The 72,089-nt window shown below is 47.9% G+C and overlaps 1 protein-coding gene across 1 annotated transcript; it reads left to right on the top strand.

The window, feature by feature from the left end:
• Positions 1 to 19,722: 19,722 nt before the first annotated feature.
• Positions 19,723 to 58,863, top strand: LOC149367926 (uncharacterized). The gene is made up of 10 exons (XM_089557922.1): positions 19,723 to 19,870; positions 40,700 to 40,895; positions 43,844 to 43,968; positions 44,805 to 44,986; positions 47,351 to 47,553; positions 48,336 to 48,521; positions 49,930 to 50,099; positions 52,234 to 52,370; positions 52,964 to 53,095; positions 58,372 to 58,863. Exons 2-10 carry the CDS (start codon positions 40,751 to 40,753, stop codon positions 58,445 to 58,447), a joined length of 1,356 nt encoding a protein of 451 aa, XP_089414048.1. The 5' UTR covers positions 19,723 to 19,870; positions 40,700 to 40,750; the 3' UTR covers positions 58,448 to 58,863.
• Positions 58,864 to 72,089: the final 13,226 nt, after the last annotated feature.

Genomic DNA, 72,089 nt, shown 5'->3' with positions numbered 1-72,089 from the left:
GCTATTCACTGAATTAAGACGAGTGTTCAACGAGGATGATGAAGACGCTGGAAAAGATGAAGTGGCTCTTGGAACCGGTCAGTCGGTCGTGGTCATACGGTCGTGGTCATACCGTCATACGCGACTTCACACAGCCTACCTGCGGAAATCGCTACCGTCCTCCTACATCCTTCTCTGGTGCTTTGGAAAACCTCCTGTGAAATTATTGCGGTATTTATTGCTGTACATTTCCTGTCATGTATTCCCCAGTGTGCTTTGCTCTGTCTTGGTGATTCCGAAAGTTGCTGCATTTTGCAATTACAGCTGTGTTTCTAAATGGGGTTTTTTATTTTTTCTTCTAGCTGGTGTTTTTTCCTGGACTGGTTAACGCCTCACTGTTTGGCTTAAATAGTGCACGGGTTTCCTTGGAGCTTTGCGCATTGTGACATCTGCTTAATCTAATGTATGCTTATTTGTTCTTTTCGTGCGATATTGACCCCTACAGTAATACGTCACTGAGGGCGCTGTAGGCATTGTATAAATAGCAATAAATAAATTTAGCAGCATGAATAAAGCTTAGCCGAAGAACGTTGTTGGCCATTTTTTTTTTCTCAGCATTAAATACAAGACCATTTAAACAGAAACTGAAACGCTTTTCTTTCTTTAGAATTCCACGAGGTGCAAGGATGCGAATGTATGAAGCTCGTAGGTTAAGCATGTCAAGTAATTTTACACTAGCAGTGAAACAGATGACGTCATCACCATTAAAGGCACAGCGATTATCAGGCTTCTCCTCACCGCACCCAAGTAGCGCTGAGAAACAAGACTATGGTGTCTTCGGGTGTGACGTTTCAGATTTCCTTTGCTTTCGCCAGCATCGTGCTGTGCATCGTTCGATGCCCCAGAACAATGCTTCGAGACCATTACCTTCCGCGGCGTTCGGTTTTTTTTCTCCAGGCACACGTTTTTGCGTTAGAAATGCGTACCCCCCCCCCCCCTTATTGATGACGTTATCATCGTGTTCTCTACCTGCCGCTGTGCGCTGCGGAAGAAGCCTGAACGCCGACTCAATATTTTAAATGCTAGCACAAAAATAATTCGCATGTTTGACCTGCAGCGTCACACATTCCACATTTTAAAGCCTATTCAGCTGCCGTTTGAGAGTATACTGCTTACCTTCCATATGAGTGCATTTTTCTGCAGCGTAAAGGGAGCGCAGCAAAAGCTCCTTCAGCCGGAGGTTGAAGAAAACATGGAATGGAGAGGCATACCTGAAGTTGTGAACCGTCACGACTTATACCAGGTTCCAATATACTGTAGCGCAGCAAAAGACGAGGACACAAGAGACGAGAGACGAACAGCACGTCTCTCGTCTCTTGTGTCCTCGTCTTTTGCTGCGCTACAGTATATTGGAACTATGTACCAACAAGCCCAAAAAGCCACGCTACTGAATTATAACAGGTGTCCCAGCTAAACGTAACCAAGATTTAAAAAAACACAGAGTGTCCTAGCCGTCTGAAACCAAATGAGGGTTGTTTAGAGTCGCGTGACCTAGTCTGCAGTATTTTGTTCGTTCTTCAAGGTTGACTAATTAGTTAAGCTTAATTAACTAACTTTTTAATTATTGACCTCAGGAACAAAGTGTCAATGGAAAAGTTGTACATCGCTTTGAGAAACAGCTTACTGAGACATTTGCAGCAAAGAAATAGTTACGTAAAGTAGTTTTTTTTTTTACTGGCCTTTAACCATAACCCGTACAATAATAAAAAGCTTCCACATGACAACTGCGCCACTTCAACGTCCCAGGACGCGCCTTAAAGAATAAAATCCATTTTTTTCTGAAGTCCTCTCCTCGATGAGACTTTGGGTGCACATTGGGGCAGAGAAGTGAGCGAGCAGCTGGTCACGTGACAACTTTCTTTTAAGGCCAATAAATGAAGCTACGTAAATCGTAACTTGACGGAAACAGCACTACTAGCGGTTTTTCGATGTGATCTAAAACTTTTGCCTTGACACTTTCTTCCTGAAATTAATATTTAAGAAGTTAGCTAATTAAACTTAGCTAATTAATTAACTTTGAAGAGCGAAAAAATACTCAAGACTAGGCCACGCGACTATGAACAACCCTGAGTTGGTTTCACTGGACTAGGACACTTCGCCTTTTTTAAAAGTTTGGTTACATTTAGCTGGGACACCCGGTATAAGCTCTCGCTGTTCTAAATGTTCGCTGCGCTTTCGTCGCCGTCTTCTTCCCACCGCGACGTGTGCCGCCCTCCTCCGGTGCGTTACACGTAGTGCGCGTTTTCGGGAGCAAGAGTGATGCGTGTATACCACTCGTCCTTCACTTTACCTCAAGGCAGCAGCGTTTTTCGCCAGGGCCACTTGCAAAAGCGGCGAGCGACGCAACGATGCACACTACTTGCACACCACACGAAACTTGTATACACGCAAGCAGCCTTTGCTCTAGCGAGCTTCACAGGGAGCACTGAGTAGGCAGCTGCTGGTCGAGGAATGTAGTAAAGTGGCTGTTTGGGCTTGTTGGTCAGTGAGCATGGTTAAAGAATGCAGCGGCGAAAAGACACGGACAAACGAAGAAGTGGACAGGACGGACGCGTCCTCCTGTCCGTCCGTCCTGTCCACTTCTTCGTTTGTCCTTTTCGCCCTGCATTCTTCAACCATGAGGAATGTAGTTCCGACACGATGCGCCTTGCTTTGCTTTCCTTGCTTTTCTCGTGATGACCACTGACGTACCGTGCATAGGCGAGGCTCTGCGAGAACCTGGAGTCGAAGCGAAGAAGAAAAAAAAAAACCTCAGGACGGTTACCGTTGTGTAACGCGAAATTGCGCGATAGTAGTTGACGTATTAATGCGACAGTGTGAAGGGACCCGTTCACCACAAAATCCGAAGTCGCGTTGTCGGCGTCGGCGTTGTGAGCGCAAATCTCTGGCATAGCTCGAGCAGGTGGTCCCCAGAGAGGAGACAGGTGGTCCGCCTAGGTCACGTGACGTTACCTGCCCAGCGGATAGCGAGCGAACTGCCCACCGTGGCAGGAGGCAGTTAAATTCATGATTGGTCACTCCGGAAGAGCAATCTGGGCCGCACAAGGTGGAAGCACCTGCCATCCCCGGGGCAGCGGCGCATCGCTCAACCGCTGCACCACTGCGCCAGGAGTGGTACGAGGACTACCAGGGATCAATGAACGTAAAGCAGAGAGTGGCCTTCTGCGTATGTGGGAATGGACCCATTACGCTATCGTGTCATAGCCTTAAGGCGGAGATCAAGTGTCCCCTTCCAATTTTTTGGTCATTTCTTGACATATCGAGGTAAAGAGTTCAACAGCAGCACCTGGATATGCATAGCTATATGCTCCGTGCGCTGATATGGCGGCGCCAGCAGCGATCATATCGTCTGCGCCGCTTCGTTGCGTTAACTGGACGCCCCGTGGGTTCATGTCAGCCCGACCGCATAGCAGATGCAACCTCACAGCGTTGCCAGGCTGGCACCGCGAGCTAGTCAACGCCTGCTATTCTGGAAATTACAACGTACTGAAAGCCTTGACGTGTACGCGGAGGTTGTGACGCGCGCCTGGTCTGCGACGCGCGCGTATACAGGCGCGTATACAGGCGCGCCTGTGACGCGTATACAGGCGCGCGTCACAACCTCCACCGGATTCGCTCCTCAGGCGGAGCGTTTCACCGCAGACGGCGCGTGCCACATTCGAAAAAGAATATCAAGGATACTTTTGCGCAGCGGACTTCATCAAATTAACTGCTTTTATTTTTCAGACAGTTTACTGTTTTCCGCTGGTTGCTGCATGGTTTTGGCTTTATTGTAAGTCAGTATTCATTGTGAGGTAAATTTTTAATCGCACAAATATTAAAACTACGCACCGCTGCGATGGCTCAGTGGTTACGGTGCTTGGCTGCTGACCTGAAAGACACGGGTTCGATCCCGGCCGTGGCAGTCAAATTTCGATGGAGACGAGAGGCCCGTGTACTGTGCGATGTCAGTGCACTTTAAAGAACCCCAGGTGGTCGTATTTCTGGAGCCCTTCACTATGGCGTCCCTCACAGCCTGAGTCGCTTTGGGACGTTAAGCCCCCATAAACCAAAAACCAAACCATTAAAACTACGCATGAAAGATATTTTTCCTTTGCAGTCTCCTGTCCACGACACTCCTAGAACCAAGGATTACGTCAAAAACTAGGTCATTGAAGCTTATTTACGCATATGTAGAACGGTCTTGCACCTTTGCACTATTCAAGAAGTACAGGTAAAACAGCCCAAGGCAGCGGGGTGCAACTAGCCCTTACGTGATGAAATACGCGACGCATATTTCATCAGCCGTGTGGGTGGTGCGGTACGTATCACAGAACGAATATGAACGCGAGCAGCGGAAAAGACGGGCGCCCGCGGCACTCCAGGCGCTCACTATCAACTACGTTTATTTGCTACAACTTATCTTCTTACAAGTCTTCCGCGTCCTTATCACGTGAACTCACACGTTCCCGCGCAAGAACAGCGCTTCTTTATCGCAAAAAAAGGTCGGAACCACAGCAACACGTGCGTTTCTCCTTCTCTTGATATATATATATAGATCTTCACGATCTCGGGCTCCGTTCTGTTTTTAGAATCCTTGAGGTACACAGCGGCAAACGACCGCGCATCTTTCGAAATATAGTCTCGCGATATCCGGCAAATGAATGACGAACGGAACCGCAAATGCGGCAGCCATACAGAAGGAGATGTGGTCACGCAGAAAGCAGTTCCTTTTCTGCTTCTCAAACATGGAGGAGGGAGGAGGAGGTAGAAGAGGAAAGGCAGGGAGGTTCCATTCAGCCTGAGGACATCATCATCATCAACCGGAAGAATAATCGGTTTGCTACCCTACACGGGGGGAAAGGAGTGAGGGGATAAAAAATGAAAGAGAAAGGAGAGTAGCAGAAAATAGAAGTCACTCTAAAAAGTCACTGTTCGTTAAAGTCACAGCCTATCATGCAGGCCAGAAGTTCGCGATAAGCGGAGAAGTGCCTAGGAGGCCTTCACCACCGGCGATCGCCGCGGCCAGTGGCCGAGAATCTTCTTTTCCGTCAGTGGGCGTGGATCTGGGCGCTCCAGCGCACGCCTGAGAGACTGACTTTCGGTTGTGTAGGCAGGGCAGTCACAAAGAATGTGGTATATAGTCTCGTCATGCCCGCAGATGGCACATGCAGGGCTCTCAGCCATACCGATTAAGAATGAGTAATGGTTGGTGAAAGCTACACCAAGCCAGAGGCGACACAGCAAAGATTCTCAAACATGTGTTGTCATCCAGCAAGTACGGTTAATGTCACATCGTTTCCCGCCGCTCCAGGATCTTTTAAAAGGCGAAAATTCAGACTATTCAAGACAATTAGAGACAATTATCAAGACAATTAGAGACAATTATCATCAAGACAATTAGAGACTATTCCAGAGGTGACTACACATCAATTAATAACGAACTAGCACTCTTCATAGATAACTGCATGCCTGCCTTCTTCGAGAGAACCGTTGACCAAAATTGGGCTTTATTTAAGAATACAGTCTCGTCACTAGTCGATAAGTACGTCCCAATCCGCCGAATTTCAAAGAAATCTCGATCACCGTGGTTCACCGTCGCCAGGAAACGACTTTTGAATAAGAAGAAGCGCTTCTTTCGCCTTGCAAAACGTGCAAACACTGCGGAACGTTGGTCCGCATACGGTGACGTTCTCCAAACTTACCGACTAGCTATCAGAGAAGCCAAGCGCGTGTTCCTAAATAACACACTGCCATCACTCCTTTCTACTAATCCATCGAAGTTCTGGAACATTATCAGGCCCAAAGAACGAACAATCATTCAACTTTCTGATAGCGCTGGGAATACAATGACATCTGAAGAATGTTGTACTGCCTCAAACCTTGCCTTTGCAAAATCGTTTTCTGATTGTTCCTTCGATGATGCTCCAGAAGTGCTTAAGTACGATTTTTTTTCCGATGGACCCCATTGTCATCGATTTTGCTGGCATTGCGACGTTAATCCAGAATCTCAAGTTATCGTCCAGTTGCGGTGTCGACAAGATCAATTCGAAGTTTTTGAAGAACAGTTCTGTTTATTCCAGCATATATTTAGCGCATCTTTTTACCCAGTCTGTCGAACACGCCACAATGCCGGCTGACTGGAAGGTAGCGAGGGTGGTTGCACTCTTCAAGCAAGGTAATCCGAATTCTCCCCTTAACTACAGACCAATTTCATTGACAAGCATTCCTTGCAAACTTCTAGAGCACATTATATATTCTAACCTCGCTTCTTTTTTGGAAAGTAACTCTTTTTTAAGCTCCTGTCTGCACGGGTTCCGAAAAAATCTTTCTTGTGTGACTCAACTCTTATCTTTCACTAATATCTTAGCGTCGTCTTTAGATACTGGTTTACTAACCGACTACATCTTTCTTGACTTCGCTAAGGCTTTTGATAAGGTATCTCATCACTTACTCCTTCTTAAAATGAGTTCCCTGAATATTGACCCTAATCTTCTTAAGTGGATTGAATGTTTCTTGACTAACCGCACCCAGTTTGTATCAGCTAACGACTCTGTATCATCCCCGTGTGCCGTGACATCTGGTGTTCCCCAAGGCTCTGTTCTGGGTCCTTCACTTTTTTATATATATATATTAATGACCTTCCGATTGGCATTAACTCTTCCCTTAAGCTTTTTGCTGACGACTGTGTTTTTTTTCGCGCAATACATAACATTAACGACAGTTCCCTCCTTCAGTCCGATCTTGATAAAGTCCTAATTTGGTGTCAGAGATGGTGCATTGTTCTCAATCCATCAAAGTGCAAAATTATGTCCATCTCACGCCAATCTAACCCGTCTGAACCATTCGATTACAAGATTAACGGAGTTTCATTGAGAACGTTTCATCTTATAAATATCTGGGTGTTCACATCACTAACAACTTATCCTAGCGCATGCACATAGAATATGTTATTAACAATGCAAACCGTGCTCTTGGTTACATACGCAGAAACTTCTCTCAGGCTCCATCCCATTTGAAGTTACTTTTATATCAGACACTAATACGGCCAAAACTAGAATACGCATCATCAATATGGGACCCCGCACAACTCACTTTAATCGATGCTATAGAATCTGTTCAGAACCATTCAGCTCGCTTCATTCTTTCCAATTATTCTCGCACGGCTAGTGTTTCTTTAATGAAAACTAAACTTGGTCTGACTAATCTTGCTGTTCGCAGAAATATTTCACGCCTCAGTCTTTTCCACAGCATCATCTTTCATAACGAGACACTAAAACAGGAATTTTTCTCTTCTATGCCACCATACCTGTCATCACGTTTTGACCATCCGCATAAAGTTTCCATCCCAACTTGTAAAACGAATGTACTTTTTAATTCTTTCATACCGAAGACTAGCACTGAGTGGAACCAACTTCCACCCCATATCGCCTGCATTGAAGACGCGTCATCTTTCAAGCCACGTATCACCAAGCATATCATCGAACAAGCGTCTGCATCATGAATTTGCCGTCTGCCTGTACTTTTTACTATGTATAGTTTTCTTTTTATACCCACCCCCTCTATAACACTCTGCGGGCCCTGAGAGTATTGTAATAAACAAATAAAATAAATTGGTAAAGCGCCTTTAATTCCCTCTCTGCACTGGTAACAACAGCGATGTCTACACGCAGAGGCTAACAATGAAGAGACTAGGGCTTTTTTTTTTTCAGATGCTCCTCGGAAATGTCCCAATTTCTCATGTACTCCGCGCTTCCAAGCACCTAGTCAAAAGTTTGAAATGCAGTAAAATATGCTTGAACCACGTTTCGCACATAAACGAAACGTTTAGAAAAACTGGTGACAGAAATTAGGGGACAATGAGGCAATACGGGCGACAAATTTGAAAGTCATCCCCAATTTTTTTTATAGCGCAGCTCTTAAGCGTCCGTTCGTGAGTTGAGCCGCGACGCTGCTGCCAGTGTAACACAGCCAAGCCACATAAATACACAAATAAAATTAAACATTGCCCCGACTAGGATTCAAAGCGGCGCCGCCGCGAACAGAACAGCTTCGCTGGCTACTGCGTGCACGCGAGCACTAGACTATCGCCTCTTTTTTTTTTTTACAAGATACTTTTTACCAGGGGCGTAGTCGGGGGCGGGGGGCTTATGGGGCTTCAGCCTACATCCCCCCCTCCCCCCCCTGCCTCCTGAATTTTTTCGTACTGTCATGCACCGCCCACCAAAACAACCACCGGCGCCGGAAATCATTCTGGATTTTGTCTACAATGTCTTTTTTACGCCCGAAAAAGCGTTTCGGCGCGCATATTGCGAACTAGAGCTGGATTTCGTGGCAACGCCCAAGCACCTCGAGTCAAACGTAACGCAAGCAGCCCCATACGAGCACAAAGTTTCAAGGGCGTTTCGATGGCGAACTAGGGTGCCTTGAAGTCCGGCGCAGGTCATCGAGGAACCCTATGGCGACCGGGCCCGTCGCGGTATCTCGCGGCGGCCACGGAACCTACGGAGCACATGGATTTAAGCTCCGAAGCTTAATGGGTATTAACTGCTCATAAACTGTGTCGTTTAGTTAGTGAAAAAGCAAAAATCAGTGCAAGTAAGAAGCTCTGTTCCCTCAGGTCCATAAACACGTAATTATGAACATATGATTGTTCATTATCTTTTAAAACCGCAGAAATTTTTGTCGTTTATGGTAAGAGTTAGCATCATGATCAAAGTTATCATGCGAATACGAAAATTACTAGGACATAAGTAACCAATTTTCACCCACCTTGCCCATTGAAAGCCCGGTCCACGCGGCATTCCACAACAAACACACTCGGTTAAAGGTATAGTTCAACTTGCTGGATCATCTGTGGCTTTCTTTTGTCCTTTTCTTTCCTTTTTAGCTGCCTATTTTAACTTCTTTTTTGAACCAAACGAATACCCTTCTTTATTTTTGGGTGCAGAATAATTGTTGCCGCTGCACAGGCAGCTAAAATACACATTTTCTTATCGATTTCTGCGTTCTTCCTCTAGTGTTCCACCCATGCGATGCTGTCGCGGCCGCAGCATGGCCCAAGTACATATATATCACGATTTCTGCGATCATAGTTCTGTTCTTGCCTGGATCGCCTGTCTTCCTATGCGTAAACTTTACTATCTGCGATTGCGCAACATGTTTGCTTGCCTTGTTTGACCATTATATACAGTGACTTTTGTTTATATATGTAGAGTTATTGGAGACTTCTACGTATATTTAAATATCTTGTAGCGAAGTTTTGTGAATTCAGGAAGTGAACGTAGTTTCTAGTGACACCTTTTTGCCCTGTAGCATGCTCTATCTTCGCATCTTTAATAGGAGGTAGTACCTTCGCATTCCTAATATATATTTTGTAGAACTCCTGCTTTATGTATGTGCTCTCTGATGCGACAATAATTTCGGTGCAAATACAATAGTCGACTGGTAACAGCTGCTTTTGCGCAATACATCGGAACGAAGGACAGCGTCATTGAGATTTTTTCCTGGCCGTTGCATATGTGTAAAAATGTTAACAAGGTTCTTGAATGACAAAGATTCTTTAAAATATTTGTCCTCAGCTTGTTCATTTAATGGCCTTTACGTTTTTCATATCAGCGGCATGCAGTGCTTTGTTTATTTCAAACGGGTGTAGTTCTAAAGTACAGTCATGAAATTTATGAGCGTGAACACGGCAGCGCGTGGCAAATAGCCTCCAGCCCTACTTGTGGCGATACGCGGCGGCTGCTTTCCGCCACGTGGTGGAAAGGGTTATGCCGCGTTGCCAGCTTCCGGCAACCCGAAGGACAGACCTCCCTTTCCACTTTGTTTACGAAAGCGGCCGCCGCGTATCGCCACGAGTAGGGCTCGAGGCTATCTTCCACGCGATGCCGTGTTCACGATCATAAATTTCATGGCTGTACGTAATATTTTCCTTGCTTATTAAATAGACAAAAGACATGAAAGCATGCACATCAGTTATTTCTGCCACAGTTTTTGGTAATAAACAGATTCACAACAGCGCTACGGAACGAGGACAGAAGGAACACGAAAAACACAGGACGGGCGCTGACTACCAACTCTTTATTGCGTGAAAAAACCAGCACAGATCTATACTATTTCCTGGACCACGTGATGCACTGTCAGCCACGGGACACAGCGAAGGAACGCCTCACACGTTTGGGGAACCATCACACAGCTCGACAGAACTCATAAAACGTGCATGCACTATCAAATATAGCATTACCAAGCTAATGATAAAGGGACTAACAGATACAAAGATGTGCATGACCCAGCTACAGCCTACGACAACTACAGCTCAGATAGGCAAGAAAATGAGTACTTCAAAGCAAAGCGGAATCTTTGGGCTACGTAAAAACATTCAAGAGAGCGAGAAGGCGTAAAAGCATGAGAAAAGCATGAGCAAAATGGCGATGAAAAAAAGGGCATGAAAAAATAAAAGTTGCTAGGCAATAGGCACAGTCAGCAGGCTAAAAGCGAAGACAAGAAACCGACACCAACAAATAACACGGTAAAAGTAACAATCGTTAAAAAGAGAAAATAAAAGAAAGAAGAAAAACATGAACCACCACCGGCCAAGCAATGAAGACGGTAAAACCACTAAAAGTCTTTAAAAGGCAGAGGAGCAAAGTTCCGCATAAGGTCAACAAACAAAACAACGCAAAATAAAACACTGTAAGGCGAGATGCGGGGAAAACCGTTTGTCAGGATGTCTAGCAGTTAAAACGCAAGAATCGCGTCCGTTCAAGAAAGGACCTTTCTTTCTCCTGTCACAGTCACAGTATTCTTTTGGAAAAGCTTGAACTATACGGGATATGAGGACAAGCTTTGCATCTCTTGAAATCTTATTTATCATCTCGAAAACAATATGTTCAGATTAGAAACTTCAAATCATCACAACGCTCAGTTAATACCGGTGTCCCTCAGGGCAGCATCCTTGGCCCTCTGCTGTTCAATCTCTACATTAATGACATTGTAACTATTGACACTTCCGCCCGCTTTATCATTTATGCCGATGACACTACTATCCTTATACCTGGTGATACCTGTTATGATCTAAACATGCATGCTAATCGCATATTAAAGAATCTAGAGGAATGGTCAGACTCAAATTTTCTTTCAATAAATGTGTCAAAATCCAAAGCTGTAATTTTCCGTCCGAAGAATAAAACTTGTAGTGCAGAACTAGCTCTCTCTTATAAATCACAAGAAATTGAAATAGTAAAATCATTCAAATCACTTGGTGTTTATTTTCACGAAAATATGCGGTGGGATGACCATGTCAGTCATGTCATGTTGAAGACATCTAAGGTTATAGGTTTTCTATCACGCCACAGACATATTTTACCACAGACAGTCAAACTTCTCTTATATAATTCCCTGTTCTGTTCACACCTAAACTACTGCACATTAGTGTGGGCAACAACAACACATACTAACTTACACAAGATATTAGTACTTCAGAAAAAAGTCCTTCGTATAGTTTATGACTTGCCCGTTAGACACACAACTCAGGATTTGGTAACTAACCTCAACATTATCACCATATTAAACCTATATGCTTACAGACTGCTGCGCGTGTATATAGTTGAGCAAAAGCGCCATGTTGACACCATTTCATCTATGGCTCCTTTGCATCAGTCCGATTCACCATATCCGCATCGCCACAAACCACAATGGGTTTTACCATTCACAAGAACTAGCTACGGTCGTCAAAGACTTAATTACCAACTACCGTATTTACAAAACCAGTTAATTGAAGCAGGCGTAAACCTCCGTGAAATCACCATCTCCTCTCTGCGTAGCATGATTGTTCATTTGATTAAGTGCTAATACATCAACTCCTGTTTTATGAATTGCTCTCCACCCTTTTTGTTATTTTATGACTGGTCGTCTACTATGCTGATACCCCTTTTTCGTTGCTGATACCCCCTTTTGATTTCTGTGTATTCTGTTCGCTTACAGACATTGCTTATATTGATGTTTTTGTTCATCTATGACTTGATGTTCAATTTAGTTCTTCGTTTTATGTTCTTAATCACTTGATGTTCAATTTAGTTCCTCGTTTTCTGTCACTGCCGTCTGAACAGGAGAGGAGAACTCCGTCAAGCGGATAGCCGCTTTTTTTCTCCCCTCCTCCATCAAATTGTATTTGATTTGGTGGAAATAAAGCATTATTATTATTATTATTATTATTATTATTATTATTATTATTATTATTATTATTATTATTATTATTATTATTATTATTATTATTATTATTATTATTATTATTATTATTATTATTATTATTATTATTATTATTATTATAAGCCCCCGACGTACCCTCGCCACCGAGAGTCATGCACGCCAGCTCTGCTGTTTTAAAGGGACGCCGAGGAAAGATAGGAAAGATTTTTGGTGATACTGATGTGTTGTTTCTTCATTCTGACCAGCGCACTAGAGAAATTGCTGAAGCCTTTCACATTAACAGGAAAGATAAAGGGTGCGTGAATGCGCCATCTGTAACATTATCTGTAAGGGAAATGAAAATGCTACACAGTGGTTAGTGCTTCTGTGGATACACACGTGCTTTTAAAGCGGTTTTTACCTTTTTTAGTACTATGAAATTGTTGACATTGCGCATGTGCGCTGTTTTCATGTGTGTTGTTGTCGTGTGTGTATATTATGACATGCTTCTTCCTAATAAAAAATCAGTTGTAAGTTCAGCGCTGTGTGTGTCTTGTCTCCTTCTTGGTCTGTGTGTGTTTGCGCTGTTGAACCATCACTATGAATCGACACCAACTAGCCCAATCTGCAGTTCTTCGAAAGATAGAAGCTGGCCTGTATCGAAAGGATACAACCACAGTGAGATCATTCTCACCGAAAACGAAGCCTTTTATAAATTTAGAAGGGTTGTTTTGTAGGCCAGTTGGTGATCCATACTTCGAGAAATGCGCGGCAGACAAGGACAAGACGTAGAAAACACACCACAGAGCACCAACCAACAACTGATTTTATTGAAACCCGCGTCGACGCCAAAAAACATCAACGGCAAAAAAAGATAACATGCAGTGAAGAGAGCACTACGTACAAAATGATTAGCACCCATGGCACGTGTGACACAAGCGAAAATCGTCATGCCCCAAATCTAATCATTCTGACAGGAATTCTGATTCTCTCTTGAGCCTCACAGATGAATTGCTCACGCATGTGTTTGTCCCCGAGCGAAGAATGACAGCTGCTTCTAATAACCCAGCTAGAAGGGACAAAAAAAAGAAAACGAAATGCGGGTGTCGACTTCACTAGGCGATTTCACAGGTAAAATGCGGGTGTCGACGTCGTTTTTTGGGCAGAGACTGCAGAGACTATACTACACCGCCATTCAATTCGCAATGCTGGCAACCCGTCTGTTTTGGCAAGGAAGTCACTAGTTTGAATGGACTGGCGGGAAGGTTATTAAGTTATTAAGGGGTGCGTTATTCACATCGATAAGGCGTCTTTTGCAGGCGGACAAGCGTGAGCATTTCCAGAAAGAGCTACACAATCAGGAACAACTATTGGATGGCGTTTTTATCAGCGCCACCTTGATGTCGATCCTTCTGACCTGTGTAAACACGGCTGCAACTTAAAAGGAATCTCAAAAGCAGTCCCTTTGCTGCAGTCACATTGTCGCGTTCCATGCCTCTCTGTGCAGTTCAAATCGCTTCGCCACTTTTTTCGAGCTAGTGACGTTTTGTGCATTTACGAAGTGGCTTGAACCTTTTGTCATCTTCCTGTTTTCTCATCGTTTACTGTCTCTTATCATGTACAGCCCCCATCAAAAGTTTACAGCCCAGGGGAATCACTTCTAAGCTGTTTAGCGGGGCTCCCTGGAACATCTAGCAATACAAAGCTTGGAGGGATTGAAAACTCGAAGCTATTTGTCGTTCGAGAGATTAAGGTCGCTGACTATGCATAACCAGGCACGCTGAAGGCCTCGCAAGCAAACCCCTTGAGCTGTACACTTTTGACGGCGGATGCACGTATACAGTGTGTTTCATCTAAGGCTATCCACAATTTTTAAAACTAGGCTTCTTTAGTTAGAAGAGCGCTTTCTTAGGCATAGCATTGTCAGCGATGTAATACATCAGAATACAGAAAAGACGTGCTAACTAGCTGGATGGTTAACTAATATTGAATAGTTAACTGTGTAACTGTTACTGTTAGGCTCGATTCTTAACTACTGAGAGGCATGTAGCCCACCGCAAGTAATATACATATCAGTTTCTAGAATTTCGAAAAAGCTGTTACCTACAGCGCTGTGGCCCAACAATATTTGACTATTTCGACGAGTTACATGCACTGGCGAGGTTGCTCTGCATGTAAGCTTCTTGAAAGCGCATGCATTTTGGGACGATGCAGCAAAAATTTAAATGGCCACTTCGTCGAGGGTAACCCCGTTTTCGAAATTCTGAAAACTGATACGGATATTACTTACGGTTGGCTACATGCCTCTCAATAATTAATGAGCCTAACAGTAATAGTTCAAAAGTTAAGTATTCAATATTAGTTAACCAACCTGATAGTTAGCATGTCTTAGCTGTATTCTGATGTACTGCACCGCTTACAATGCTATGTCGAAAAAAGCGCTCTTATAACTCAAAAAGCCTATATTTAACAATTGTGGAAAATGTTAGATAAAACACCCTGTTTATACCAGGTGCCCCAGTTAAAGGTAACCAAACTTTAAAAAAAGCCGCAGTGCCCTAGCCCCCTGAAACCAACTGAGGGCTGTCGAGGTTCGCGGGGCCTAATCAGCAGCTCTTTTTTTTTTCAGTCTCCATCTTTAGTTAATGAATGAATAATAACTAGCCATATTTGTAATTATTAGCTTCAGAAACATGTTTTCCACTCAAAAACAGTAGGTCGTCTTGAAAAACAGCTGACTGCAGTGCTTGCACCAAGGTACCATTTACGCATCTTTATTTACCAGCCTTAAACTGAAGCTATCCTGAGACCGCTGCCGGCACTGATCTCAGTCGGCCAGTCAGTTTTTATTTGCAGGAAGTGACAGCTTCCCGCGGGTGGCAGCGGCATGTTTGCATGTTCGCCCAATGCACACGCAAAGCCCCATCGGGAACAGCACTTCAGAGGAAGCGGATTTTGTTCTCCGAGACGGGTCTTGGGAGGCTAAAGTAACCCCTCGGTCGCGTGGAAGCTTTTTTCCTGTCCGAGTTCAGAGTTCAGCGAAAAGGGTTCAGCTTAAGTTAAGCACAATACAGCGAGATATGGAAAGAAAAATGATAGGGGTAAAGGTTGGTTGGTTGGTTGGTTTATGGGGTTTAACGTCCCAAAGCGACTAAGGCTATGAGAGACGCCGTAGTGGAGGGCTCCGGAAATTTCGACCACCTGGGGTTCTTTAACGTGCACTGACATCGCACAGTACAGCGGTGGGATGCTGCTACCCCGTCCTTAACAAACTGGTGGCAGCGGTGGGACGCGAAACATCGGACGCCAGCGGAGAGTTGCGGACAACGGGACGCTGAGCAGCAGAACGGCGAGAAAGGCCGGTTCACATGCAAGCGACTGAGCGATTGAGCGGCGCGTCGCAGCGAAAATTTCCAACTTGAAACCTCGCCGCTCATCGCAGCGACGACTCAAAGCAGGTTTTTCCGCCGCGGCGGCACGATTCGCTAGCATTTTCGCTTGCATGTGAAACGGGCTTAACGCTAAGAGACCGGAAAAAGGCACGGTGGCTAAGGGAACAAACGCAGTTTAATGACATCCTAGTCGAAATGAAGAGGAAGAAATGGGCTTGGGCAGGACATGCAATGCGAAGGCAAGGTAGCCGTTGGCCCTAACTGTAACGTAGTGGATTCCAAGAGAAGGCAAGCGTCGCAGTGGGCGGCACAAAGTTAGGTGGGCGGATGAGATTAAGAAAATTGCTGGGATACGGTGGCCGCAACTGGCAAAGGACAGGGTTAGTTGGAGAGACAGGGGAGAGGCCTTTGGCCTGCAGTGGGAGTAAGTCAGGCTGATGATGAGTTATATGATGTGTGTGTGTGAGGACGGCAAGGAAAGCTACTCTACGTGAGTCAGAAGGCCACCAACGAGTTAGCGGTAAGAGTTAAAGTAGAGGAATTCAGAATATCGCTACATAACAGATATTCGGCTCCAACTGAGGAAGGACGATCATAATGTTCAAACAGTGAACGATAATCTCACAGCTATCGTTATGGAATGCGCAGTAGATTTAAGTGGTAGGATGGTTAGACTTCACGCCGGAAAGTTTTCCGGGGGAGACGAGATATCTGATTAAGAAACGCCACAGCATGACAGCCGCTAACTGGTGAACAAAGGAATAGAACTGGCCTAGCTGTCAAAGTTAATCAATAAGCGAAAGTTAACCGATATAACCACGTATAATATGGAAAGACTCCAGCGTGCTCTGAAGAACGGAAGTAGCCTGAAAGTGATCAAGATGAAACTAAGCATAGATAAAAACTAGATGTATGCGTTAAGAAGCAAAGAGGGTCATGCGATTAGCAATATGGATAAGATGGTTAAAGTAGCCGAAGAGTTCTAGACAAATCTATTCAGAGCCAGTATAATCAGGATATTTATGAGAGATACATGGCGCTCAGCAATGGGACAGCCTGCCTGTAACGAAAGAGAAAGTAAAGAAAGCCTTAGGAGCAATGCAAAGGGGGAAAGCAGAGGGGAAGCAAGTATGCCATCGGGTGAGAGTATATTGTCAGTGCACACAACAATAATGTTCCTACTTCTGCTCATGCATCTGTTCGAGTAACAAGATCCTAAAAGCGTTAGCAAAAAAAAAAAAAAATTATCTTTAGTAAACATGTACCAACAGAATTCACTTCTCTTGTGGTTGGTGTATGATATCACAAAACAACAGATTCGCAGAGACGACGACAATAGGCGCAAAGGAAACAGAAAAGGATAGAGTCTCAGGACCCGTTCACTAATAGAAATACACCAACGAATATGTGATATATTTTAGGTTGCAAGCCCATCCAAAGCTCTAACGCGTAATCGAGGAAGTAAACAAAAATTCAGGGGGGGGGGGGGCACTTTGTTGGCCTAAAGTGCGGTGAGGCGAAAGCCTTAAGCGCGGTGTTGCTGCTTGTGTCACTGGTGTGTGGTTAAGATGGTAAGCTTCGCCTCTTTAAAGTGGAACGCGAGAGCATCTTGCAACGCTGCCAGGGAGTCCACAGAACGCCATTGCCCGTTCGGCTGTACGCCTTCGAATCGTGTGCGGGAGGTGCTAGACACACAGGGAGACGCATTTTTGCCGACAGGCGCCCGGAGGTGCTCCTGTCTGGGGATGCTCCCTCCGGACGCCGCCGAGGCTGCATTTTGGAGAAACGAAGAGCTAACGCCGTTAAAATGACTTTGTGGCGACGGCACAATAAGTTACGGAATTAAAGCTGCAGCTATCGAAAGACAAATCACCGATCTGCATTACAGAGCAGGGAGCACGAAGCCGGTACACTGCACTCTAACCACAAAGGAGTAAAAAGGAGTAAGTTGTCTTCTAGCGCTTCCCTTTTTATAAAATAAAGAGTAACTGGTGGACAGCTTGCTTCTTTTTCACTCCCATGTAGGCGTATTCGTGTTTACAGTGTGGGACCATCATCTGATACGCATAGGAAAATTACTCTTCGCTACTGACGACGAGTGCGAAAAAACGGGCTCGAAATCTAAATTGATGACATTTTGAGCCATGGTCTGCGATGTGGGGCATGAAGGCAGGGTTTGATAAACCTGCCAGAACCCTGTCTCGTTGCGCATTATGAACATTATGAACGCCGCCACGCGAATGTACCTCGTTGCAATGCTGAACCCCCTCCCCGCAAAGACCGATCGCGGCAGCACGCTGTGCGGCAACGAAGTGTGCCCTGTGTGTGAAACGGTCGTCGAAAAACAGGGCAGCATGCCGTATTCGAACTTTGCGCCAATGATTGGAAAACTAGTGAAAATGTTTAAGAAGCGATTCGATCAATTTCGAGTAATTCTGGATATGCACTGTTTGAATAATTCAGTGAGTCGAATAGAAGGGTATTCGATTCGCTAATCGAAAGTTTGTAATATTTAACAGCACTCGTTGACGGTATCGGGAAAAGGCAAATATTCACATCGTTGTACGTCACGAACCCTTCACGCATGATCCCCTCACTTATAGATGCAAAGGCACTTCCCGACTGCACTTCGCTGCTCTTCGAAACGTGGCAATCAAGTATTCGCCCATGTGGTCTCAATCCCGTTTCATTCCTTTATTTCTTAACATCTGTATGATAATAATTTACTCGCCAATAAACTGCGTTATGTTGACTGTATGTTATGCATTATGTTAGCTTTCACAAAGGGCGAACTGCTTTCGGGCTGAGCAAGGATAACCCGCTCTGTGTTTTCCAGTGCAATGCAAGCGGTGAATAACCTCAGTGGCCATCTTCCTCCTGTCAATTAAGCCAGTGTGACCTGCACCACGCTGCGTTAGGTCCTGATGCTTAGGCTGTTCTCAAACTGAGCATCACTTCAGCTCGTGGTAACGTGCATCAATCTTTCACAACACTAGCAGCAAAGTCCCAAACAACAGGTTGGGAAGTGCCGTTGGCCCTTAGGCATGCATCGTGTCCTTCAGATGGGCGCCATAGTGGAGGTCTCGTTAGGTACAGTACTTGTCAAAAGTATACAGCCCAAGGGGCTGCTTCTGATTCCTGCAGTGCGGTTGCTTCTGCAAACTCAGGGACCCTGATCTCACGAAGGCAGGAGGAATTTAAGTTGTCAACCCTCACAAGCTTAGGACTGGCCAATCTGCTAAAGAGCCCCGCTACTTGGCTTGGAAGCAAACCCCTTGGGCTGTACATTTGTTTACAAATACTGTACACGGACACCACCATTGTTAAAGCTCAAGCTGCAGTTCAAGAAACGAAAGTGTGTATGTCGTTCGCCATGGATCACAGCGCAGTCTTCAATTAGTACGTCCTGTACCACCCACAACATGCACGACTCTCCAAAACGGCAAGGGTCATGGGAAACACACCGATTGTCCATTCAGTGAGGTAGTCGGTCGGAGGTTACCTGACGAGACCGTGATACTTGGCAAAAGCAAAAACGAACACGCGGGGCTGGCTTTGACAACTTTCCACATAAAGGAAAACGTAGCTGAATCTTTTTTTTTTTTTTGCGTTCGCGTCTGCGTTAACAGCTCTTGGCATGACTATTGTGCTTAAAGATTGCGTTTGAGCATGCGTGGTCATGTGCATAAATATGCGTTCCCAAGAAGAAAAAAAAAACAGTTGTTAGTGCGCTTGTGTGTGTCTCTGCGTCTTTTCTTTGTGGTTGGTCTCGTGTTTGCGCAACCTACACCTTCACAACAACATGCACCAACTAGGCCCAACCGAAGTTTTATTGGAGGTTATAAAGATCACTGCTCAGGGACTGTGAGTGGGAAAACTAGACCAACTTCTCCGACCAGTCGAGTGACCCCGTCGGAGGAGTCGCCAACTTCAAGCGCGAAGTACGCTTGCACTCAGCGCTCGTTTCGCCCCTTAATTGTTGCTCAACGGACTGCGGCGCAGCACCCGCTATCTCGCCGCTCTCTGTACGTTATCCGGCGGGAAGGGACGCCGGATAGGAGCCCTCGCCAGCGCCATATCGCCCGCGGCTCTCCCCTTGTTGTCTAAACAGGCACAGCCCCCGCGCCCAGGGCCCTCATTGGTCGACTGCCCGGGCGAGAGTAGGCGGTCAGTGCCTCCTCCCTTAGCCACGGTTTGGCTATAAATAGTTTTCGGTCAGTAAGTGCGCTTTCAATGGCTGCGGCGTTTCCAGCACACTGACGTCAGGAGCGGTGAGTACAATTCGCACTTCCTCGCTGGCTTCTCGCTCGGAGCTTTTGGCGGCGCACTGTCGTTGAGGCACGCGATAAGCGAGTTGCGACTTAGTACATATGCGACCGTCAGCAGATGTATCGTTGCCGCACGCGTGCATACTGATGCTTCTAGAGCAAATACTAACGGCAATGAGATGAGTTAAAAGAATGTTGACGTTTCAGCTCCAGACGGCTCGCCAGACCAGAAGGTCTTTAGACCACGGCTTTGACCCTCTGATAGAAGCGCGGTTATAGAAGCCGTCCCCGGACGCCGGTCTTGGGTTCCTTTTGAAACCCGTAACGAGGCTGGTAAAGCATTTAGCTATGTCGCCCGTGGCGCAAACCCATGCTGAAACAGTACCATGCACGGGGCATGGTACTGCAGTTGACGGCAGAATTAGCTAGCCTCTAAGGTGCGTGGTATGGGACCACACTATAGAGCACTGCTACAGCACGAAAAGGGTGAACATAGAGTGGTATCTTATATCTCTGTTTAGCGGCTTTCTCCGACAACGCTTGCTAACGAGCACATGAAGCGCTACTGGTCGTCGTCATAAGCTTAAGAAGCACATGCGTCGACTTTTTTCTTGGCGGTGTACTGGCCATTTGCAAGCTCTGATCTGCCGTGTACCACTTGGACTTTTTAGGGTAAGATATTGAGCACGGCATCGTGTACCAACTGGCCCAGCAATCCTTCTCTTTGAAATATATCGTTGTAATAGATGTGAGCCAAATAGGCCTTTGATGCAACACTCTCTACTTGAGCAGAACGGATGCGCGCGGTGTAGAAGCTGGGCCCAAAATGTCTTGCATAACAGACCCCGATTTGTACTGCCACAATACAAGGGTAGCCCATAATTTACGCTGATAAGGCATGGCCCCTTCCGGCTGCCGATAGTCAGAATGTCTGCGACGTTAACAGACTGACGCGCAGGCGGCAGTATTTTCAATAGAAACAGGAACATCTCGGAAACACGACCGGAGAACCTCGGCTGGTGTCGATGTCCTGATGATAGTGACAGTACTTCTCGTGGGATGCTTGCACGCGCCGCTAATCACCTGACGGGTAAACGCACGTTCTGGTAGCTTTGAGCGAGCCCGCAGACGCTCGTTTAGTTATCGTCTGCGATGAGAGCTGGACTTCCGCCATACAGCAGTCTAGTAGCCTCGTTGGAAAGCATCTCAGCGTGGGTTGTACACGTGGTTGCAGGAAATTTTTCTCCGTCCGGAGCTCGGATCATTAACAGCTGCCACAAGTATGCAGCCCTACAGAGCGCTGCATAAGTGCGAACAAAACGGTCGCCTTGGTTTGGAAACGCTTTGCTGCATCGTTCATTTTCTCTCAGGTTGCGTGACGCGTACTTCCTCACGGCCGGATGCTACAGTGCACCTTTGGTTTATTTATGGTTGGTTCATGGGGTTTAACGTCCAAAAACGACTAAGGCTATGAGGGACGCCGTAGTGGAGGGCTCCGGAAATTTCGACCACCTGGGGTTCTTTAACGTGCACTGACATCGCACAGTACACGGGCCTCTAGAATTGACGGTGCACAATTTGCATTAGGGTCACTTGATGACCTCCACTTTGTTCACCATATGCGGTCTTCCTGTGGATGGCGGCTCAGAGTTTATCATGACGGCGCGTTGTGTACCTCCGCCTTGCGAAAATGGCCACGACACTCAGGTCTAAGGGCGTGCTCAGGGCGCCACGACCGCCCGTATTACAAGGCAGCCCATCTGGTGCGCTAGTTTATTCATGACTCGACACAACCGAGGACAGAATAGAAACAAGGGGCTCGCGTTTCCTATACAATACGCGTACAGAAGCATATGCTCATAACCGGGAAGAGTGCGTTCAGGACACGGCTGTTTTCTGTGCCACTGCCCATGAATGCCTTTGACACTGTCCGTGTTGGTCGTGCGACGCTGTATCGAAGACACTTCTGATTGTGGTACAAAAATTGCAAAAACGCACAACCAGTGTGAGCTCATTATTTTGTAAAAACATACCTTTATTTTTTATTTCCAACCGATCTGTCGTCTATACATTACCGTTACTGTAATGTTTCGCGACAACCAAGCTTCAGAATTTTTTTTCCCTTCTGTGGCTTTCTCTTCTCTTATGCCTCTACACCAGGCGCCCTTGGGCTCGTGCTACTACGAAGTTGGCAGCGAAAAAATTTTCTGTGAGGGGCATTTCGAGATTTCGACTAGTGGATAGTCACATATTTTATATCATTTGTTTTTTCGGGAACGATTTCAAGACATCCGCTCTCATGATATGAGCTGCTGATAGCTTCATGTCCTGAAGCAGTCGCCTAGTGAAGATAACGCATTGGCAGCCCTCTTCATGGATTCCTCCGTTCACACAACGGAAAATTTCTGAAAGATACCGTTAGAACTCCAAGCGTGCGCAAGAAAACTCCACCAACGTCACGGAATCGGAATTGAATCCTGCCCGCTGAGGCTCCATTTCAAAAGAGGCGAAATACAAAACCTCCTGTCTATATATTGTGCGATATCAGGGCATATTACCAACTCCATAATGACGAAATTAATCCGAAACCCTCGATTACAGCACCTCTCATAGAATACGCATCTTCGGCCCGTTAGGACCCTCGTACGATCCACTATCTACCAGAAAATTCTTTTCAGCGATATTCGAAAGACCTGCGTCCTTGCATATAGCTAGTGCTCATCATATTACTCCCACATTGCGGACATTGTGAGGCGGCCTCTGTGGCATCGTTGCTGATTCGCAGTTAGTTGTTAATTCGGGGCGCGCTCTCCTCGTGAACAACAACCGGGGCCCAATCAGGCCCAGTGCCGTAAGACGACGCTTCGCGCCAGATTAGCTCTCCCTTCTCAAAGGTCCTTGTTGGCGGCCTTTATCGGCGACCCCAATAAACGTCCTCCGCGTCGCTGGCCTCGTCGCTCTCATCTGCGACCATATTAGTTCCGGGAGCTTATCTCCTTCACGCCGCTATATCTTGTCTCTCTGTCACCAGTAATTTTTCTCTCTCTGGGCAGAGCGTGTCAACTTTGGTCGAGAAGAGAGACAGGTGGTTCGACGAGAATAGACTGCCAGTGCGACATTGGCTGGCGTCACGCAGCGTCACCACGATTCTTTACTCAAATTTCCTTGTGACCAGCAGTAAGCGCTCATTCAACGGAAACTTAGCGGATCGTCGAAGATATAAACTAGAGGCGGGGAGAACGGGCGGTCAAAAGAACCAGACGGATAGTACTTGAAGCCCATGGTCTTACGGATGCACAATTCCCAGCGTTTCCCTCTTGCTTTTCGTTCCTCGAACGGGATGACTTCACTTGAATGGTCGAATCCCGTTAGTCTGAAAACCACTGGGTGCCCCAATCAGTTATAGACAAATAAAGCTTTCGATCTACTGTGCGACTATACGAAACTGATAAGAGGTATCGACGAACATATTCTTTTCCCAACGTTTCCATCTTGCTTTTCGTACCTCCAATTGGCTGGCATTACTTGAAATGTTGAATACATTTAGTCGTCAGAACACTGGGTGCCCCAATCAGCTACGACAAAAAAAGTTTGCGATCTACTGCACGACGATACGAAACTGACAAGAGGTCTGGTCGAACATAATCTTGGTGTCCGCCTTTGATGCGTCCAGGCAAGGGTGACTGCGCCAGCACAAAGGAGACTTCACAGAGCGTTCGTCGACTGCAGGCACTCCTCGTAGTGTGATTATAGGGCCCACAAAGCAGCGCAGCTCCGGTTAGGGCGTACCGCTGCTCGCGTAATCTGGACCCACTTCACCCCGGGCCCTTCGGCAAGTCCAAGGTGCGCGCGCCTATTCAACGGATTGTTCTCTGTAGCAAGATCAAGTTTTCACCACACGGGCTTTATAGCGGAAGGGGGGCACGGAGCTGATAACTACAAAGCAGGCGAGATGACTCGGCCCGCATTTGCTCGCTATCTCTGGCGCTCCCCCATCTCGGCACTGCAGGCGAGTGCATCGAAGTTGCTGTGTTGTTTCGTGGAATTCTCCGTCCCGTTCCTCCGGTCGCAGTGGACACTTCAAGGACGCAGCAGTGCGCTGGAGACTGATAAAGACGCGAGGCATGTAATGCACTGCTTATCCGAATGTCGGCGCTACTTGTGCGTGTCCCGTCCAGCAACGCCACAGGAGAAAGCTCGCGCTTTTGCCCTGCTCAAGGTACACAGACACAGGTACACAGAGGGAGGGGGGGGGGGGGGGGGGGCGTGAGAAAATTGATAAAGAAAGGTGACTGATAACACATGCGCCGCTAAATGAAGCAGACATCTATGCCACTTTCGTGGACGGTCTTAAAAGTATTTGGCATATCATTAGTTTGGTTTATGGTTTGGTTTCTGGGGTTTAACGTCCCAAATCGACTCAGGCAATGAGAGACGCTGTAGTAAAGAGCTCTCGAAATTTCGGCCACCTGGGGTTCTTTGACGTTTTAACGTGCACTGACATCGCACAGTACACGGAACTCTAGAATTTCGCCTCCATCAAAGTTCCACCGTCGCGACCGGGATCGAACCCGTGTCTTCCGGGTCAGCAGCCGAGTTCCATAACTACTGAGCCACCCCGGCGGCTGGCATATAATTCGTTTAGTTGGTAAATACAGTTCGATTTCGTGCAAAGTGTACTACTTTGTTGGTCAAAATCGTGATTTGAGCTAGTTGGTACATCTTCACAACTTCACCAGCGCTGCGACGAGGAACAAAGACAGAGAAGGAAGGACAAGGACAAGCACTACTAACAACTTGTCCTTCCTTCTCTGTCTTTGTTCCTCGTCGCAGCTCTGGTGAAGTTGTGAAGATGTACCAACTAGCTCAAACCCCGATTTTGCTCCAGTTTACTTACTGGCATTCACCCAAGCACAGCCATACGGCTGCAAAGAAAAGCTTTGTACTGGTGCTCATTGAAGAAATGAGGGAGTTTTAGCAATAAAAAGTGCGCCGCCTCTGCAGTGAAATGACAGTGATAGCGATACCGCGCCCTACCTCAACACCCACTGCAAGTTACTAGAGCTCCTTTTTATCTCGGGACACCACCAAGCAGACTCGCGAGCACCTGCTCCTTGTGTCAGCTCAACAGCATTTGCAGTGGCCAGTGGGTGAGCAGAGGCGTTTCGGGGCCGGAACGACCGAGAAATTTTCTATTAATGGACCGCACTCATCCCTCTTTTTCCTGGAATAAGTTTCAAGAGAAGTAATCCGAATGCTGTAGCCCTCCCCACCTGCAACTGACCCTCTGATTCCCTCGAACCAAACCCTCTAGGAGATCCTCGGTGGATCATTCATTTCATTTGATTTGTTTACCCTAAGGGCCCTTTAGGGCATTACATAGGGGGGAATACAACTGTTCAAGATTTGTTATATATGCACATAATTCGTATGCGTAAGCAGGCAAATGTTCGTTACACCCGAGGTCCAGACACGCAACTTTGTTGTATACGAGGTTATTACACACAAAAGTTCATTATATATGAGAGAGCGTAATTATGTCTGGTATATGCGAGGTGAACACACTAACAGTAGTTATGTCCGAGGTGGCATACTAAGTTTCGTTATTTCCGAGGCTAACACATGAAATGTCGTTATATCCTTGGTGGCATATGCTACCTGCTTAGGTGGGAAGGTGCAACTCGCCCACCGGGCTGTGAGCAGACGTGATTTTCGCTGCATGGCTTTACTGACAGACGGCGGCAACCATTGGCTCTTGCAGAGACCCTTGTTATGCTAGCGCATGAATACCAGGGCGCTCGTTGGCGGTGTGGGTTAACGCAGACGTCTGGACTCTCCCGACTTCGCAGCCGCCGTGTTTACTGCTCTCGGCAGTGTGTAAACACTCCAACGCATCAGCCGCCGATTACGCTTTCCCTGTTCTGGCGAGCAAGCGGATATCGCAGCTCCAGCTGCCTCCGGCGGTCGCTGACACACCAAGGGACGTGTCTTGCAACGATTCATTCCGTTCTCACATTTTTCCAGTGTCTCTTCGGCATCTGCCTATGAGCGTGGCTGCCCTGGTTTGCTGGGCGCAGCCACGAGTCTCGCAACTGATTTCGTAACGAGTAAAAATTAATAGGTAGTAATAAATCAATAAATAAAAGATAAGCGCCTCTCTCGTTGAACGCCAGCTGCGCCAACCTTATCCCCGCAAACTTCCTAACTTAGTCGATACTTTGACGGAAATTCGTCTGGCCAAGCGTGGTGATCCGATGAAACGAAGAAGCAGTCACTAACAATACTCGAAATTGATGAAAGACGTTCCGGAACACTACACAACCACCACTGCTCTTCACAATGAAAGGGACAAGTCCGGTCACGTATTTATATGGAGAAAACGATGACGCAATGATTGGACTTTGATGCTTGTCAGAATACCTTCCTTTTAGATCAATGTGCCGAGTGTGGCCTGGTCGAATAGGGGCTGTATCAATACGCAAGGCGGAGGTTCCCTTCTTCTGATGGCATAGAAGCGTTGCTCCAGCGGACCTGGTGGACAGTTTGGTGGGCAGTTTCATTTGCGTAATTCGCAGGAGGATTTGTGGTGTGCTAGTTGTTTTTGACGCCATGTTGGTGGTCCTGTGTGCGGCTTGAGAATTTCCCGGTCTCACCTGCGTAAACATGATTACAAGCCAGGCATGGAATTTTGTGAACATTTCCCGGAAATTCCACATCTGGTAACCCGTCTTTTACGTTCATTATTTGGTTCCCAAGCTTGTTCAACGACACGTGGCAGACACGAAAGTCATGTCTTGAAAATATTCCAGAAAGCGGTTCGTTTATGCTTCGCATGTATCCGTTGCTGCCAGATTCCTGCGTAAAAGCGGGCTCTACGGCGTACATTTCATTTTTCACATAGCCCCACAAAAAGAAGTCTAATGGAGAGAGATCATGAGATGATGGAGGCCAAAACATCTCTCCTTCTCGGCCAATCCACTGCCGAGGAAAGTTTCTATTTAACCAATTCTTTGCAGTAGAAGAAAAATGTGATGGGGCTCACAGTTGCCGTAGTTCCCCAAGAGAAAGGCTGGAGGTGAATTCATCGACAACTGATTTTAGGTACTCAACCAGGTACGGCAAAGCAAGACTATATAGCCAGTATTATAGATAAGCCAGTATTTTTACATGAGCATGTTTCACTCTCAGGTCACGGTCAACCGGTGAAATATGTAAACTCTCACAAATATCTGGGTGTGGTCTCCGACGGCTGCTAATCATGGCATGAACCTTTGGCTTACGGATGTTGGAAGCTTCGATAAGTTTCATTGTTACTTTTTATTGTGAAATCTTTGGCGCCTTTCTATGTGAAAAAAATGATTATGTATGCACTCGCATATAGTTTTCTTCCATATGGCATGACTGTTTATGCTTCGTGACCTTCCCGTTGGCATGACCACGTGAATACTGTCTTCAAAAAGCCGCGGGCTCGATCCCGGCCGCGGCGGCCGAATTCCGATGGAGGAGAAATTCGAGGCCCGTGTACTGTGCGGTGTAAGCGCACGTTAAAGAACCACGGGTGGTCGAAATTTCCGGAGCCCTTTCACTACGGCGTCCTCGTAACCTGAGTTGCTTTGGGACGTTAAAACCCCAATGAACCAATCTCTTCAAAAACATGGTAAACTCCATTGCATATAATTCACCTCTGCCGTCAGGCGATAACGTTTTACAATGCCTCAGTCTTCCGTCATATCGCTCTTTATTTGTGCAAACAGTCGGTCGTGGCCATTTTCGGAATTCAAACTTTTTAGTGCTGAATTTTCCGAGTAGAAAGTTTACGGAAATCGACTCGTTATTTATTACCGCGGAGTTTAACGCGGTTTGGATGGCCAAGATGCTGCGCGCATGTGCCTGAAATCTTTAATGCATCACCTGATGAAGTTTTTAAGGCGGAAGCCTTTAATGTCTCATCGTTGTAAGCAGCAGTTGTCGACAGAAAATGTCACGCTTTTCAATTGGTGGAAACGGTCGTGACGTCACAGTGCGCGAATTTCAAACCGGGCCAATTGTACTTTGGCTAGTAACCATGCAACCAATTGAAGGGATCGTATAGTGATGCTCCAAGTAAGTGGGACTGAGCTTAGTTAATTGCTTAATTATCCAGTTAGCTTAATTAGCTTTACTAGTCAGGCCATATAAATAAATAAAACCGATTAAGAAATTGGTCGAGCTCAGGAATCGAACCCCGGTCTTCGGCGTGAGAGACGAGCATGCTACCCACTCCGCCATGCCTGCTCGATGGTTTGGAATGAACAAAGGCGCGTCTAGTGAATACGGTGTCTTCACTCACTCTCATCCTCCTCCATTCCCTTCCCGCGAGGTTTAGGTGTCCACCGACAAATGAGAGACAGATACATTTCCTTTCCTCAAAAACCAATTTACTGACGAGCGAGGCGTAGAACCGAGTGGGCGATGGCGTTCTATGGACTCCTTGGCAGCGTTGCAAGACGCTGTCGCGTTCCACTCCTAGGGGCATCAGTGACCACACTTTAGGTCAAAAAAGTGCCCCCCTGAATTTTGTGAGACAGTTACTGCGTAATTTCCTTTCCTCAAATACAATTTTCATTTTCTTCATTACGGCTCCTCTTTATCTATCTTCTTTCACTCCCACTTCCTCCCTTCCTCTACGGTGCGGTTCAGGTGTCCACCGAGATGACAGAGAATTACTGCGCCATTTCCTTTCCTCAAAAAGCGTTGCGTTCAAAGGGCAAGGCATCGCGCTGAACGGGTGGTGTTCCGTGGACTCCCTGGCAGCGCTACAACGCGATGTCGCGTTCCACTCCTAAAGGCGAAGCTTAAGCCTCATTAATTAGCAGTTAATTAGTATTCAGGCATTAATCAGTAATTAAACATTAATTGGTGATTTGTCATCACTTAGTAATTAGTACTCAATTATATGTGACGCCACCGGTGCCACAGAAACAGCGAAGGTGGTGCGGAAAACGCTTCCGCCTCTACCCACTTTAGACAGTCAAAGTGCCCCCTGAATTTTTGAAGTGACCTCTTTACGCAACCAGAAGATACTCTTGAAAGCTTTGTGTTGACCACGATCGTTTTTTGTTTATCACTAAGATGCAAGTATTTCTGTTTTGATATGTTTCCTTTTTGCATAGGCTTTATCTTGGTGCTCGATTTGTGAATTCCGTGATAATTTAGCTTTAGTTGTACTTTGTAGCGACTAGTGTTTTCCATTGCCTTCCTGTCATTTTGTAGCTTTTCTTTGACTGCCGAGCTGAGTGCGGCAACCTCTAGTTGGCTTTGACGGTGCTGAACCTCGTTTGTACTGTATACAAAGTGGCAATAAAGTCTCTTATTATTATTATTATTATTATTATTCTTCAGCGCCGCTATAACGAAGTTTCCGGTCAGGATCGATACGAAAGCGCCCACCGCACATGAAGCTGGCCACCGGATCGACAGGACCAATGCTTATGTCTTTAATAAGGAAAGTATATTATTTATGGTAGTTTAACTTCCCAAAGCGACTCAGGCCATGAGGGACACCGTAGTGAAGGACTCCGGAAATTTCGACCGCCGGGGGTTCTTTAACGTGAACTGACATCGCACAGCACACGGGCCTTTGGAATTTCGCCTCCATCGAAATTCGACTGCAGTGGCTGGGATCGAACCCCCGTCTTTCGGGTCAGCAGCCGAGAGAGAGAGAGAGAGAAAACTTTTATTGCTCTTTCAAGAGATTCGCGGAGATGAAGACTTCTTGGTCGTCCTGCTTGGGCGCTGGCGACTTGAGTCTTCGAGCAAGGGTGGGCCCTCAGTCCAGGGCTCCACTGAGTCGTGCCGCTTCAACAGCGTGCTGTACCAAGGCCCTCTGGACCTCGAGCTCGCTGCTGGAGAGACAGCTCTCCCATTGCTCCTCACTCGGTGGTTGATAATTGTGGAATGCTATGTTTCTTTCGCACTCCCAGGTAATGTGATAGAGTGTAGGTGTACCGCCGCACCAGGGACAGTCTGATCTGAATTGCGTTGGTGACATTTTGCTGTATATGTACAGGTTAGGAAAAGTGTTCGTCTGTAGCCTACGCCATCCTACAGCCTCTTCCCTAGTCAGTGCTCTGTGTGGTGGTGGATACCTCAATCTAGTTCCCCTATAAAGTTGTAGGGTCTCTGCGTAGCCTCCCTCGCACGTGAGTAGCCGTAACTCCGGGGCGTCCGATAAGCCTGCTCGGTAAGTGAGCCCTCGAGCCAGGCTGTCCGCCCTTTCGTTTCCTGCTACGCCTGCGTGAGCTGGCACCCAGATGATATGCATATCATCTGGGTCAGCAGCCGAACACCATAACCACTGAGCCACCGCGGCGGCTATAAAGAAAGTAAACTAACGACGCGCCTTATGCTGAGATCCTATTCAGTCAGACCACACCCGAAACTCTGAACAGAAGCGAAGGCTCCTTGACAAGCATCTACTCCCAATCATTACGTCGCATTAATTGCATATAGTTCGGGAACCGATTCTGTACCAAACACTGCGGACAAGAAGCCATGTATAGCGTTTTGAAACACCTTTAATTTCGACTGTAATCAGTGGCTGTTTCTCCCTTTGTTCCGATCTGCATCCGCCTGACTCTGCCGTCCCCTGCTACGTTTTCCGTCTCTTGGTGGTCGCTCCGTTTTGTCGAGGGACCATTGTTGGTTCTTATTCCGTTCGCTGCCACGACGCCGCGCAAACGGGAGGGCCGTGTGTTGACCACCAGCCGCCAAAGCAAGCCAACAGCGACACTTCATCCACGCGACCCGTTATCAGAGCCGCGGCTGGATGATCGACCGTGAGCGTTCCGCTATCGCCGTCACTCGGCGTGCATTTGGAAACCTTCCGTCCACAACGCTATCTCGAAAGGGCCGCAGTCTTCGAAGGGGTGCGCTCAGCAGCCGGCTGTTTGTGTTTGCCGGTCGCCTTTGAGTGGCCGGCCAGTTTTCTCGCAAATTGACTGTTTGCGACGGCACGTGCCAGGCCTTTCTGCAATCTCCACCTGCGTATTTACATCTGCGAAGTGCCGGCGTGGCGAGAAGCCAAGGCCTCGGTGGCCCACACCTGCTGCCAGATCGGCGTCCTCCTCCTTTACTTAGTCGAAGCCAAACTTATGATTAGCTTGGGTTGGGTTATTGGAGTTTTAACGACCCAAACAACTCAGGCCATGAGGGACGCCGTAGTGGAGGGCTCCGGAAATTTCGACCACCTGGGATTCCTTAACGTGCACTGACATCGCACAGCACACGGGCCTCTAGAATTTCGTCTTCGTCGAAATTCGGTTGCCGCGGCCGGGACCGAACCCGCGTCTTTCGGGTCAGCAGCCGAACGCCGTAACCACTGAGCCACCGCGACGGGCCTTGTGATTAGCGTCAGTTCGGCTTTATTAAAGCAACACCTTTAAGGATACCGTTTGGCAGAAAATCCGGCGGCGAAAACGTGGCTACATCACACGTGAAGCGGCGGATTTGAAAACTGATTGAAACATGAGAAAACTGGCGATTATAAGGCCGCAGCATGGCTGAAACGTCATTAGGACATGTCAGCATGTAAGGTAAATGAATTGAGCTGTAAAGAATACTGGGGCAATTAGTCGGGAATCCGAGACATTACCCTTACGTTGCGAGCCAGACAGGCCACCCCAAATGCCACGCAGGCACGTATACGTTCGGCTTCGATAAAACAGGGCTTTATATGTCCAGTCTTTGTCAAAAGTAACCAGGCTTCGTGGTTTACTTCTAGCTCGTACAGTGGAGCCCTTACAGCTTCCCTGAAGCTGAAATGGTCGTTAAAGGTAAGGACTGGTGGTCTTCTTACCTTCCAACACGTTTTGATCTTTAAGAAGGGCTCCACTATATAATGTAGAAGCAAACCATGCAGCCTGGTTACATTTGACAAAGACTGTACATATGTCGTGTGGTCCTCCACATAATGTAGAAACGTGTCTGTGTCGCCGTGCGCAAAAGAGGCTTCTGCCGGGAACTATTAACGCCACTGCGTCACACCCTTAAGGACGGGGCTTAAGTGCCCCCAAACTTTCCGCAGCCGAATACGAGGAGCAGCCGGATGGGCTACATGCATGTTTGGGCATCACAATCCGCGGTAGATTTTTCTAGCACCTCGTAAGTGCAGTTACGAGATTCGATTACAAAAAATAAGCACGCATTCGTGGTAAAAGCAAAGGCATTAACTTTGAATTCGATCATTCTATCAATTATGCGACACTTCAGAAGGATTCATATGTGCAGGAGTTGTCTAGCTCATGGTGTTACACCACATGCGGATTAGCGTGACGTCACGCTAACATTGCATGTGCCGAGCCCTGACATCATCAGTGCGTTGTCATAGAAACCGAAACACGCGAGATCGTGGTGGTATTGAACGTGATCGTGATTGATCGTGGTGGTCGAAACTATGACACGACGATGACTATGTTCGCTTCAAGAAAGGCGTAGTCCTCTAACTAATCCAACACGATGAAAATTAGCTGGGTCCTATATGATTTGACACGATAACCTCAAACGTGCGCGGATGACATCACCGGTGCGTTCCCTTTTTCTGCACGTTACAATCACTTAAGTATATATTTTTAGAAGCATGGCAGCATTTTTTAACAGATTCAAATACAGCAACCGAGATTCTCATTAGCGCCCTTTCGAGAGCCGATCTCTTTTAATCTCTCTAAGGCTTTTTAGTTTCGTCATCTCATCCCTGTAGCGGTCGGGCCAAAACGAGAACTTCGCTGACACGGGAAGTGGGTGGTGCGGGGTTAAGCAGTTATGTTTGTTAAGTTTAAGAGCACTGTGTTGAGAGCACTGCCCTGACGGCAGCCAATTTCGACACCTTCTGGCAAGTATTTTCTTTCTCGCTTCCAAAATGGAGAGTTACTTCACAACGGTATCTCTTCAAATCTTATAACTCACTGGATTACCTAGCTGAAAAATTGGCCCAGCTGAAAAAATTTCTGAAATAGTTAATTTTTCTTTATCACCATCCTTCCAAGTCTTCGTTGGCGATCTATGGCTTAGGTCTTCTGCTATTCTGTTTCTAAGATCTGTCTTAAAATAATCTCGGTAAACTTGCTTGAAGATGGGAATGAATGATTCATACGCAACGCCTGCTGTATCAGAATGCCGTATCTATAAAGAAAATACGGCATTCTAATTGTCATTTATCAGGCTTGAACGGAAAGCATAAAATGCCAGAGACATGACAGTCTGTGCTGCCATAACCCTGTCAAGGGCATCGCGAGTTTTTCTGTCTATTCAGCGAGCACACGGATGAGAAAGTAGTCACTTACGTCACTGCATATCACTCCTGACAACAAGTTGCTTGCGTCCATACTGCTGATAAAGATATCAATGAGTGTCGCGCTGTACGTCGTGACGCTTGTCGCTGTGCTCGATAAAATTGTTTGGTCACTTGATTGGATGACAAATAAAAGCATCCGTGAGTAGGAGACGGCTTCGACAAATCGATATTAATATCGCCCCCAAGGATTAAAGTTATCACTAAGACTTCTCGCCATCAACAAAGCAACTTATATCGGAGTCAGGCGATCGGTACATAACAGAAAATAATTGGTTGGGTGCTATCAGCGTTATAAATTCGATTTACATGTCCATGAAAGCGATGCGGATATGATGTCACAGTGAAACCCACTTTGTACTACGAAAGCAAGCCCACCCTCTTGTCTGGCCGATCGGTTTAAGGAGGAAATTATCATATAGCTCTCATTCGTGTTTATATTGTTGCACGTATACCACGTCACAGGCAGCATAACTGAGACAAATAGGAATTCAAGTCTTTTGTGGTATCGAAATATCTTCTTCTTTGTTTCTTGAAGAATGAATGTTCAAATGGAAACATCTGAAACCAATTTTAGGATGAGTGCGCACAATACCATTCACGTCACTGCATAGAGATCACTTTTATAGGACGATATAGTACGCCTACAAGATGGCAAGATGGTCATGCCAGGCATCTGCTTCACGGCTAGGCATACGCAGATGCGTATTTATGAATATCGGGAGACTGGACTCCTGACAGAGGTCCTGCGTCGAGATTCTCGTTTTCTTAGTCTCCCGAAGTATTGCGTCAGGTTTGGCGCGGCTTTCGATGGCACAGCAATGTTAGTGGTGGCTTTGTCTCTCTTACAGGGAATTCAATAACATACATCAATATGAGCAATAGTGTCATTAGAAAGCGTGCCAATTTTATGAAGATTATTCGGGAGGCTTTAACGTTTGGGATGAGATACTCCCTTGATCTGAATGTTTTGTGGCCACTAACCGCAGCCGTGGACCTGTCTGTGGTTTGGGCGGCCGTCTCGGCTGTGGAAGGCGGTCGGTTGGAAACCAACCTCGCGATTTGTCGAATTTCGTCATTCGTGGCGAACCTAACTCCGCTAAGCGTAATTTGAGGCCTGTGTGCATGGCCACCGATGACCCGGCATTTCTTCGGGCGCCTCAAGGTTGGATTATCTGCGCCACAACTCTCCAGCAGCCCTGAGTTCGAGAGGTGCGCTGGGGGCGCTCCTTTCCGCACACGTAGACCACGTGTCACCGCCGTGGCGCGACGCGCGGCGATCAGCTGGGATGCGCCTGCGCCCTACTTGGGCCTCGGTGATAAGCGACCACGCCCCCGCCGGGGACAGCGTCACGGCGGGTCGTCGCCGCCGCCGCCTGTGGCCGACGCCAGACAACACGAGAGCTCGCCTAATTGTCCTTGCAACTCGCGATTTCGAAACGGCAGCCATCGCCGCTTGCAGCAGAGTGACCGCCTGCGTGAAGCTGGGTGCGGCGCAGTGAAGGGCCGTTCTGCATCAAGTGCTGCAACTCTCGAAATCCGAGTGCAGTGTACTCGGTATCTGTCGCCCACAGCGACTCACCTGCGCCTCTCCTAGTGCAGGCGCACTCCGGTCTGAGCGGATATGCAACCGCCATTCTCAGTTTGCATCCTTGCATCCCTTGCCCGTTAGCCGTACATTTAAGACTGCTTGATCATAATGTCTACAAATTTCATGGTGAATTATGAGATCGGTCACAAGAAGTATTCAGAGAAGTGTATATTGCGAACTGTATCGTTTATGAAACGTGATAAGGGTAGCGGCCGGATAGCGAAATTCAGTGGAACGTCTGGTTGTACTACAAGGACGGAGCCCGAACTTGCACTATAGTTGGATACAGCTTGTCTGCAGGGAAGCTACGCCCACATTCAGGACTGCTGAACAGATTTCCTCCGCGACAAAAAGTAAACCGCTGTTAAAGCTTTTTTTTTCTTTCATTTCATTTATTGTTTCCTTAAAGGCCCGAAGGCATTACATAAGGGGGGGGACATACTGAACAAGAAGCTAACCGTGAGGCGAAATTATAAGCTTAAAAATTTTCATGCCTCTGACTTGTTTGACTGAATCAAACATTAAAAAGCTGATTTTGTTCACTTTTGCTATTGTTCAACGGAATAATACAGACCGCCGCAGACAATAGCCAGTGCAACTGCTGTTGTTTTTTTAAATAACTCTTATCTTAATAAGGTCGCCAATTATGACTGTACGGCGCTGACTTGGAAGGTGTGCCACTCGATGAAGACAGGCAGCTTACTCATTTTCGTCTCTAAATATCGTCAGTTAGTGAACTTCGTTGTATATGCACTAAATAAAAGAAGCCAACTTAGCATTTTCACCCCGTAACCTTGGCAGGGAGGTAAGCCTTCCTGCCTGTACCATACATGCCTTTTGTGCGATTACAAAACAGTGTCCCATCCTCGATCCGGCTCCTGAATATTCACCAACTGACTATGCGTCGTATACTATAGCCGCGTTACACTGCTGAAACGCAATGCACGCGATTGTCCGGGTTTGAATCCGGCTCGCTTGTACGCTTGTCCGGACACCGTGCAATGCCAATTACTTATCGCTCGCAAGTGGCCCGTAAATTATCTGTTTTCCATGCACACATGGAGTAGTGCTTAGGAGGGTCGCTTATCGTCGCCGCTCCTGGCGCAGGTCGGCAGCATCTGTTTGCGGAGATCATGTGCACTCCTCGTTCTCCCGTCTTTCTTTCTGTGTAGGTTATGCGAGTCCGGGGGGGGATTGCAGTGATGCGTTCGTTATCTAGAGGACTGCTAAGGCCGACCGTACTGCGCGAACCGTCTGCCGCATGCTGATAACATGTCTACCGGGAGATGGACCCGATAAGCCTTCTCAGCGAAGAGAATCTGCAGTAGCGTCTAGAGAGATTGGACACGCTATCAGTCGGTGGGCGCGATGAGGAAAAACCGTCCACAGAAGATACTGAAAGTGTGCCTCCATACGTAAGAAAGAAGACTTCAGGTTACTTAAAGCCTGTTTCAATGAACTCGATAGAGTCGAGTCGGGTTTGCTTGTCGGGTAAAAAACCAGTCGTCTTGTTCATGTAAACGCTGTCGGGTTTAGTAAAATAAACGGCAGAGCGAGTCGAGTTGACTCGCCTGCTGGGAGTAGGTTAACTCGCTTGACCCGCCTTTCTAAAAGCATGTAAACGCAATCGGGTCAGGGAGTCGGGTAACAGGGAATTCTGGGAAAGCTTCCGGTCATGTGATCAATCTGCCAAAATGGCAGCCGTCGTCAGCCCCCGCGCTACCTCCACCCGCGCTTCTTGCAGCGACCGCGAAATGGAATGGTTCCCAGCATTAATTAATTAAAAAAAAGTGAGCGAGGCGCTGGATAGCAGACGGCAGCGCGCGGGAACGCTTGGGCCAAAAACAGGAACCGGAAGTTTGCACGATAACTGCGAATCTTCACGCTAGGCGTCGCTGCGATGCTTACGCGCTTGAACTGAGTTCATGTAGACACCAAGCGGGGCGAGTCAGGGGCGAGTCACCTAGCCCGACGATGACCCTACCCTGTCCCGCCGGGTTCATGTAAACAGGGTTATACAAGTTCTTGCCTTGCGAAGTTCCGAACTGAATCGCAGACTTTGGTACGTTCTTCCAAGAAGGCTAACGACGGGGCCAGTTGGTTGATCATATTTAAAATGTACGTGCTACTTAGGGTACGATACAGAAGTGGACAGAAGGACGCACACCGCAAGCATTTGTGCTGTGCGCCCTTCTGTTCATTTGTTTCGCGAGTATTTCTGCCCATTTGTGTATTGTACTCTAAGTATAGCGCGTGCATCGTAAACACGTTATTGGCGCTGCCGCGGTGGCTCTGTGGTGGTAGTGCACGGCTGCTGACCCGAGAGACGAGAGACGCGGGTTGGATCCCGGCCGCATGCAGGGGTCGAATTTCGATGGAGGCGAGAGGTCCGTGTGCTGTGCGATGTCAGTGCACGTTAAGAAACCCCAGGTGTTCGAAATTCGCGGAGCCCTTCACTACGGGCGTCCCTCATAGCTTGAGTCGCTTGGGGACGTTAAATCGCCATAAACTAAACCATAAACCAAACTTGAACACGTTATTCTGTAGATCATTTTCTGTAAAGGCATAATTTTCTTCGCCGAATCGATTTTTTTTTGTACACTTATCGCTGTCGCGACGTTCACGTTTACGGGCTCTTTCCTCGCTTGACCGATTATTGTCGTCGCAGGGACAGCCGTGGTCCAGAAGCTTCCATTTTACGATAAATTTCTAGTCCGCAGCCCGATAGGTGCAGCGCACTGAAGTCAGATGTGCTAGCTCTTTAGAAATACAGCAGAAATGAAATCCCGCCTAAGATAAAGGTTTTCAGCATATTTCGAGTGTTTGTTTTTCCCCCCGCAGCGTGCACATGTTCCTGTCTTTGTTATCCTCGGAAAGTGGGCGCTGGCGAAATTTGAGCACGGATCGCTTTTTGAGTCTGGCTATATCTCGGCCCGCAACGCATTCTTCGCCGCCGAGTGCGTGCTGGTATTTCTTTCCTCCGCTATCTTTTAGCCGCCCACTTCCTGTAAAACACTTTTCATGTAACTTGTACTTTGTGCGCACATTATGGGCCTACACAGGTAGACCGCTCGGCGGCGGTTGCTCAGTGGTTGGGGCGCTCGGCTGCTGACCCGACTAATCTCTAGCGTACGCAATGAGCCAGCTTCACAGGAAAATTCATGCCCGACGTCTGCCGCAACTGGTATAGTACTATCAATAATGCATATATCGTATATAGGAAGGAAACGTGTAAAGAGCGGCGCTGCAAACACTGATGGGGAAATGACTGCAGTTTGGGGGTGAATCTTGCGATTTCTATCATGCAAACAAACCCTCCCTGTGGTGCTCTGTTTTGAGATTATTGGTTCTGAAGCCAGTCGGCACAATGTGTTCGCTATACGCTAAATTGACCCCCACAGTCGCTCAGTAGTTTTGGTTCATCACTGCTGATTCCGAGGTAGCGGGTTCGATCCCGGCGGCGCCGGCCGTATTACAATGGAGGCAAAATACAAACACACCCGTGTGCTGTGTGATGTCAACGCAATTGAAAGAACCCAGTTGATCTAAATTAACCCGCAACCCTCCACAACTGCGCCTCTCATAGCCCACGTGTCGCTTCGGAAAGTTAAACCCCACAGTTTACAATCTATAAACTGAATTGGAAGTGTAGGAAAACGTAGTGAAATAAAATGGCGAATTTTAATAACAATTTACGACAGAGTTAAAAATAATTTTTAAAAAAGCCGAGCATGGTGGCAATTGCCACCACCCGTTTGAAAGGGGACGCTCCTATCTTCGTCCGTCCGTTCGTCCATCTATCCATCCATCCATCCATCCATCCTCCATCCTATCGCTAGTCTTTCATGCTCAGTGTCTTTCGCCACTATGAATCGTTACCAACTCGCCATTGTTACTGTACTGTTAATGCGTTAGCTTTCCCGTTAAATCACATTAACAGCAATAATAACCGAGTAAGGCATTCAATGGAGTACTCTAGTTTAGGCTACCCGCGGTTCGTTAGGCTTGACCTATATCTCGATTCAATATAGTTTTTGCATTCGCATCTATCTAAACGCTGCCGCTTGAGCCGGTATCGAACCCGCGACATCACGCTCAGCTGCAGCGCACCGTTGCCGCTAAGCAACCATGGTGGGATACATGTCCATCCTATCCACCCAAATCCAAACCACGTGGCTGGGGCGCGAGCGAAGAGCCATCCTTCCGACACACTTTGTTCGACTGTGTCAAGGTGACCCCTGCGTGGCCATTGCACTAGGCGGGCTGAGACCAGCGCGATAAGACAGCGCCTATCAATTTGTTTGCTCCCATCCTATCAATTTGTTTGCTCCCACCCGTGCGGAGTCGGCCCCTTTTAAGCTAGCACACATAGACACAATAGTCACTCTGTCACAGCTGTGCGCTTCCTGGGCTTTCCGAGACAATAATGCACCATGTTGTAACTTTCTTTGCACGTCCTCTACTTCGTGGGCTCAAGCCGGAGAGTGGAGAACAGCGCTTAACGACACTCGTGAGGAAGAATTGAAGTTGGCCGGTATCGATAGGGTACCGCGTTCTAATCGCAGATTCAACTCTCAACGAAAACGAAACTTTTGTAAGCTAGAAAAGAACAACAAAACGATGTACAGGTGTCGACACCGCGCCGGCAGATTTGGCAAGTAAAATGCATGCGTCGACAGCTATTTTCAGGCAGGGATGCCAGAGGGTGGGCTACACCACCAGTCACTTCAAAACGGGTGTCAACCAATGCTTCTCGGTGTGGACGTCACGTGATTGAATACAGGGGGGGGGGGGGGGGGGGTAATCAATTAGTCAATTCAGACAATTCGATTTCAATTAAATTCAATTAAATTGTACATTTCATATGTGCCATGTGGTGTTGAAATAATATGCACCTGATTCTGATTCAGGCGGAAATGCTCCTTTTGCTGCAGTAGAGGCGTCAACACAAGCGAGAGAAAAATGTTTTAAGAGGATTCTGGTGTGGGCTAGTTGGTTCATGCTTAATAAACAGATTCACAACAGCGCTACGGAACAAGGACAGAAGGAACACGAAGGAACAGCGCCCGTCCTGTGTTTTTCGTGTTCCTTCTGTCCTTGTTCCGTAGCGCTGTTGTGAATCTGTTTATTAAAAATGTTTTACTGAAAGGAGTTGTTCTGTGTCCCTTCTAGAAGTGGTCTCGGCCTAGGAGAGACCCGGATGGCCCAGTTTTGTGAGAGCTGCGCCATTGTCGGACGTGATAACATTCGTGTTGTCTCTCTGTTAAGACAGCTGTCAATCTCCGAATAACGATGCCCAGCGGGTATTTCACGCTAATTTCAACCTGTATATGTACAAAGCAAAGATACTCTCTTGCGTGGAGAGCCGAACGATGGCTGATGCAATCCTCTTTACTCGGGGCAGCATAGACGCATTTTTATCGGTATCCTCCATTTTGTACCCACATAAAAAGAAAAAATTCAGGTCGTGGTTCGTGATGTAAGAGAGGAAACGGAGCAAAAAGAAATTTGCAGTCGGTTACGATAGTCGGTAGTGCGAAATTTGAGTGCAGCTCTTCAGACGCCACCTGCCACTGCTGGCACCTGCCACCTGTCAGGTGACAGGGTGACCTGTGAAGACAGTAATGGGTGCCTGTATAGTGGACGTGTTTTTCCTGCTGCCTTCGCAGTAACCTTGCTCTGCCCTTCGTTCTTTCGTCAGCAAAAAATATAAAGTCTTTCCATTTTGATGGTCATCGTTTTCTCTCCTTAGCACGTAGCGTTTCGGGAATATTGTCTGGCTTAGTTTCAGGGCACGTGGTGCTGCAATCAAGAATAGAACTCAAAATGCTGCTCACCAGACCTATACGTTGGATCGCATGTACGGTGACAATGGATCGAGAATTTATGTGCGACGCCCTTGTTCTGCTTCCAGGGAAGTCTCTGCTGACATACCGTACTCCCTGGTGCCCCGACCGGCCCCGAGATGGCGTCGTGCGCGAGGTCCCTGCTGCTGCCCCTGACGCGCCGGGCTGCGGGCTCCCTCTGTGCGGCCAGGCCCGACTTACTGGCCGCGAGGACGACCCCTCAGTTGCAGCACGTCAGGCGCTACCAGCAGAAGCGCAGTAACGGTACGTTGCCTTGGGCGTCCACCGTAGAGAAGAAGAGCGTGCTGTCAGTTGGCTTTGCATGATATAAATGAAGTGGGCACAAAACTTACGCAAGGACCGAGAAGAAACACATATACGCCGACTGGCAGGGGCTTGTCAGTCGTCGTATGTCTCTTCTCGGTCCTTGTCTAAGTTTTGCGCCCACTTCATCTATATCACGTCCACCGTACGTCAGGGCAGTTTCAAAAACTTGGGGGGACACTTACGCTCCGCCTTAAGGGTATGGCGTGATAGCGTTAAAGGTGCACTAAACAGGAATCTGAGCTCGTCTTAACTCGATCTACACGTTCCGAGCATTCTTAGAAACTTCGAATTTGTGTCTTAGGCGGCCGATTTCCCTGATTTAAATCGGCTTAAACAACCCGGCTGCCGCCTCTTTTTGAGCTCACCGCTGACGGTAGGAGGAGCCAACCAACGCTTGGAGTTCCTTTCAGCCAGTCGCGTGGCGGGTTCGCTTTCGCTTTTATTTAGTTTTTATGTTTCTGTGAATAAATAGACCCAGTCAGAGACTGCATAGCTGCAAATCAAGCCCACGGAAATAAAAACACGCCTGGACTACTTGCTTTCGCCGATCGCTGCGTAACCCTACGTAGCGATCAAGCCGTATCAAGCCGCCACGGGACTGGCTGAAAGGGTTGGTTGTCTCCTCCTACCGTCTGCGGTGAGTTTTAAAAAAAGGCGGGAGCCGGGATGTTTAATCTGATTTAAATGAGAGAAATGGGTGGGGGGGATATTTATACGGAGCCTTCCACTAAGGCGCCTATTCTTCTCGTCCTTAATCCATTACCTGATGGCTCAGTTGAGGTGTCCACCGAGATACTCACAACTTGCGAAATGCATTACAGACAGGATTGTCGTTAATACAGAAACCGACAGGAAAGCCGTGTTAAGAAGCACAAAGTGAGAAAAGATGAATAAATAAGACTAGAGCCACGTCAAGCAAGGGGCACTTTTATGGGTCACTCTTGCAGGAGGGGGTGGCCAAAGGGAGCATGCATTTCTTAGGCTTCTTTCGCCGAAAAATGTGGTTCAGCATAGTTTTCAGATCTAAAATTTATCGCCTGGGATGGCGGCTTTTAGATCTGCCCCTTCATCAAGCACTTGCCATATACCTATAAGGCGTCCAAGCGTATTATCACTCACGTGAAAGGTGGAATGAAGAAGAATGTAATGAATAAATTCAAGGAGAGCTATAAACCGCAGTAATTTCGGCTATCAGGACATTAAACTCGGTAAATACAAAGATAATTCGGCAATAAATACAGAGCAAATTCGAGCCGTGGGCAGTCGCCCCCTGGCGGTTCAAGAGGACCCGAGGAAGTTGAAGAGGAAGCGGCGTGTCTGGGACGCCGGGGAATCGGGCCGCCGCGGTCGTCAACGGCGCCATGCTGTCGCTGGCCAGGGCGGGCTTCGCGCGGAGCCTGACACCTTGGCGGGCACCCACTCTGCAGCTGCTGCGGGCAGCTACAGCCCCGCCACCTCCTCCGAGCCGGCTGCTGTACCGTAATGCGACTCGCCCGACTTCTTCTGTTGAATACGCTGGCGCATTTGTTGCCGGGAGGAGTTGCGCTGAATGCACGTGGAACAGCAGTAAATGCAGTGCCCTTCTATCTAGTGAAGCAGCGCTACGGCACAGAGCCAAAGGGGAGAAAGGGACGAACACAGCGCTGATTCAGCGCTGTGTTCGTTCCTTTCTTCCCTTTGGCCCTGTGCCGTAGCGCTGCTTCACTAGATATGTCAGAACAACTCGCCCACCAGTTCATGCAGTGCCCTTGTCGACAGCTTAGCGTGGTCACTTGACTAGCTAGTGAGGTCAGAGATTGACCTTTTGCTGTTTCTCGGCCTTGTAGGAATCGTGCACCGTCTCGTCGAAAAGTTGCTATATACCACCGTTCCTGTGCGACGTTGTAATGCCGTGCACGTAGAATAAGTTGAGTTGTGCAAGACACTTCTCTTAATACAGACCGCACACACTCTGATGATGTTTCGCTCTACGTCTAGATTGCTTCCGGGTGGCGTGCACTTCATTTCTGCGCCTTATGTTATAGCGAATTTTTCGGTAAGTGCAGCGATGATTTCAACGGTTTCATCGCGCCGCTATCATTATCGTCTTTCGGAGCACCCGCTAATGAATGCGTCAACCTCTGACGTTTCTTCGTTTTTATCTTTGAGGTGTGCTTCGGCACTGTCGTCTTCGTCCTTCAAGAGACCTTCAAGATTCCTCACTTATCGGCCTCACTTCGGCCTTCGTTGTCGTCCTAATCAATCTACTTCTTCTAGGTCTAGTTCGTGACCATGTTCGGTCACGAACTAGACCGAAGATAGCCCTTGAAATCGCTAAGGTTTCTTCCTTTACCTAAGAAACACCCTATCATCTCGACGACCCTTTGCCCTCAGACACGCATTTAAAATTTAAGCCTCGTCGAGACCCCCCGGGATTTCATGAGAACACAGCTCATTCCTTCAAACGCCAGAGTGGTGATTGTTAGAGAAGCACTGCTGCCTGCGGTCCGGTCAGTGCGAATATCTTTCATCGTGTGTGTGTCGCCCTCGGAAGTTACGAAGCGAGTGCAACAGCATACACGCCATGGTGGTTCGAATATTGTTCACAAAAAATCTTACAGGATGAAGGCTTACACTCACTTTGTTCTTAATGACAACAGCAACCAGGAAGAGTAAGATCACAGCGGGAAAACATTGAACGATCCATTATTCTATGTTCTCACATCTGACCTTCTAGCCTCTGTGGTGCAATCGGTAATACCCAAGTGAAAAAGAAGTATCGTGTCGCGTGGCTGAGCCTCTTGGTGTCCTCGACTACCTGTGTCGTTGGCAGTTAAAGCTGGCCTCAGAATACGCCTGAACAACGGTGCTGCAACGGTAACGGCGCTGCGCTCCTTCTATCGCAGGCACGGCTGCCCTGGAACAGGTGCAGCAGCCACCGCTGGGTGTGACCACCGCCCTGCCCACCGGAGCGCACACCGTCAAGGTCATCTTCAGCGATGACCAGGCCTGCGAGCTCAACTACATTTGGGTGAGCTATATGCTGGCCTGGCTGATGTGCATTACTAAACGGCATTGCTAATTACTCACTGCATTACTAACTACTAAACGGGCAAAATCAAAGCAAAAGAAAACAGAAGCCGGTGTAAGCAGCCCACTACAAACCTATGAAGTGATACGTCAACAAGCTTTCGACATGGCCGCAAGCGCATATGGTAGATTTTCTCAGATCTTGAACGGCAGTTTACCAATATCCCTCAAGAGAAAAGTATACAACAGCCGTATCTTACCGGTACTCACCTATGTGGCAGAAACGTGGAGGCTAACAAAGAGGTTTCAGCTTAAGTTAAGGACAACGCAGAGAGTTATGGAAAGAAAAATAATAGGTGTAACGTTAAAATATCGGAAGAGGGCGGAGTGGGTGAGGGAACAAACGCAGGTTAATGACATCCTAGTTGAAATCAAGAGGAATAAATAGGCTTGGGCAGGGCATGTAATGCAAAGGCAAGATAACCGCTGGTCTTTAAGGGTAACGGAGTGGATTCTAAGTGAAGGCAAACGTAGCAGGGGACGGCAGAAAGTTAGGTGGGCGGATGAGATTGTTTGCGGGGATACAGTGGCCCCAACTGGCTAAGGACAGGGTTAATTGGAGAGACATGGGAGAGAGAGAGAGGCCTTTGCCCTGCAGTGGGTGTAGTCAGGCTGATGATGATGATGATGACGATTCATGTCGCTGCAGTGTGCTTTATCCCAAAATGTTGGAGCGGTCTAGGTTCTTTCGCGGGTTCGCTTTGCCCGTAATTGGTGGTGGCAGTGGCCAGAGTGCACGCGCCCTCTGAACATGGTCTTCTCTCCTGGACGGAACAGCTTCGGGACAACTGCAACTGCCCCCACTGCATCCACCCGAACAGCAAGCAGAAGTTGGTGGACACGGCGGGGCTCGACTTCAGCGTCCGTCCCGTCAGCATGGAGGTCTCCCCGGAAGGCAGCCTCGAGGTCACCTGGGCCGACTCCCAGGGCACACACCAGTCGTCGTACGACCCCCTCTGGTCAGTCCACGATGCGCTGCATATGCTTTTGAGTTCGGACGCTGCGCGGTGCTGAAGCTACATTCTTCTTGCAACCCTGATTTTAAATACTCACTTTATCAGCAGTCTATAATAAGAAAACTTCGCAGGCGTTTTCAAAATAAGATTTCAGAGCCAATGGTTGAAATGGGAGCTCGTAGAGCTTGCAGAGGGAATCAATCAATTCGATGGAAAAGAAGGCAACTATAAATGGAAGTACATAGAAGGAGAAAAAACGAGATCAGATAGAAGCGGTTCCAGGATAATGCAGTATGTCGAGGCAAATTGTTTGATGCGAGATGAGGGTGCGTTAGAACGTGCTGCTATAAAGCCCAAGGATGTATGGCAGGGCTGAGGAAAGGATTAAGCGCGGTTTGGTAAACTGTAGCAGTATTCATCCAATTGAAGGTCCCTTTGTCCCTAGGGTTCTGTGATAACGAAAGTAGTATGAATGCATCCGCGATAGGCGTCATTAAAAAACGGTTGGAGGAATGGTGGCTTGAAAGCAGGGAATTGACCTAAGAACGAGCTTTGGATAGTCTTATTCGGTGTAGTCTAAAAGTTGTCAGATTCTTTGAACGACGGATGAATCCCAAAACTGTGCCAGCTCACGTGCTTCCCGCAGCCATAACTGATGCCGGGCTAGAAAAAAATATTTTCCTTCCATTTATTATGTTTTATTAAACCACTTACTATACTACTACTAATATACATAGAGAGCACTCGCTATGGTCAAGAAAAAATCGCAGAACCGCTACGAGTTCCTACTTTCTAACGCGACTGATCCAGCGTTGAACTGGCAGGCTTGTGGATCGGGAATAAATGTAGACATAGGAATTGATACGCTGGTTTTATGGTTGTAGGTTTCACAGGGTTTAACGTCCCAAATCTGGTCATGCAATGAGAGCCGCCGTAGTGGAGAAGTGCGGATGATTTCGACCACCTGGGCTTTTTAACGTGCGCTGACATAGCATAGTACACGGGCCTCTAGCATTTCTCCTCCGTCGAAATGTTAACGCCGCGGCTGGGATCGAACCCGCGTCTTTCGGGTGAGCAGCCGAGCACCATAACCACTGAGCCACCGTGGCGGCTTATGCATGTGTTCAGAAGGACGGCCATCAAGGTCCCATGATCATTTTTGTTTTTAATTAAATTTTTGTATGTCATAGGCGAATGTTTCGACACAAAGGAATCGGCCTTAGCTTTGCATAAAACGCGGTGTACTAGTCTGTTGGAAAAATTTGTATATTACAAGAGGAGGAAGAATGAAGAATTCTATATAGTAAAGGTACATCATAAATTCATTTGTAAACCTTCCATAGGTTAGTTAGATAAAGAGCTCGCTTTTCTGAGCGCTTATTGGTGGCCGCGCGTAGTTTCTATATTTGTTTTGTTGTTTTGTATGATCACTTCTTGCGCTTGTACCTTCTGTGGTTTTTCTCTATATAAACGCAAGGATTTACGAATAAAACTGTAGTTGAGAATCAGCGCCCGTTCTGAGTACACCGTTTTTTTTTCCTAGTCTCGTCCTCTGCGCTGTTTGCAACCATGGATGTGTACCAAACTTGCCCAACTAACCCAACTGCTCATGCGAATGCTCTTGATGAAATCGCTGCTCAACAGCGCATTCTCGTATAGGGCGAAGCTAGAAGAGACATTGGACGGGAACTATAATATTAGCCATGTCCACTGGACGCCGCCTCAGGTTACTGTTAACCGGTGTCGAAAGCAGTTTTCGGATACTGGCACAGGAGTTTCGCAGCAAGCACGGTTTATCGCAGCTCAAGGCTCTGTTGATGCATTTAGGAATGGAACAGTCAAAATATGCTCCGAAAGACTAGCCCGGTTAACAGCGCGATTGTAGCGTTTCATCAGCAGTGATGGCCTTGCCCTTTTCACCTGCAGACGAAGTAAGCTGTTCGAACAGTAATCTGCGCGGTTAAGTTAAAATGTGCGTTTTATTTTCGCCTTAAGTGTGTGACGCTACAGCGTTAATGTTTATTTCCTTCTGTCTTTTCTAATTCGTACTACTTTCTAATTACAAACTCGTTAGCATTCATCAGTAGCCATACAAGACCACGCGATACACCATAACGCACACAAGGCCTCCCTTCAAGTCGAAGGAACGTGCCTAGTAGCCTTGGGGTAAACTTGTCTGACTCGCAACCCAAGGGTCATGGGTTCGATTCCCAGCTACTTACTCCAGTTACTCCTCAATGCCTCCCTTAGCCCTGACCAAACATTTTAGCCCAGGCACGCTTTCGCTAAGCTATGGCTCACGCCATTAAAATTCAAATAATCACCGTGGACGAGTAATTCACGACTCCGCACCGACTGTCGGCGCAGGCTGTACCGGAACGCGCGCAGCTACATGATGAACCCTGACACGGACGAGCCGCGGCCCCCGCTGCCGCCGATGGAGTTCTGGGACCGGGTGTCCATCTGGAAGAGCTTCCCCGAGGTCTCCTACCGGGAGTTTATGGACTCTGACGACGGCCTCTACCGCTGCCTCGACTGCATGTACAAGTTCGGCGTCGTCGTTCTCCGAGGTGAGGACGCTTTTGGGACTCGCTCGGACTCTCCAAAAAATTGCAGAAGCACACATTGATAGACCCTCAAAGGAGAGACTCAGATCATCACCCATCCTCATCGTTCCTTGTTACCCTTGCCCGTCCTCTTAGCGAAGCTTCTACGGAAGCTGGCTTGCTGATGTCATGGTAGATCACAAATAAATGGTTCTTCTGCGAGGCCTGTGACTTGAGACGAACTATGTTTTGGAGCAAAATATTGTTGTGGGCGAGTCGGTGTTCAAGCATCTCGGAGGCAGCGGTAAGCGCACAGTGAGTAACAGAAAAAAAAATGCTGACCGCAGTGGTGGAATTTATGGAAGAGCTAGATTTGAGAAGGTCAGGTTAGCACACATAAAAGAGCCCGAACGACGAGAAATATTCACTGGAAATGCGCCGGTTTTGGTCGCTTTACAGAGTATGACCGCAGTCTCCGCAGTAATTCTAAGTAGTTATAGCGCAGCGCACGTAGTTTCAATGCATGCGTAACTCTTGCGATGGTTGTTTCTCACAACAGACTAACAAATAACCACATGGAACGCAAGAATAATTTTCTGCGGTGCTTACTTATTTTGTCCGAATAGACTTTAATTTCCCAATGGCAAAGCTTCATTCTGTTGTTTTTAATACCGTTTCATTCCTCGCCACTCCTTGACATTCAGCACCCGTGCGTTCATAGCAGCAAGCAAGAGTGCGAGTAGATTTTAGGAACCAAGATGAGCCAAGTTTTCAAACCGCCTCCTCCACTCTTTTATGGCGTGCAGGCGTGCCGTGCGAGAAAGGTGAAATACTGAATGCCGTGCGGCGAGTGGCGTACGTCAAGTCGACCATCTGGGGCGACACTTTCGACGTGGTCTGCGAGCCCATCCAGAGTGACCCGGGACACCTGGCCTACACCGGCATGTACCTGGAGCACCACACCGACATGAACTACCGCGAAAATTCACCCGGTACGTGATGATCCCGAGGTGGGGAGAACGCCAGGGGATCACCCGGCAAAACGGCCGTGACGGCGCCTTCCGCCGGGTCTGGTCTCGGCGACTGGCCCTGTCGGTTGCTTTCGTCCTAGAAACAAACTCCCGGATATGCGCGTGGTGTCTTGCTGTAAATACTGGCGTCGCTCGAACGCCTGTACCGCCTCCTGGCCGAGTCTTGGTCGACTGGGTCGAAGTACCGCTGCGCAGTCAGCCCGAACTGACAAGTTGTACAAAGTGTCTTGTTGGGCGAGTTGGTTGCGCATTTGTCAAAACCAGCGCTTGAAAACACGGACAGGAAGGTGAGACACACACGCTGCGCTGAACTGGCAACTGAATTTTATTCATGAAGCTATGCTAAATGTATTCAGTGTGTATAAAACAATCGACAATAAGTCCCTTCACATGTCCCTTCGTACCCTTAACTTCACCCATCCACAGATGACCTTTCCTTCCATAGCAGCGAGAGGGACGTGATGCTCACGCATGCGCCTTTCCAGTCAAAGACTGATTTTGCCTCGATAATTTCTCGTGTTGTCGGTCTTGGTTTCGATCAATTATCACTTCGTTGCTATCAAAAGAGAGGGCATTTTCGGGAGCAGGAAGTCAGGGGTACGCAGGAACATGTGACGGGACTGATTGCCGACTCTTTTATCTGCACTGTATATAGTTAGCACTGCTTCATGAATAAAATTCAATTGTCAGTCCAGCGCATTGTGCGTGTGCGTCTGCGTCTGCGTGCGTGTGTGTCACCTTTCTGTCTGTGTCTTCAAGCGCTGATTTTAATAAATGAGAAGTTGTTACCGTATTCAGTTTCAAGAACTGACTAAAAGGGACAGACCTGCCGTGGTGGCTCAGTCATTTTTGCGTTCGATCTCAAGGTCGTAGGACCGAATCTCTGCCGCGGCGGCTGCATTTTTGTGGATACAAAATGCAAAAAAGCCACTCTTTTGTGCGATGTAAGTGTACGGTAAATTGCTCCACGTAGCCGAAATTATCGCGAAGCCCTCCACATATGGCGCACCTGGCAGCCTACGTGCAGCAACTTTGGAGCCATAAGCCCGACATTCTCGTAGCATACCAGACTAGAAAACAATAATTACTAGATCCACCGCGTGTACAGCACGAGCAACAATGAAGGGACGAACACGGCGGCAGCATTGCGCATAAGCCTTCATAGGTGTCCCGGGGGAGTAATGCTGAAATTCGCTAGAACGCCTTCTTGACACAGCACAGTGTCTCTCTCTCCGTGGCCGTTCGGCAGCATCAGTACTATGGTCGCCGAACAACTGCCAGTCTGATTCGTAGGCGTGCATAAATTTAGAGCGCGTAGTGCCTAGAAGACCGCCGCGGCTCAATATTGGGCCGCTTGTGCTTTCCGCAGGCCTGCAGATGCTGCACTGCCTGAAGGCCATGGACGCCAAGGAGGACACGGGCGGCAAGTCCTTCTTCGTGGACGGCTTCATGGCGGCCAACTGGATGCGCGAGAACAGCCCCGCCGCCTTCCACATACTCTCCTCCACGCCCGTGCAGTTCAGCATCTTCTCGCACAATGTGAGTGGCGCCAGAGGCAGCAGCCGCGGCGGCCATTGAGGGCCCACAATGCGCTGCGATAGCATTTCTGCTGCGCGTCTTCTGTCGGGAAGAGCGCACGAATTTTCTTCTCTTCTATTTTCTGCGTGAAACCACAGTGAAAGAGGGATAAGAGATTTCGTGCGCATTCCCTCGAGCCATACTGCCGTTGCGCCCCGCCGCGGTGGCTCAGTGGTTACGGCGCTCGGCTGCTGGCCCGAAGGACGCGGGTTCGATCCCGGCCGCGGCGGCTGAATTTCGATGGAGGCGAAATTCTAGAGGCCCGTGTACTGTGCGATGTGAGTGCACGTTAAAGAACCCCAGGTGGTATATATTTCCGGAGCCATTCACTACGGCGTCCCTCATAGCCTGAGTCGCTTCGGGACGGTAAACCCCAGTAAACCAAAAACCAAACCATACTACCGTTGCATAGGGCTTCCAAACTTGCATTTCGAGAAATCAGCGCTAAACGCTCTCTTGGCTATCCTCTGGAGTAAAAAGAACGATACGCTGGTGTCATGGCAACGGTGCGTTTGAATAATGGTGACAGCACAGCACCGTGGAAATGTACTGACGCAGCCATATGGAACGAATATCGAATCTTGCGCCGTGTCTCTTCTGTGCTTCCGATACCAAGCGTGAAGACATGAAGCGCGTGGACGTTTCATCAGCGTGCAGTTTATTTCACTTGAGCGCTTGGTTCAACTGCACCTTGATATTATGATCTATTTCGTGCCATAAGCCTAACCAGTCATGTTGGGAACAAACAAAAGTCGAACAAGGACTATAACCCATTCTCTTGAATTTGTTCAAATAATTCCACTCGCTTCATTTTTTCTGATTACAGCGGAACAGCCAGCATATTGACCATGAAAATGAGCGTTGAGCTATCGCCTTCAGCGTCTCGCCGTATCATTTCTCGCTTAGTATGACTTCGTAAACATTTCCACTATCCGATACTGCATACTGAACTGATTATTGAACCGCTGTATCGTTCACGTCACACTGATAACATTCACAACCTTTGTCTGGGTCGTTGTAACACAAACTTTTTTTCCGTTATGTATTCCGCTTACATCTCGCGAATGGAACCACCTTCCTGCTGAAATTGTCTATCAATAATAACGAACTGTTTGGAAACTGTTTAGATAATATTTAGCTAACATTTTTTGATGAGGAGAAACTTTTTTTTAAACGCTTAACTGCATTTCTTGAAGATTGTTTTACGTTTTAACCACTCCATTATGTCCCTGAGGGTAAATAAATGAATGAATGAATAAATAAATAAATATACACTGAGAAAGGATCCTAGCGAAGCGGAAAGGAGGGATACGCACCTGGTGGCATAGAAAATATGGGCCTGAACTTTGCGCGTTCAGCGTAGCGCCGTTTTTTTTTTTTTAGGGAAATTAAACAGCTCACTCCTTTTAGTAGAGTGTTTAGGGAAACACCAAGGCGAAATATATTTCGGTTAGGGAGTAATTACTCATTTGAACGCGCCTAGCACGGCTATACGTACGGTTATGTAGAACGTGCTGTCGGGCTATAGTTGGTCCAATACTTCAGACATGGCAGTTGCGCGAAACACACACACACACACAAGACTGCTGCGCCCTCCGCAACATGTGGCCACCTGAAAGGATAGCCTGCTGACAAAATACAAATTATAAAACGAAAATAACGCCGGGTAACGCCATTTAGGGGCAGTTTTGTTACTAGGCATGAAACAGGGCCACACACGGGAGAAGAAAAAAAGGGCAAGTTGACCACCGCAAAGGCGGCCCATAAAAAAAAAAAACTGATTTGGTGTCGCATATCTACAGACGCATTTATGTACAAGGTTGTTCATAAGTTCACAGGTCACAGTGTCTCCTTTTAAACAAGTGTTCTGGCAATTAAGCCGCCAAGGAAGCAATCAAAGTTCTCAGAGATGAGAATAACCCTCCTCGTACCTCCGACAGAGATTTTGGGGTTCGGGGCTGTCGCAGATGACCCACTGCATGGCAACTCCAAAGCAGACCCTGTGGCCTGTTAACTTTTGAGCAACCCTGTACGTGCTTGCGGACGGCGCTTTCAGGATGCTCTGTCGGCGTTGACTGTTGTTTCTCCTTCGCAGATGCGGTACAGCCAGACGAGGCCGGTGATCTGCGTGAACAAGGAGGGCAACGTGTACGAGATCCACTACAACAACCGGACGCTGGCACCGGTCCAGCTGGCGCCGCAGCTGGTGGCGCCCTTCTACCACGCGCTCAAGTGGGTGCCCATGACCATCCCTGAACCATATATTCTGGCTTGTGCAATGACAGGCCACTGTTGGCATCGTTCGGTTCAGGGGTCGTGCATTTGCGAAGTATCAGTGCTTATGAAACAGAACAATCGATTTTCACGGTCTCGGACAGGGTCGTAGTGCAAAACAGGAGTTTGAATTTGGCATGACAAGCTGCCGTGAATGACTCGGAGGCCTAGAAAGCTGCTTCCTGTGGTAATTCAAAATACAAAGCACTTCGCCTTTGCTACAAGGTAGCATTACTTTTAAAATTTAACTAACTCATTCCAGTGTAAAAAAACCAGCACGGTTCAGAAAGAGGTTCTAAAGTATAACTCGGTGTTAAAGGTGGTAAAGTGTAACCTCTTAGAGTGAACAGCAGAGGAAGATATACCAAAACAACAACTCGTAGAACTATAAATAGCTACAAGTTCCGACAGTTTTGTCACATTTTCGGCAATTAATACACTCCTCACTTTGCTAGCGACTTTCTGTGCTCGTGAATGCGGCGCTGCGTCCGTTAGTGTGCGCTGACGGGGCCGTCTCAAAGCAGCCGCCTTGTCTGCCCCTCCATGTGCAGGGAGTTCGCCCAGAAGATGCGCGACCCCAACTCCGAGCTGTGTTTCAACATGGCGCCGGGTGACCTGGTTGCCTTCAACAACCGCCGCGTCCTCCACGGCAGGACGAGTTTCGACCCCACCAAAGTCACCAGGTATACGCGTCACGACAGCCTCCTCAGTTTGTTTGCCCAGTGATCGGATTACAGGGGCGCTTTCAGGCTCTGTTGTGTCGGCACGATCCCTTTTCATAGCGGCAGTGGCTATGAAGAAAGAAAAACAGAATGGCGATTGCGCCACTGGTAATGCGGAAAACCAGCTCTAGCTAGCATTCGATAATGATTACGCTAAAAAAAATGTATCCAATGATTGCGCACTGCAAGTTTCAACCGAAGAAAGTACCCCCCCCCCCCTCTCTCTCCTGGTCATTCTCGGCTGCACGGACGCGAAATTTGACTAGGAATGCAGGCACGCCTTTCAAGGCAACCTTCGCTCTATTTTTGGGAAAGTGAGCGCGAGGCGCAAAGCGCGGGCCGTGCGCATGGGGTGGTCATGTGATCACGGCTCCGGGTGGGGCACCCTGTCCCTCGCTTGTCCACTCCCCCTCCCCTTCTGCTTACGCTTAGCGGCACGGACGCCTTTTGAGTACTACGGCGACGACGACAAACACGCTTTGCCCGGTGACGTTAGCATTGACATCTATCGCTCTATAAGGTGCCGTAACAGCCTCACTACAGGCAGACGCCTAATTAGCGCTGTCTGGGAAGAAACGAAGGGAATGAAACGGGGCGGGTGTAGATTCGTATCAACCTATAGCCAGGTACAACTCCAGAACGCAGCTGCAAGTTCCCCTCAAAGCATTCCGTTCCTTCAATGGCATCGACCAATTGTCGTGAACTCGCTGCTAATTCATCTTACGGAGGCGTTTGCCAGCCGCCTCCAACGTCACGCTAGGGGATTACGCATGCGACGTCATGACAAACGTTCGACGCCACTGGCTGGAAGACCTTCTTTGAGGGGAATTTTCCGCTGCACTCTTTAGTTGTATCCGCCTACGCGTGTTCTCGAGACAGAGGTGTTTCTACTCTCCTCACGCCGAAACGTTCCCGCATGATACACTGTGAGGGGAAGGAGGGTCAGCTGCTACGAATGCGTTGTCCATGCGCATGTGCTTAGCCGTTGTGAAGGTGTCCGAACGTAGCGAGAAGTACGCTTCGCCACTTCACGTGCAACATCCGCTAAACGGGCGCATTGATGTGGCGCGAGTCATCGCTAAATAATGACCGGGGAACCATGCCAGAAATCGTTGCTTGGAATCGAAGATCGCTGAGCAGTGCTAGAATGCCGGAGGATGCAGTTAAGTCGGCTCAGAAAAGAACCCCTCAGTTCTGAGACTTTCTTGGCGGACCTGTAGCTTTGCAGAATTCATTATAGTCATGTATTCAGCGCGGAAACAAAACAGATATCGACTACACGTGCTATAAGCATTGTCGCTCTAGTTACGGTCTCCAAGTGCGCGGATTTGAGGCATATGGACCGCTAAATAAACATGGACGCACTGCACGTGAACAAGACACAAAATAATTTTGCGAATGGCATTTTATGCGGAAGCTGAAATGTGCATGCTGATCAGATGTTTAGGGGAATCCGCCAAGGTGGAGTAGATTTGTAATAAGGGACTAATTATTCAATGACAACCACCCGAGCGCAGTCGTACAGCTACAAGGAAAGCTATACAGCTTCCTCAGAAACATCGCTAACCGGGAGCTAACCGGGACGGTAAGCTCCCTGGTTAGCTCCCGCTTAGCGAAGTTTCTGACCGCCCCGGTTAACTGAATTGGTAGAGCGACTGCTCCAGTGAAGCGGTTGTTCCGGGTTCGAACCCCGGACCAGGATGAATTTTTCTTTCACTGCCAAGTTTCTGAGAAAGATGTACAGCTTTCCTTTGTAGCCTTACGGCTGCGCTTGGGTGAATGTCAGTGAGTAATTACTTCCTTATTACAAATGTTCATGCTGCACATCGTCTGGCCCATCTGGTGCCCCCTGTCAGCTGCATCACACGAACAGGGCAAACGAGGAGTATTGTGTACAGTTCTTCCATACTAACCCGTGTACACGTCACGCCTTACGTGTATGACACCGCTTTTTTTTTGCGCGGCAACTCAGTTTATTGTGCAAAAGCTTGCGCCCGCTAGCCTAGTTTCAACAGGCTGTAAACGTTTACTGTACAAGCGTTGCGTTGTGTGCGTTCAGTGTTGTGCGTTGTGTTCGCTAAGAGCCTCCAATCTTCTCTGAAAGCAGGGAGCGAATTCTACCGCTTCGAACACATTGTGATTCCTTCAAGAAAAATAAATATTGGCGCATTGTCATAAAAAAAAAACCAGTCGAGTGTGATGAGAAATGTGATTTTAAAATCGATATCAAATTATTGAAGTTTTACTACATGCAATAAGAAGCTCACTTTCGTTGTATCCTACATTACAGGACGACTCAGAAGTCGGCGTTGGGAAGAGTATTTCCATCAACGGAAAGGATGATTCTGAATTCTTGAGTGAAATGAGTAGTTTTTCATATTGTCACGTTGTAGTGACGGCAGTCTAGCGGTCAGGAAGACACCAGAAATACTTGCAAACGAAGCTCTTTATTTGGGCTGACTTGCGCCCGCAAAAGAACTGACTCACTCGGTGGCGGCGTAAGCAACAAGCGTGCTCGTCAATCGTCCAACTACGAATGTCCGCCGCTCGCGGCATCGCTCAATTTAAAGCCGGCAAAGAAACTTCCAGATAGCAGGACAAGATCATCTACAGTAATCTGGAAAAACCTAGATGCAGCCTTTCATGGCTGCGATCAATCGAGATTAGACTGGTCGCTTCTCGCGTCACGAACAAAAATGATAACAGCCCTTTCCTGCAGCCTTGAGCGTGAACGAACAAACACTACAATGATACGTGGCATTACCCCCCTTCCAAAGAAGCATCGTCTCGATGCTTTAAAATGAAAATAAACACGGAAAATGAAACTTCGAGTCCTTTAGCGTTCATAATATGGCTTCAGGCGTACGACATGTACGACCTCCGGGCGTGGGCGGGCGTCGCTGAGATGCTGTCGTGGCGTCGGGGATGACTTCATAGTCGAGGTCACCGATCGGACGGAGAACCCTGTACGGGCCAAAGTAGCGTCGCAGCAACTTTTCGCTCAATCCACGGCGGCGAACTGGCGTCCATATCCAAACCCGATCACCTGGCTTGTAATGCGTGTCTCGTCGGCGCAGATTGTAGCGTCGGGCGTCGGTGTGCTGCTGGTCTTGAATGCGAAGCCGCGCAAGTCTTCGGGCTTCCTCGGCGCGATGAAGGTAGGCGGCGACGTCGAGGTTGTCTTCGTCAGAAACGTGCGGGAGCATTGCGTCGAGTGTTGTCGTGGGCTTCCTGCCGTATACCAGCTGGAATGGGGTAAACCTGGTTGTCTCCTGGACGGCAGTATTATAAGCGAAGATCACGTAGGGCAGAATGGAGTCCCACGTCTTGTGTTCGGCGTCGATGTACATGGAGAGCATGTCTGCGATGGTCTTGTTCAGACGCTCTGTGAGTCCGTTGGTTTGTGGATGATAGGCAGTGGTCCTCCGATGGCTTGTCTGGCTGTAGTTTAAAATGGCTTGCGTCAGCTCCACTGTAAACGCCGTTCCTCTGTCTGTGATGAGCACTTCCGGGGCGCCGTGTCGCAGGAGAATTTGCCCGACAAAAAATTTGTTCGACAAAAAATTTTGCGACTTCTGTTGCGGTACCACTAGGCAACGCTTTTGCTTCGGCGTAGCGGGTCATGTAGTCGGTGGCCACGATGATCCACTTGTTTCCTGATGAAGAGGTCGGAAAGGGGCCGAGGAGGTCCATCCCTATTTGCTGAAAGGGCTTAGTTGGCGGTGGCATGGGGTTCAGGAGTCCGGCTGGTCTAGTCGGAGGCGTTTTGCGTCGCTGACACTCACGGCACGTTTTCACGTAATGGGAAACGTCGGTAGCTAGCCGTGGCCAATAGTACTTCTCCTGGATGCGGTGCAACGTGCGAGCAATCCCGAGATGCCGTGCAGTCGGCTCATCATGACATGCCTGCATAATTTCTTGCCTGATATTTTTGGGCACGACAAGAAGATGCACTGTCCTGTTCGGCGCGAAGTTCTTCTTCAGGAGGACATTATTGTGAAGGACGAAGGACGACAGTTGCCGCTTGAACCCTCGGGGAGGCGATGCGGTCTTGCCTTTCAGATAATCAACTAGGCTTTGCAAGTCAGGATCCGAGTGAAGAATGATTGGAGTCGTCGTCTGGGGCAAGGTCATGGTAGACGTTGCGGCTGGCTTCCGCTTCCGGGTAGGGTCCGGCAGATTCCCGAACTCTGGTGCGTCCCCTTGCAGGCGTCGGCTAGCGCGGTGGACTGGACTCAGGTCCTGCGGTTGATGACTCAGAGGGCTGGCGTCACGGCTTGTAGGGGGTGTCCGGTACATGAAAGGCTACCCAGCACCTCCACCAGATGTCACGTTGTAGTGACGGCAGTCTAGCGGTCAGGAAGACACCAGAAATACTTGCAAACGAAGCTCTTTATTTGGGCTGACTTGCGCCCGCAAAAGAACTGACTCACTCGGCGGCGGCGTAAGCAACAAGCGTGCTCGTCAATCGTCGAATACGAATGTCCGCCGCTCGCGGCATCGCTCAATTTAAAGCCGGCAAAGAAACTTCCAGATAGCAGGACAAGATCATCTACAGTAATCTGGAAAAACCTAGATGCAGCCTTTCATGGCTGCGATCAATCGAGATTAGACTGGTCGCTTCTCGCGTCACGAACAAAAATGATAACAGCCCTTTCCTGCAGCCTTGAGCGTGAACGAACAAACACTACAATGATACGTGGCAATATGAAACAAAACTGCTTTCGAATGCCTGATCTTTAGGCATATATGGGTTTAAGAGTCCGTTGCAAGTTTAGCTTGTGTCCTGTTTCCCTCGTGTATGCGTCTTTTTTGCTGTGTTTACCAAGCCTAAAATGTAGACTGGCTTACTAGACCGTCTAAAAGCTTTCGCGAATATACAGACGTTATTCCTAGTACAGTGATGCAGAATTTTTGTGCCGTAAAAGCGCTGCTGAAACAGCTCACTCGAGTCTGCGTCGCGAGCCTTGTAGTTTTCTCCGTGTGCGATCACTGGTGATCACAAGCATCCACAAATGGCTCATGCTCGTCCCTCGCGTACCGCGCTTTTACCAACGTTACTTTTCGCCGGCTCAAAGTGCTCGAGCTTTAAGCACTCAGCATTATTTCTTTCACACTGCTTTCCGGTGTTTCTCGTGGCAGGTAACATCGACCGTTCTTTGTTCGACTGTGCCCCCCCCCCCCCCCCCCCCTGCACAGCCTGCCCCGTAACTTGCTCTATGTTTCTCTCTTTGCAGGCACCTGCAAGGCTGCTACGCCGACATCGACGAAGTGTTCACGAAGTACCGGGCCATGCGTGCTTCGAGAGAGTGATCCAAACTGCGCCAGGACAATTCATTTACATGGACACAAATGGCGTCCTGTGCAGCATCCACAGACGCCCCCATCATCAACGAAGAATGCAAATAAGCTGCTTTCAGCATCGCCATGCAAGCAGGAGCATCACCTTGTACCCAGATTGGAATGCTCCTCTGCACCGAACTGTGCTTCTTGGTCGGTTTTTGATGCTTTTTAGACTTCATTATGTCACATGTCATTCACGGTGATGGCTCCTAGGAGACTCTTCTGACCTCATGTAGGAACTGCCATCTTCACAATGTGCCTCGGGCAAGCCATTCTGAACTGCTGAAGGCTTACACAGAGACCGGCGGCCCATGCATGGTCCCCCCCCCCCCCCCATTCGACATCGTATGCGCTAAAATTTATTACATGCATCATTTCCGCGCGGTTTTGTTGTTTTGTGTTTCTTTTCCTGTGGATGCGGCTTGATTCACTTCGCTGCTGAAACAGCAAGGAGATAAGCTTGGTTTCCAACACGCCAACGTTTGTGTCTGTTCTATCAAGCATGCTCGATAAACGAACCACGCAACATAAGTGAAAAGAGCGGTGAGGCGAAGACCAGTAACAACGGAGAAACAATGGGACTTTCCTGCGTGTCCTTGGGGAACTGGCACTGAACTGAGGTTCCCCCGCTCAATATTCGCATCTAGGTCGAGTTCATAAGTACCATGACGTTTTGTGGAATTTTTCGAATACATGCTGTGCACTGCCGACAGCTCGCAGCAGAATTACGAAAACTAGTGCGAAAAGGAGAGCAGCACAGCTCTCATTGTTTAGGTACAGGGCTGTTGAGTTTTCGTTTCATTTCTGTCCTGAGCGAGCAGGCATGTCTACACAAGTTGTCTTTGCTTGCTCGGTCGTCGACCCGTTGTGAAACCAACGCCACAACTACTAACTCTCAAGACCGCGCCTGAAAGCTGAAACTAGCAGGTGACCTGACGAGGGCTGCTTTACTTGGAAGGCGTTGTTCGACTCATTTAGAAGAGTAGCAGTGTGCATTAAAAAAAAAATGCTGCGGCTCGTTTTTTTTTTTACTCTTTCAGAAACGCGAGTGTCTCCTTTGGCGTACAGATTTCTTTGTAACACTCCTCGAACATTCTTTAAAGCGGACTGGAAAATTCCCCGGACTGACTATCTACGCACTGTATGAAACAAAGAGAATGCACTTCTGCTTAGTGGAAACCAGCCAAAGAAAGGTACGACAGCGGATGAAGTTGACAGCACACGCTGGCTTAAGAAACTGCTGTTTTATTGTGAAATGCAGGAATTCACACATATCTAAATAGGCTAGTTGGTGATACATTTAAGTGCAACAGCGTGGAAGGCGTTGACGGAAGGAGACGAAACAGGACGAATGCTGACTCACAACTGAAATTTATTCGTAAGAGAGCAGAAAGTTGGGATAGTTGGTTGATAGGCATACTGAAAAACTCCGCAGTAACACAAGGACTCTCTAACTCACAATTGAAGTTTATTGCAAACACATGCACATATATATATATAGGAAAATCAGAACAAGACCAGAGCAAGGCTATCATCATGAACATCACGTGTCACCCCGTTCACCCCAGTGAGTCGGCGAAAAACCGAAACTCCCTATCAGAGGCAGACGCAAGTCTGACTGACGCGTTTATCTCTGATAGGGAGTTTCGGTTTTTCGCCAACTCACTCGAGTGCACGGGGTGACACGTGATGTTCATGATAACAGCCTTGCCATCATCATGAACTCAGGCATTTAAATCCTCATGGTAGCTCATGGAAGCCTTTCATATGCGTATCAGTGCAGATAAATGCGTCAGTCAGACTTGCGTCTGCCTCTCTGATAGGGAGTTTCGGTTTTTCGCCAACTCACTCGGGTGCACGGGGTGACACGTGAACCCCGCACCCGAGTGAGGCTTCCGTGAGCTACCATGAGGAGATAAATGCCTGAGTTCATGATGATGGCAAGGCTATTATCATGAACATCACGTGTCACCCCGTGCACCCGAGTGAGTTGGCGAAAAACCGAAACTCCCTATCAGAGAGGCAGACGCAAGTCTGACTGACGCATTTATCTGCACTGATACGCATATGAAAGGCTTCCATGAGCTACCATGAGGATTTAAATGCCTTAGTTCATGATGATGGCAAGGCTGTTATCATGAACATCACGTGTCACCCCGTGCACTCGAGTGAGTTGGCGAAAAACCGAAACTCCCTATCAGAGAGGCAGACGCAAGTCTGACTGACGCATTTATCTGCACTGATACGCATATGAAAGGCTTCCATGAGCTACCATGAGGAGATAAATGCGTGAGTCAGACTTCCGTCCCCTTTTCTAATAGGGAGTTTAAGTTCTTGGCCAACTCACTCGGTTACACCGGGTGACACGTGACGTTCATGATGATAGCCTTGCTCTGATCTTGTTTTGATTTCCCTTATATATATGTGCATGTGTTTGGAATAAACTTCAGTTGTGAGTCACCGTTCGCCCTTTGTTTCCGCTCCTTCCGTCGACGCATTTCACGCTGTTGCCCTTAAAGGTATCACCAGCTAGCCTGTTTAGATATAATGCATGAATTCCTGCATTCCACAATAAAACTTCAGTTTCTTGTGTCAGCGTGTGATATCTACTTCCTCCCCTGTCGTACCTTTCTCTAGCTGGTTTCCACTATGTAGAAGTTCAATCCCTTTGTTTCATACAGTGCGTAGAAAGTTGCGGTGTCCCCAATTTATCCTCAACCGGTTTCATTAACCTCCAACTCTGGCCCATACGCTAGTACCAGTAAAATGCAGCAGACATATACCTTCCTCTTGACAGATAGTGGTAAACATGCTGTTCATCACTAAAGAGTACGTACCAAATGCACTCCACCCGTTCTTATTCTCTTAGTCAATTTCCTTTCGTGTCCGGACCTGCGGCCACTACCTGCCTTAAAGGACTATAAGCACCTAATTTTGTTGCCTGTTCTCTTCCTTCAAATGATGCATTGGACTAATATTAGATACATGAATCACCGCGTGGTTTTCGCCTACAATCGGTAGGCAATATACAATTGAATTTCTTCTCTCATACTGTTTCGGTTTCCGTTTCATCAGCCGAACGGTGGCTGTGATGTGTAGTTGATGTTCAAGTGAAGTGACGCACGAGAATAAAACGGCAATATAAATGCTGATACGTAGTTTTAATTTGCTACAGCATTTAAACCAGCCTGTTTCAACACCTACAATTACAACAAGCGATGTATCAGCAGTAAAATTGATGTTTTTTCGTGCCTCACGAGACCAACATCAACTGCAAGTCACAAACATCGTTCGGTTGATGAAACCGAAACCGAAACAGTCAAGAAGAAATTCAATTATAAATTATTTAGCGGTCGTAGGCGAGTACCACGGGGTGCCTCCTGTACTCCAATGTCTAGCGCATCGTTTGAAGGAATAAAACACTCAAGCAAAAATTTGGTGTATAGTCCCTTAAGTTGACCTTTACTACTTGCAATGTTTCGCTGCCTGTCGCAAGCTGTTGCTCCCTTCCAAGGCTGCAGAAAATTGCTTTATTTTTCAGCGTATTAGTTTTTTTACTTATTTTTGCTTTGAATATGTTTAAAGGGAACGAAGGGCGGTTCAGCTTAAGTTAAGGACAACGCAGCGAGCTATGGAAAGAAAAATGATAGGCATAACGCAAGAGATCGGAAGCGGGAGGAGTGGGTGAGGGAACAAATGCGGGTTAATGGCATCCTAGTCGAAATCAAGAGGAAGAAATGAGCTTGGGCCGGGCATGTAATGCGAAGGCAAGATAACCGCTGGTCCTTAAGGGTAACGGAGTGGATTCCAAGAGAAGGCAAGCGTAGCAGGGGGCGGCAGAAAGTTAGGTGGGCGGATGAGATTAAGAAGTTTGCGGGAATACGGTGGCCGCAGCTGGCAAAGGACGGGGTTAATTGGAGAGATATGGGAGAGGCCTTTTCCCTGAAGTAGGCGCAGTCAGGCTGATGATGATGGTGATGAGGAGAGCTCTATCAATTTTTTTTGTTGTTGTTGTTAGTAAAATCCGATAGTTCGCCATTTCATGGCATTGTTGCCGCTGGATTCGAAGTTGAAGAGTTTTTCCGGCTCTGATTCAAACTTGCGACCCTCTGATGAGGACATAGGACAAAGTGACGTGAAACATGACGTAAACGCAGACTCCGCAATTTCTGGCGGCTAGCGGTGCGGTTTAGCAGCAGCCAAAAACGAAAGCTATTGCCACCGCCGGCCGCACGGTGGTTACGATAGATCTCGTTCCCGAACCCGACAACGAAGTTCTCGCAAAGAACATCGGCCTGTACTTCAGCGACCTCAGCGCCCCCTTTGAAACGGGGTGGTGGCAATTGCCACCATGCTCAGCTTTTCTTTTTCTTCTTTTTTTTGTTTACTGTGTTGGCAATTCTCATTAAGAATCGCCATCATCTTTACCTACGGTTTCCTATAATTCTAACCTTATGCCACATCTCCGCTTTTCAGCCACAAATCCTCCAATCGCTTTTTACTAACTTCCACTGCAGATTTATTTACATGACCATTGTTATCTTTAAACCCTAGGGCCTCAGGAAGAGTGACTGCGCCTGCATTGACATCCGGATGGATACAATCACATTTGATTATGAGGTGTTCAATTGTTTCCACAATCAACAACGCAATTGTTGTTCAATTGTTTGCCACCGCGGTGGCTCAGTGGCTATGGTGCTCGGCTGCTGTCCCAAAAGACGCGGGTTCGATCCCGGCCGCGGCGGCTGGAATTTCTTTGGAGGAGAAATTCTAGAGGCCCGTGTACTGTGCGATGTCAGTGCACGTTAAAGAACCCCAGGTGGTCGAAATTTCCGGAGCCCTTCACTACGGCGTCTCTCATAGCCTCAGTCGCTTTGGGACGTTAAACCCCATAAACTAAACTAAACTAATTGTTTCCACAGATCTACCACACACTGCACATGTGTCATCTTCTTCGTTAAATTTCTTTTTGTAGCTGCGCGTTCTAAGACACCCTGACCTAGCTTCAAAAAGTAGGGCACTGCCTCTTGAGTTATCATAGAAAAATCCTTTCTTGATCTGCCTTTTCCAGTATCAATATAGTTCTACACTATGTTTCTTATCCATTGAATTCATCCAATTTTTAACTTCCGCGTTTTTAATATGTCGTTTAATGCTCTTTCTTTCTCCGTCCTCATGACCTGCATATTTACTGGTTAGTTTTCTAGTTCTTTTCCGCCACTGTGAGTCAACGCTCTTTCTGTATAAATATTTAAATACCTTAGCTGCCCACCTGTCATCGTCCAATTTCCTCAGGCGTTCTTCATATAGTATTTTACTTTTAGCTTCCCGTGCTTCGAACGATGCCCAGCCCATATCCCCTTGTACTGCCTCGTATGTGGTTTAGCCGTGGGCACCTAGTGCTAATCTTCCAACAGCTCTCTGATTTACGTCTAATCTCGACTGAACTTCTGCCCTTAAGCACAGAACCGCATTGCCGAAAGTAAGTCCCGGCACCATTATTCCTTTCCAAATAGCTCTTAGTACTTCATATTTGTGGTACCCCCATAATGCCCTATGTTTCATTATCCCGGCGTCTCTTCGTCCTTTTGCCCTAAGAGCCTGTTCGTGCTTTTCCGTGTATATCTGCCCTTCGTTTAGCCATATCACGAGGTATTTGTATTCGGCCACTTTGGGTATTTCGTGGCCTTGTATTGTAAGCACCTGGTCAGTTGTATCGTTAAAAACCATCACACCTGATTTAGTTGCGCTAGAACTGAATCCTAGAGCGTCTCCTTCGTCTCCACAGCAATTAACCAAAGTTTGTATATCTTCCTGGCTATCTGCTAACAGTACATTATCGTCCGCATACATTAAACCCGGGAGTCGCTGCTCAACTACATTTCCGCCTAATCTGTACGACAGATTATAACCTAGATTACTTTCTTATAGCCCATATTTATCACGTAAAACATGAACAGCAGCGGTGATAGAGGACAACCTTGCCTTAATCCTTTGTGCACCCCCACAGTTGTGGTACTTTTTTTCCCTTCCCATGTAATCTCAACTTCATTATCTCCGTAGATTTCCTGTAGAAAATGAATTACCTCATGACCGATACCTAAATCTTTCAATATGCTCCACAGGAGTTCCCTGTTCACGTTATCGTATGCACCGCTTATGTCCAGAAAGGCTAAAAACAGAGGTCTGTTTTCCGCCTTAGCTATTTCTATGCATTGGGTAAGCACGAACAGGCTATCGTCTAAACGCCCACCCCTTCTTAACCCATTCTGAAGTTCTCCGAGTATCCGATTACCTTCTACCCATGCATGCATTTTTAATTTCACCGCCTGCATTACTAGCCTGTACATAACAGACGTTATCGTAATCGGACGGTAGGATTTGATGTTCATCTTATCTCCTTTCCCTTTATAAATCAAATTCATTTTACTCTGTCTCCAGCTATGCGGAATTTGCTGATTTGTTATGACTGTCTTCAATGCTTTTATCAGCGCTTCCTTGCTTCTTGGGCCAAGTTCATTAAAGATTATCAAGTCAAGTCAACTTTATTCCAGACATGTAAAGAAAATCACATGGCTGAGGAGGAGGGAAAAAAGCCGCAATATTGCGGCTTGACAACGTTCCCTTCCCCTAAACTACATCGGCGGTAGGGATAATGAAAGCATATAAAGCATACATACAAAGCACTTAGTTCACAATTTGAACATAACAAAAAAGAAATCGAAAAAATAAGAATGTACGGTTTATCCGCAACCGGAAAAGCAATCAACATAATATATCTTACATCACATACAAAAAGAAAAGGCATTTCAAAGCAAACACATTCCAACACAAAGAGCAATCAAGGCATCGCTAAGGCAAGGCTAGCAAATATTATAAAAATAAAGTTTTCATCTGTTGGTTCGAATGTAAACGAACGGAAGAGCTGGGTAGGCGAAATTGATTAAGCAAAGTAGGTAAGGCGTAATTTAGTGTCTGAAATCCGTAATTAGTGCGAGGACGTGGAACATACCAAACTTCATGATGGCGAGTTAGATGGGAGTGCGTATTTTCGCGTAAATTGATAGTTTCTTCTAAGAACGGCATTCGACGTTCGGACAAGGATTTGTACAGTTGGAGGAGGCGAAAATCATAAAACGAGGAAACTTTAATTATATTATATTTTGAGTATAAAGGCCCAGAAGACGAAAAAGAAGGCACATTTGCTATTGCTTTCAGCGCGGTTTTTTGTACCGCTAACAGCTTGTTTCTATTGGTGGATGTAGTGCTGCCCCAGATTAAGTTACAATATCTTATATTGGATTCGAACAGTGCGATATACAAAAGAAGCTTGGTTCTCTCAGGTAGCATATATTCCAGTTTTCTAAGAATTCCGACTGTACGAGACAACTTGGTCTGTAGATGCTCAATATGAGCATCCCACAGCATGTATTCATTAAAGTAAACACCTAGGGATTTGACTACCTTAGCTATTTCTATGACATTCACCCCCAATCTCAGAGGATTTTCTGTTATAATTCGTGTTTTTGGTTCTGAAAAATACAGCTTTTGTTTTACTTGAGTTAACTAAGAGAGAATTTTTGATAGACCACAGATGCAGTTTATCCAAGACTTCATTTCCTTTTGCCACTAAGCCATTTACGTCTGAGCCTGTTAAAAAGAAAGTGGTGTCGTCTGCATACATTACATATTCAACTTCTTTATATATATTTATTAGATCGTTAATATATATATATTGAATAGCAGCGGACCCAGTAAGCTTCCCTGGGGTAAGCAGAGTGAAAATTATCAACAGTGACAAACTGTTCGCGGTTACTGAGGTAATTGGAAATTAAATTAAGCATCTTATCCCTAATACCGTATGCAGAAAGTTTTAAGAGAAGGGTAGTATGGTTTTTCTGTCAAAGGCTTTTGAGAAGTCTACAAATATTCCTAAAGTGATCATTTTGTTCTCGATGTTCGTGAGAATGAATTCTTTTTGTCGGAGCAGTGCCAGTTTTGTAGATGAGTGCTGCCTAAATCCGAACTGTTTCATTGTAATGACATTATATTTTTGAAGGAAATCAGACAGGCGTACAAAAATTATTCGCTCTAAGCCCTTGGAAAATATTGGCAAAATAGATATAGGCCTGTAATTATTGAGAACACCTTTAGAACCGCCTTTGTGTAAGACAATCACTTTTGCCTTTTTCATTTCAAAAGGAAATACACCTGTATCTAGAGCAAAGTTATAAATGTGAGCTAAAATTGGACAAATAATATCTATAACATGCATAACTGGTTGCATTTTAATTCCGAATGGGTCTTCACATTTACTAACTTTCATACGCCTGAAGGCTGACAGTACCTCCGTGTCGTCACACGAAGTAAGGAAGAGAGTATTGGACTTATAATTGTCTATGTAATCAATAGCACTAGGATCATGTCCAGAATCTACAAGCGAAACGAAGTAGTCATTGAATTTGTCATCTAGGTCTTTAGTGGTAAATGTTTCGTTATCAATAATTAAACTGCTAGGCACATTAGATTGCTCCTTACACAACAGTGTGTTTAGTCTTTTCCAAACGATCTTTTGATCTTTGATGCCATACAATAGGTTGATGTGATAGTCATTTTTCGCTTTCTTTAGGACAGCATTTAGTTTATTCCGATGTCGTTTGAAGACTGAGAAGTCTCCTGAGTCGCGACTTTTAAGGAATTTCTGATGCAGTTTGTTTTTCTTTGAAATCATTTTCAGAATATGGGCCGTAACCCAGGGCTTGCGAGCCTTTTTAGCTGCTTTAACCGTCTTGTATGGAAAACATTCTCTATAAATTAAAATGAACTGTTCTAAGAAAAAATGGAATGCTTCATCAGAATTTTTATATTTCAGTACATGCCCCCAGTCAAACTTGATAACAGCACTTCTGAAAGTATTGCAACGGATAATCTCCGTGAAGACGACGCAGAGGAAGTGCCCGGTGTGTGCGCGCTTGCCGCTCGGGGCTAGCTGTGATCTGTACCCTGTGCTCCGGTCGTCCTTGTGCCGACATAGACTTCAGGCCACGTAACATCTTTGGTGGACGTGCCGGGTAAACGATCTCCACTCCACGCAGCTCCGAAGCGGTCGTCAGGCCTGGGCTACTGCCATCATGGCTCCACCCGGCGAGTCACGAACCACTCCCTCTGCTCCCTTCGTGGTCATGGCTCCTCCCCGTGACCCTGGTACCTTTTCTGGGAACGACGGCACCGATGTCGACGACTGGCTCAGCCTATATGAGCGAGTGAGCACCTATAACCGGTGGGATCCCACCGTGATGCTAGCGAATGCGATCTTCTATCTTAGTGGCACGGCCCGGGTCTGGTACGAAACCCACGAAGAACTGACGAGCTGGGACACTTTTAAAGAAAACCTCCGTACTTTGTTTGACAGACCCGATGACCGGAAGCTCTCCGCGAAGAAGCAGCTCGCGTCGCGCGCCCAGTCGTCAACCGAAAGCTATGTGGCATATATCCAAGATGTCTTGGCGCTTTGCGACAAGGTCGACGCCGCCATGACCGAGTCCGACAAAGTGAGCCATATTCTGAAAGGGATTGCGGATGATGCTTTTAACTTACTGGTTTGCAAAGACTGCACCACCGTGGACGCAATCATAAAAGAATGCCGTCATTTCGAACAGGTTAAAAGCCGCCGAATTCCACAGCAGTTCTCTCGGCTCTCTAATACTGCCGCTACTTCTTCCTGTGAGGAACACCGATTACCGTCCCGCGCCTCTTCCGATGATGACCCCGTTGCCGGCACTGTGACCCGCATCGTTCGCCGCGAACTGGAAGCCCTTGCGCCTGTTCTGCCCCGTCCGACCGCACCTGATAACTCTCTACCCACCGTGTCGCTGATTCAGGCCGTCGTGCGTCAGGAACTCGCTAACCTGAACCTTCCTCCGGCTGTGTGCACCATCAGAAGCCCGGACACCCCCCAGCCACCCCTCTCTGTTTATCGTCGCACCTATTATTCTCCGCAGCGTTATCGCAATCCAAACGAGTGGCGTACGGCAGACGACCGCCCCATCTGCTTCCGGTGTTCTCGCATTGGCCACATCGCCCGACATTGCCGCAGTCCATGGTCTTCCCCAGCCCGCAACGTCTACCCCTCCTTCTACAGTTCTCCCTCGACCTGCACCTTCTCGCCCCGAGCCCCGTCCGAACCATCTGAAGCAGCCGTTCCCCATCCACGCCGATTCTCCCGCTCTCCGTCGCCGCAGGGCCGCCGCTCTCGCTCCCCACAGTCGCCTTACACCAGCCGCTCCCATTTGGAAAACTAAATGATGTAGCTCCCGGAGGTGACGCTGCATCAACGACCCGGACCACAAATCCTCTCTCGACCTCTCGACCAAATCTCCTGGACGTCTTTATCGACCGTGTTCGACCGTGTTCTGGATTTTCTGACTGACCATTCCGCCCTCATTGACTGCTCGGATGGCGTCCTACACCTCGAACTTCCACTGCTGGATTCAGAACCCGTCGATATATCCCTGCGACTGTACAGTACCGATTATGCTCGCCTGTCATCCCGAACCGCCTCTTTCGTTCCACTGACCCCATCTCGCCCAGTTTCTGATGGCGACTATCTCGTTACACCCAACCTTGACCTCCTGCTGACCCGTAACGTTGCCCTACCTCATACCATCGCCACCATCCAAGCTAACGCCCTCTCTCTGCCTTTCCTCAACTTCGGCGTCTCTTCTCAAGTGCTCCCGTCCGGCATCTGCATGGCTACACTATCTCCTCTCGCTCCTTGCCACGTCGTTCAGTTGGCCAACACCCCTATTCAAGACACTGCCACCCCGCGCCGGCAGTCTCCACAGTCGCCCGACGCCTTCACGACCATGATGGCCACCGACCTCAGTCCCGACCAAACTGCCCAGCTTCGTGCCCTTCTCGAATCTTTTTCGGATATTTTTGATGTCAATAACACGACACTGGGCCAAACTCTCGCCGTCAGGCACCGCATTGAAACCGCCGATGCCCCTCCCATCCGCCGCCGCCCCTATCGAGTCTCTCACGCCGAGCGTCAAGTTATCAATGCGAAAGTTACTAAAATGCTCGCGAAAAACATTATCGAACCCTCGCACAGTCCCTGGGCCTCACCCGTCGTACTTGTGAAGAAAAAGGATGGCTCCTGGCGTTTTTGCATTGATTATCGGCACTTGAATAAGATCACTAAAAAGGACGTGTACCCCTTGCCGCGTATCGATGACGCCCTTGACTGCCTTCATGGTGCCAAAATTTTTTTCATCCATAGATCTTCGCTCCGGCTACTGGCAAATTGCTGTAGACGACCAGGACCGTGAAAAGACCGCCTTTGTGACACCTGATGGGCTTTACCAATTCAAAGTTATGCCTTTCGGATTATGCAACGCGCCAGCCACATTCGAGCGCATGATGGATGCCCTTTTGCACGGCTTTAAGTGGTCCACCTGCCTGTGCTACCTCGATGACGTCATTGTCTTTTCGCCCACGTTTTCCACTCATATCACTGACCTTTCCCAGATCCTTTCCCTCTTTCGTCATGCCGGCCTGCAGCTCAACTCGTCTAAGTGCCGTTTCGCGCGCCGCCAGCTCACCATCTTGGGTCATGTCGTCGACAATACGGGGGTCCACCCTGACCCTGAGAAGATCCGAGTCGTCAAAGACTTTCCCCAGCCACGTTCTTCTAACGACGTCCGAAGCTTCTTGGGGCTCTGCTCCTACTTTCGTCGATTCGTTCGAGGCTTCGCCGACATCGCCCGCCCCCTAACCAACCTTCTGAAGAAAGACACCACCTTCATCTGGGGACCCGACCAGGCACAAGCGTTTTCCAACCTGATATCGAAGCTTACTACCGCGCCATTTCTCGCCCACTTCGATGTGACCGCTCCCACTGAAGTTCGCACTGACGCCAGTGGCTACGGCATCGGCGCTATCCTCTCACAGAGACAATCCGGAGAGCACCGTGTGATCGCGTACTCCAGCCGTCTCCTCTCTGCCCCGGAGCGGAATTACTCAATTACCGAACGCAAGTGCTTAGCTCTTGTCTGGGCTGTTGGGAAATTCCGCCCATATTTATACGGCCGCCCCTTTACAGTTGTCACTGACCACCATGCGTTGTGCTGGCTTTCTTCCTTGAAAGACCCTACAGGACGGCTTGGTCGTTTGGCACTGAGCCTGCAGCAGTACCATTACTCTGTACTCTACAAGTCTGGCCGCTTGCACGCCGATGCCGACTGCCTTTCCCGTTACCCCGTTGGCCCGTGTGACAATCTTGGCACTGACAGCGTGGACGCTCTGTGCTCCCTCTGTGTCCTCGCTAACATGGCCGAAGAACAGCGCCGCGATGCCGAGCTGCGCTCCATTATCGACCGCCTCAACACCGCCCCATTCGACCCTCCGATGCGCCGCTTTGTGCTCCGTGATGGAGTTTTATACCGCAGGAGCCTTAGCCAAGATGGCCCAGACCTCCTTCTTGTTGTCCCCGAGCACCTTCGCACTGTTGTCCTCCAAGAGCTGCATGATCTTCCCACTGCTGGTCACTTGGGTGTCTCCCGTACTTACGACCGCGTGCGTCGTCGATTCTTTTGGCAGCGCCTCTACTGCTGTGTACGCCGCTATGTTGCTGCCTGCGATGAGTGCCAGCGCCGGAAACGCCCCACCACTCTGTCAGCCGGTCTGCTTCAGCCCATTGACGTCCCACCCGAACCTTTCCATCGCGTCGGCTTAGACCTTTTGGGACCATTTCTGGAATCCGCCTCGGGCAACAAATGGATAGTTGTTGCCACAGACTACGCTACCCGTTACGCGATCACACGGGCACTGCCCACCAGTACGGCTACTGATGTTGCCGACTTTCTTTTGACCGCCCTTATCCTACATCATGGAGCTCCCAGTCAACTTCTGACCGACCGAGGCCGATGCTTTCTGTCCAGAGTTGTCGCTGACATTCTTCGATCGTGCTCTACGAAACATAAGCTCACCACCGCCTACCACCCGCAGACGAACGGCCTCACAGAACGCTTCAACCGCACTCTCACCGATATGCTGGCTATGTACGTTTCTCCGGACCATCGCGACTGGGATACCGCTCTCCCCTATGTGACCTTCGCCTACAACTCCTCCCGCCATGACACTGCCGGTTACTCCCCTTTTTATCTTTTGTATGGCCGCGAGCCCCTGCTGCCTCTGGACACGCTGCTTCCAACTTCTACTGCTCCGCCGTCTGCATACGCCCACGACGCCATTACTCGCGCTGACCACGCTCGCCAACTCGCACGCTCCCGGCTCCTCGCTTCCCAGACCTCTCAGCAGGAATTCTACAACCGCCGTCACCATATGGTCTCCTTCACCCCTGGCTCCCTCGTCTTGCTTTGGTCGCCATCTCGCCGCGTGGGGCTCTCCGAAAAACTCCTGTCCCGCTACACCGGCCCGTACCGTGTCCTGCGCCAAGTCACCGCAGTCACCTACGAGATCGCTCCGGCCTTCCCCGGTGCCACGTCCTCTCAGCATCAGACCGATGTTGTGCACGTCTCTCGCCTCAAGCCCTACGTCTTGCAGTCCCCCCCACTGCCCTGATGAACACCGAGACGGTGCCTTTCCGACC

Source organism: Amblyomma mixtum, chromosome 1 (genome assembly GCF_055824585.1).
Source record: "Amblyomma mixtum isolate Tamu chromosome 1, ASM5582458v1, whole genome shotgun sequence".
Taxonomy (NCBI): domain Eukaryota; kingdom Metazoa; phylum Arthropoda; class Arachnida; order Ixodida; family Ixodidae; genus Amblyomma; species Amblyomma mixtum.
This window is presented reverse-complemented; position numbering and strand designations above follow the sequence as displayed.

What these genes read in the sequence shown, in the direction of transcription:
- LOC149367926 (XM_089557922.1), top strand. Translation starts at nt 40,751, where the DNA reads ATGGCGTCGTGCGCGAGGTCCCTGCTGCTGCCCCTGACGCGCCGGGCT. An exon ending in TCGTCGTACGACCCCCTCTG is followed by an intron (nt 44,987 to 47,350) that starts GTCAGTCCACGA and finishes CTGTCGGCGCAG; the next exon opens with GCTGTACCGGAACGCGCGCA. An exon ending in GACCCCACCAAAGTCACCAG is followed by an intron (nt 53,096 to 58,371) that starts GTATACGCGTCA and finishes CTCTCTTTGCAG; the next exon opens with GCACCTGCAAGGCTGCTACG.